The 71,920-nt window shown below is 44.9% G+C and overlaps 1 protein-coding gene, 1 long non-coding RNA gene and 1 pseudogene across 4 annotated transcripts; 1 reads left to right on the top strand and 2 right to left on the bottom strand.

Annotated features, from left to right (window-relative positions):
* Positions 1–30,026: 30,026 nt before the first annotated feature.
* On the bottom strand, positions 30,027–57,614 carry LOC100763099 (annotated as a pseudogene).
* Adnp2 (ADNP homeobox 2) lies at positions 40,330–62,835 on the bottom strand. Of its 3 annotated transcripts, XM_027403651.2 has the most exons (5): positions 61,952–62,014; positions 59,519–59,582; positions 57,567–57,687; positions 50,913–51,002; positions 40,330–45,100 (listed from the first exon to the last, which is right to left on the bottom strand). In XM_027403651.2, exons 3-5 carry the CDS (start codon positions 57,672–57,674, stop codon positions 41,801–41,803), a joined length of 3,498 nt encoding a protein of 1,165 aa, XP_027259452.1. In that variant the 5' UTR covers positions 57,675–57,687; positions 59,519–59,582; positions 61,952–62,014; the 3' UTR covers positions 40,330–41,800. The 3 variants fall into 3 exon arrangements, with proteins under 3 accessions (XP_027259452.1, XP_027259451.1, XP_027259453.1); XM_027403650.2 differs by lacking the exons at positions 59,519–59,582; positions 61,952–62,014 and adding an exon at positions 62,699–62,835; XM_027403652.2 differs by lacking the exon at positions 59,519–59,582 and having other exon boundaries at positions 61,952–62,078.
* On the top strand, positions 62,719–67,111 carry LOC103162608. Its single transcript, XR_003482989.2, has 3 exons — positions 62,719–63,319; positions 63,711–63,901; positions 64,031–67,111. It is a non-coding gene; the product is annotated as an uncharacterized LOC103162608 (long non-coding RNA).
* Positions 67,112–71,920: the final 4,809 nt, after the last annotated feature.

Genomic DNA, 71,920 nt, shown 5'->3' with positions numbered 1-71,920 from the left:
GAGAACTAAAGACTGAGGCCAGTAAAGACCCACAGAGTGTCTCCCGTCTTTAGCAGAATAAACAGGAAGTAGACACTAACATTGGACCACTAATTCATCAAGTAAGTCCTTCAAACACAAGTGGTGCCCATGATCTTGTCTACCTATAGGCCCTGCCCAGGGCCAAGGTGGGCTAGGGCAGTGATGGGGTGAGGGTTCCTAAAATAAACATACTTCTTGCATCTACACATGTGGCTCTTAGAATAAGCAAAACACACTTGCAAATGCTTAGATTTATCAGTTGGTGAGGTTACATTTGTTTGTATTTCAGTTCATTGAGTTGCTGTGAAAAATAAGGAATGTTCTTCAAAGTAAGTAGGACAGTTGTGACTTTGGTATTAAAGTATCAGGCACAAGAATCGGCTCACTGTTTTTCTTGGATTCTTTTGTGCTAGCTCTTGGTAGGAGGGTTACTTCCCAGGGAACATCAGTGAGGGGTCAGAACTCCCCGAGTTACTCTTTCCTCACAGGCTGCCTGATACTACTCTAACGTACTCTATATCATTATGTTCCTGTGCTTGCAGGGACAGGCATGGAGCTGGCTCTCACTTCTCTGGTGGAGGGCCCCCTCTACCTAGCATGTGAGCTTCAGTACTGCCACATATTCCCAGAAGCTCTCGTGTTTGGAAAATTTCCCTATCTTTTTCTATGTTTTTGTTTTGTTTCCTTTTGCTTTTTAAAAAGGCCGAAAGGGCCTCTGACTACCACAGTGTGGGAACATGAAGGAAACAACAGGCCTCTGCCCCTGACTTAGAGTAGGCGTGGAGAGAATGTGCTGAGACAGCCGGTGAAAAGCCACACACTAGAGGTACCCACCACCTCGAGGAACGTGGCTGTCTGGGAACCACTCCCAGCTACCCCTTAACCCTCAGCTTGTTGAGTGCCTAGAGTCCTTGTGTCCTTCTCATCTAGCTTGTCTGTGATCAGCATATCCTCTAGCAACCCCCACAGGGACCTGATGTGCAAACGGTGAGGTTTCACACTGGATGAGCAGATAAATGCCTTTTTCCTTTCTTGTCATGACTGCTTTTACACAGTCAGCCTAGTGTGTTTGTAATTGAGTGTCTTGCTTTCTAAGTGTCACATGCCATAAATACACCTGATTGTGAAATGCTTTATAAATTTTTTTTTAGATGTTACTGTTGTGACATATTTGTGCAAAGAAATTCAGGTGACATGGAAATAACCCCCTGCCCCAAGACAACATTTAGCATTTGACAAAATTGTTGCAGACCTTAGATGTGGTATCATATAAACAGGTCGTTGTACCCATGCCATGGAGATTGCCTTGGCCTACCATTGCCCTTTGTCCGTTTGCAGCTCTGTGTAGATCAACATCACCCTGTCATGATGGACATAAATGCCACCGGTACCTTTGTAACTGATCTCCCAGGCTTTCTTCATTCTAAGCTATGTTGAGCAGTCTTACAGAGCTGTCGGTTTCTCTCTTGGGATACATGGATAAAAATATTCTTGCTGGATTAGATGGTAAGTGAGCAAAGGAGTATAACTCCAGGGTTCCTGCCCTCCGTAGGCTCTGAAGCGTCATTGACCATGGCCATGTCCTATGGAAACTTGTAGCCTTTAAATTTGTCTTCTTGGACACAATGGCAAAGGCCAACCCTCCTGCCAGAATGACTGGAACTATGAAGGCGGTGGCCATGCCTGAGCCTCTACGAACCCTGGGATCCTTCCTGCCCTGACACCTGCTATTTATTGCTGTTCCTGTTGCCCTCACCTTTGTGAGTGTAGAGTCTGACCTTTCGTCACTTGTCATCTGGCAGTGTGGATACATCTCATGTGAGCAATTCACACAATGGGGCAGTTAACTTGCTGTCACTTTGACAGATGTATTGGAAGCCTCAAAACTGTCATCTTGTTTCTTCTCTGTAACATCAGAGTCACTCACTGGGCAGCAATACATAGGTTTATATATAAATTTAGGCTGATGATAACCTGGAGCCAAAGTGATTGGTTTTCAGAATTATTTCAAAGATATCTTGTTTTTGAAATAAATCTTTGTTAAACAAAAATAATGTAATAGATAATCTAGAAGGGGTATGTTCCTCTGCTTCCAGAGCAAAGGTCATGGCATGTGTGTTCCTGGCTAGTTTACATGTGAGGAATTCTTCAGCTACAGTGGCTACTGGCTAACCTGTACCCCACCTACACCACTCAGACACTGCTCAGTGACTGTAATACTACCAATGGAGTCTTGTCTAATGGTGAACTGCCTCAGACGTGCAAACTGGAATGTTTATCCATTTCCTCAAAAGCTTGGTTGTCTCTTGTAGGTACTGTGGTGAGCAGATCAAGTGTGGCACCTTCTCTGTCAGCATGGGTCTCTACTGATGGTGGCCATGTGCTAAATGGAAACTGAGCAGTGTGGTTTCAGTAACAGGGTTGGGGAGAAAATCAGGAAAATTATCATGTATCTCTGGGGCCCTCTTGCAGATGGATGCTTGAATAAGGCCTCCTGAGAAACCAGCAGAGGCTACTTATACAGACAGAGAAGGCACCCAGAGGCAGTAGGCAGGGCAGGCTGCACATAGGTAGTGGGCCTCACCGAAAGGCATGTGCTGTACAGAGGTTTCCAGTGGGGGCTCTAGAACTAACTGACAGTGCAAGGATCCCCCAAGTAGACCTGCCGTGGACCCCACTCACATCCACTGGCAGGAATCAGTGAAATCTCAGCATGCCTCCCTCTGCCTTCACCCTTTGCAGTCGAGGTGACTGAGACTCTTAGGTCCTTGCTGGTTCGCTCACAGACCACAGGTGTTGCCTGGGGTAATTTGCTTCAGCACAGATATTTTGAAAACATCATCTCCCAAAAGTCAAAGTCTTGTTTTGTTACCTTTGACCTGGATGGCTGCTAGGTCAGCCAGCTCGAACTTTATACCACAAAATCTAGAGCCCTCCACAAAATTCCTAGTGTCTAGGCCATCATCATCATCACCATCACCGTAACAGCTACCACTCCCCACCCCTCCATGTTTACTCCACCTCCAGCACCACTCTCCATTAGTACCCAGAACTTTGAGGAATGGTCCAGTTAGATACTGTGTTACAGAGCTTCCTTTCTTATTAGGCACCTACTGTGTGCTCAGAACTCTGCTGCTGCCTCCTAGGGATACAAGGTTGAGGCTTCTGCCCTAGAGTGTCCCGCAGCCCCAGGAGTGCACTTTCTCCAGGTGACAGGTGGCAGGTGCTGTGCTCAGGATAAGCGGGCATGCTGTGAAGGAAGGGTGGGAAAGAAGGCTACGGTATCAGCCCAGCTCAGAAAGCTTGGTGAGGAGGCAGTGTCCATGTCACTGGAGACTGGACTATGGAGTAAAAACGGGAGCGTCTGGGACAGGCAAAAAGTCATGGAGAATGTCAAGGAGGGAAATAAAGAGAAGGTTAGCTCCGAGGTGCCTGCAGAAGTGTGCACTGGGAAGATATGGTAGGGATGCTGGGAGCTGCAGTCTCCATGAACATCTACAAACAGTAGGTGCTCACTAAGGCCTGTAAACAATAGGTGCTCACTCAGTAAGGCCTACAATCAGTAGGTGCTCACTAAGGCCTGTAAAACAGATGCTCACTAAGGCCTATAAACAATAGGTGCTCACTCACTAAGGCCTACAATCAGTAGGTGCTCACTAAGGCCTATAAACAATAGTGCTCACTAAGGAGCTGGTGCATGGGTTAGAGAACCTCGAGGAGAAGCTAATCTTCACAGGAGGTTTTGAAGAAAGCAGAGTGAGTTCCCAAAACAGGTCAGTAGGAACTTGGGCCAGGTCTCCAAGGAAACAGGCATCTGAATTGTCTTGATTAGCATGAACATAGAAATTATAGGTAGGCATTGATCTTATTCTGTGTTCTGTTAAACATTTGGCATCTTTGTCAGAACAACATCCTAAATATCCATGATGGCAAAGTTTTCCCTCTCTGCCAGAGGCTCCCTTATAATATGCACCTGTGTCTGGCTGCTGGGCTACCAAACTCAGGAGCCATTCACATTACAACCAAGTTGCTGATAATTCTGAATCCAAAGCTAAAACTGCTAGGGAGAATTGGCTAGGTACTGTCTCCACAGTCAGTCCCTATGGGAAGAAATGAACACTGTCCCCATGTTGTACCCTCTCTCTGCAAAGAGCTTTTAATGTCAAAGATACCTTGGTCAGGTGATAGTCAGGGAGCTGCAAGTCAGTGGAGGCACAGCCAGGCCCATGCATAGCTCATCCTGCCATCCGCCCTGCTCAGGACTCATCAGAGAGAAGGAATGGGGGCAGGGAAATGCTGCCTCAGACCATGGTTTCCATATCCTTGCTTGAAACCACCTAAGTGGTACCTTTACCCCTTCTGATGTTGGGCTTGAAGCACCTGGTATCTGCTTGTCTTTTCCCATTTCCAGCCTGACTATCGAGTATGTGGACAACTCCCACACTCCATGGGGCTTCACTGCTCTAGGTCCCATGGATAGTCCTGGACCCCAGCTAAGCTGGACTGGTCTCACTGTCACTTCTTTTTCCTGCTGTCACATAGCTCATACCCAATAGCAGTATCACAGCCTCAGTGGTCTCTCCCAAGAGAATTCACTGAGCACATCCTAATAACAGTGCCATTCTGAGCCTCCACAGGGCCCTCCACAGGGCACCTTACCTCAGTTGCTCTGCCCATCCATGTCGTTCTCATCTTCCTGTGTACAAATTCTGACTTCAGGGACCCTCAGACCTCATTCCCTGGGTGTGGCTTTATGTAATCGGGGTTCACCCCAGCTCCCAGGCCCGGGAATCTTGGGACATAGCCTGTGACCCAACTTCTCCATGAACTTCTCAGCACATTGAAGGCTCTAGACTGTCACCTGAAAGCATAGAGAAGCCTTATTTCTGTGCATTATCTTACAAACTTCATTGCTGACATGATTTATGTCTGTTTTAGAGACCAGAGATATAAAAATTTCCACCATGAACTCTTTTTTTCCAGAAACGTAAGGGAGAGTTGGATTTCCTCTTACCCGGCACTTTTCTCTTCCTGTTTTGCCTTTATCTCTGTGTTTCCCTACCCCCGTGGGAATGGGGTTCAGCAGAGGGGTCACCACCTGTGCGCCAGTGCTCATCCCCCAGCCGTGCTCTTGCTGTTAATAAACACATGCAGAGGGTTGGGGTGGGGACACTCATTAGCCTCAGACTGTTTGCTACGGCATTGTTTGTGTGTAGCAGTGATCTGGGGTATGCTCACCCTGGCTGTGTCCAGCCACATTTTAGCCACATGTAGCTGGCTGTGGGGGTGAGAAAGGGCCAAAGGTAGCCTTTATGAAATTTTAAAGGAGAGTAGTAGTAGTAGTAGCACACACTGATTTGCTTTTTATGAAATATGTATTACAAATATATCATCTTAGCCATACCTGTTCCAGTGGTATTCAGCCTGTCCACATTGTTAGGTAAACATACCACCACCTCAGAACTTTTGAGTCTTTGGTACCTCAAGGTACAGATTCCTATAAAATGTCAGTGGGACGCTTTTATGATTGCTACCTGTCTGTATTCTACAGCAAAGGCAAGGAGTTACAATTTTTTCAAAAAGCAAATCACTTTTTGTCTCATGCTGAAAAGTCACTGAGTTCCTCAGAACCCCCAGCCCTTGCCCACTGACTGTGGCTACCTTGCCCAGAGTGTCTTATCCCTGGCCCTGTGTACAGACACTGCATGGGACACTGCATGGGAAAGGCGTAGGAACTGTGCAGCTAGCACCCCTGTGATTGACTGGGGTTCTCAGGTTACACACTGAGACTAGGAGGGAGCTTCCCAGCTCATATCAGGACTTGCAGAGTGTCCATCATCTCCCTGGGCCTTTCTGAGCCAAAAAAAAAAAAAAAAAAATCCTCTCTATTAGGAAATGGATTCTGGAGATTCCAGTATTCCACACTCAGTTTGCTAGGAGCAGGGCCCAGAGCTGACTGCCATTATCCCTGCACCAGAAAGATCTATAAAATCTATCCCTCTACATCATTCTCCTCCCTCCCAGATGGGAGTGAGAGGAGATCACAACCAGACCACAGGTCAAGTGCTCAGGATGCGCCCTGTGCAGGCTTGTGGGCTTCAGGTAGCTGGAGCTGGGACCCTGCCAGGTGGGGAGGGCAGGCTCAGAGACTACCCTTAGTTGTGGGGATGGATAGAGGATCCCGTGGTGTTACTTGGCCCCTCTGTAAGAGGCACTGCATCAAGTGTTGTGACCTCTACATCTGTCAGGATTTTCCCCCAATACTAGGGCTAGAACTAAAGTTGTGTATGCAAGGGAGGGGGAGTGCTCCTGCACTGAGCCAAAGTCCCAGCTGTCAGGATTGTTGATATCCCTTCAAGATCAAATGGAAACACTTGTGTGGCTACACTGACTTTGCGTAAAAGGATGTGAAGGAGCATGTTTTTAGTGTTCAGGATAACCACTGGCGCACACTGAGACACGGTTGACAATGTTTAGACTCAAGGCTTAGCTGGCTGGGATGTACATGCTGGAAAACAAACCTAAATTTGAAGTGAGTCTTCCTGCTGTGAGCTTCCACAGCAAGTGGCTCTTCTCCCCTTGCTGTCTAGTGTCTACACCTATGCACACCTGTGCTTAAGAGTTCCTATAAGTGCTGAGCCTCCTGCTAGTCAGAATCATAAAGCTGAGATTTCTAAGAGGTTAAGGGTTATTTAAGCCAGCTTGCTTGTTTCCAGGAGGGAGCTGAGGCTAGTGAGGCTGTGCAAACGTCTTCATGCTGTACCCTGGCATTTGTAGACTTGGCTTTCTCATAAAACCAAAGTCTAAATGCTTTAAGTGTCTTTAAGGAATATTACTTGAGGGCTGGAAAGATGACTCAGTGGCTAAAAGCACTGACTGCTCTTCCAGAGGTCCCAAGTTCAATTCCCAGCAACCACATGGTGGCTCAAAACCACCTGTAACGAGATCTGGTGCTCTCTTCTAGCCTGCAGGGACACATACAGGCAGAATACTGTATATACTTAATAAATAAATACATAAAAATTAATAAAAATGTAACTCCTTGAATATTCATAAAATACTTTTAAAACGAATATTATTTGAGCATAGACCAAAGAACCACTAGGACTTTTGTGCCTGAGCTCCCTGCAAGCTCACCCTGTGGCAGAAGTCACGTTGGTGTCACCGCAGGAACTCACATGGAGGCTGCAGTATGGAATTGGGTGTTTTAAGTGATGGTTTGTTCTCATCTCATCTCAGCGGAACAAGGTTTTCCTCTGTGAGTGAAGCTCGAAGAACTGTGTACAAGGGGGTAAAGCAGTCGGAAGTTCCATCATGGAAAGGAAGTTCAGGTCTACAGTGCTCAACAGGGCCTCTTGAACTCTGCCAAGGCAAGGAAAGAGACAGCTTAGACGGGGGTCTTAGTCCATAGCCCACTTGCAAGGGTGTGTCCAGCACCGGCACTAGGCAAGAGAGCTGTTCTGTCATCCAGGCCAATGGCATCGAAGGAGGCTTTGCCTGTGCTGGTCCCCAGCTCTTCCAGGAGAACAGTCTTTTATCTGACTGGCCCCAGCCAGGGTCATGTGACCAGCAGCTTCCATGCATGTCTTAGGGAGGAGTTAATAGATCTGTTTCTACTGTGGCTCCTTTGGGTTTGCAAAAGAAATCCTTGGGATAAGCTTTCACAGACCTTTCCTGCATCAAGGCATGCCTTGTATGAAAACTACATGTGCTTTACTCTGCTTAGTTTTAAGTGTCTCTCCAGGCAACACATCACACCCGTTTCTCACCCCCATTTGTGTGGTTACTTATCACACCCATTTCCCACACTGTGTGGTTATTTTACAGTGCAAGACAGGACGGGACACATGGGAGGCCCATAGGTGGAGGTGTTTCAGGAATCCTACCTTGTGGAAATGAACATGTAGTTACTTAGTGTTGTTTTAGGCACAAGGGGGGCAGGGATGGTAATGAGTTCTGCCACTCATGTATGGATGAGTTTTGTTGTACAGCCAGGGCCTAGGAGAGTGCCAAGGGCTCCTTGCCTCAAAGAGCTGCCAGGGCACCTTCCATGCAGGCTTCGAACACACTCTGCACACTGCCAGCTTCCACTTACATTTTCCTAGAGTACAAGGTTTCCACACTTGCAGTCTAAGAAGTGGAACTGTTCCTTTTACAGAGGATGAAACTGAGTCCCAGAGAGGCCATGAGACTTTGTAGAGTCACACAACATCAGATGAGCCAGGATTGTGCCGAGCCTGCCCTAAAGTCTCCATTTCCTCTACATCCTCCATGTTGGACTTAAAATTACTGAACACTAGACCCATGTACAAATGAGGCCTGGTGGCTAGAACTTCACTGGATCAAATGTCCATGGGTTGGTTGTACAATGCCATTTGGTGACAGTCTGCGAAAGAGACAGACATAGCTATGGCCATCCCTGGAGGCTGCCTCTCAGGACCCTGTCCCTGTGGACTTGTACATTTGCATCTGGATTTGTCACCTTGTACTGAAGACTTCCTAGAACAGCAAAAAGATGGCTTACTCAGATATTAAAGCCCGGGGTCTTTACAATATTAAGTGGAAACCCCGAGGTACACTGCCCTAATAGCAGAAGGAGAACCTGGGTCCACATGCACACTGGTTCCTACTTGTGTAAATAAACTCTGGGACAGCCCATCAACCAGAAAAATATCCCAGCCTGGGGTAGCTAGCTGAGGATAGGAGGGGTACCCATAGTTCTGGGTTTCTTTTAGGGGTGATGAAACACTCTGGAATTACACTGTGGTGGCAACTATGCAACTCTGAAAGCCACAGAATTGTATGACTTAAACAAGTCAAGTTGCTAGACAAGTCATGTAATATAACTATATGATATCACGATCTAGTGATTGCCAGATGCTTTGTCAGCAGGATTTCTGAGCTTTTGGCCACTGAGGTTTCCTTTACTGTCTTCATCCTAGGAGATGTCTGGTCTCCGAAAGATGGGAGTGAGGGGCCTTTGAGAGGACACACTTATCATCTCTTATGGGATAGGGTGTCTGTGAGCTACTAGGGAGTGGTTCCAAGTCCCACCTTGAGTGCTATAGAGCCAGGAGTGGCCTGAATGACCCCATAGTGAGTTTCTGATGTGACATTGGGGGAATAATTTAAAGGACTTCAAAGTGAGTAATCCTTTTGAAGGAGCAGAAGAAAAGGGACATTTTTCCCTCCAACACATCCTGCTGGACAGTCCAGTGGTGTCCCCTGTGTAGCAGGGACTGGACAGTCTGCTGGCATTCCCAGTGTAGCAGGGCCTGGACAGTCTGCTGGTGTCCCGTGTAGCAGGGACTGGACAGTCCAGTGGTGTCCCCTGTGTAGCAGGGCCTGGACAGTCTGCTGGTGTCCCCAGTGTAGCAGGGCCTGGACAGTCTGCTGTTGTGTTTTTCTTGGTCTCTCCTTATCAGAGGAGATCCAGGCCCACAGCTGAGGATGGGCGGGGCCTGGTGACCTATCTTCTGAGACCTTGTTGGCACTCCTCATTCGTTTGTGGGACTTCTGCAATCTGTCTGGACTGGTGACTTCACAAAGCCCTGGGAATTACTGAAAGAGGTTTGCCTTAAATATGGGCTTCTCTGCCAACAGTTATTTTCAGTTTTTTCAATTATGGTTGTGCTCTCTGGTAACCACTGCAGTATCTCATAAATACAGACTGAATCACAGCCGAGCTGCGGTTCCAACCCTGGGGTGGAGACAACACGTGGATGGCCTGGAGACTGTCTTCTGCCCACAGCCTGGGAGTGTCAGGTCAGGCAGCCCACTGAGCAGGCCAGGGCCAGGTAGTCCCCAGCGCCCATATACTGGCCAGGGCGTTACTTCTTGTGCACTTCCTGTTCTCACCTGAAGTTGCAGGGGCCATGGGGAGCCTACCATCCCAGATTGCAGGGGTACATTCTATTTTGACCTTCCTGCAACTATTCCCTGCTGTGTTGTGCCCGGAAGATTCAAGGGGGCCACTAGCCTAGACCCTGCCTGCCTCTGGCTTGGATCTCTATAAGAAATGAGAGGCCCATGTTTCCTTTATTTTTCCTAATTGGTGAACATTCAAGGAACAGTGGGAGGCAACCGTTCTTGGGCAGAGTGAGAGTTGGAGAGGCGAAGGGTCTCTGGTGCTGCCTATGCATGGGAAAGACAAGCTTGCAGACTGGGCTGGCGTAGCTCAAAGCCCAGGACAGGAATTGGGGGGGACAGGTTAGCATGAGGAGGTACCTAGCTCTCAGAAAACTGCTTCTACTGACCCCTCAGTTATGAATTACAAATAAAGAGGAAGGGAGCGAGTTGTGGTTGAAAGAAGCACAAACTCTGGTCTCCAAATCCCTGTTCCCCAGACATCTACGTGGGTACAGTATGCAGACCTGAGTACCCAGTAAGGACCCTTGGTGCCAGGCATCAGGGCTGGACACAAGAGTGTGTGTGCCTTGCCCTCACAGTGCCTCAAGTCCTATCATCTAGTTAGACACTTAATTAAAATGCAGTGGAGACTGGGGAGGGATGGGGCGGAACCTCACTGTTGCATGTTTTCAGTTAAGCATATTGTCTAAGAACAACACTAGAACTTGTGTTTTCCAGACTCACACCCGCAGAGCCCCAACAGTCCTGGAAGACACAAAGCCTGGTGACTGACTGCAAGTTCTGCTTCATAACTCCATAGCCATGAGGCCCTGAACAGGTCATTTCAGCTCCCTGGTGCCTCAGTTTCCTTGATTGTTAGCTACAGGTCTGGGAGGATTAACTCAGTCTCTTGGGAGTCTGGTGTACGTTGTAGGTCCAGGAAGCCACCGTCCAGGAATCTGGAGCCGAGCTGAACACAGGGAGAAGGCTATACTCACACAGTAGGTGTGAAGGTCCAGAGAACCACCTTCCAGGCACCAAGAATCTGGGTGTAGGCATGTCTGGTCTTTGTGTGCCAAGCTGGTTTCCACCACTCCCACAACACTGGGATTGGCAGCTAACTGACCAATCAACCTGCCAGGGTGGAGGGCGGTCTTGAGACTGCTTTGCAGTAGTTTGTATGTCTTGCTCACACTCAACTATCTGTAGATTTCAGTCCATAGCATGTTGTATTCTCACACTTTCTATCTTGAAAAGCTAAGTTCCATCCATTTTGAAGCAAATATCTAAAAGCTACTAAAAACTCTTGTCTCTCAGACTGGTCCTCACAAAAAAGAGCCTGATGGTGCTGCCATCACCTTACTAGAGTAGGAACAGGATGCAGGCCCTGGAGGACCACATACATCTTGGAGTGGCCCATTTTTATGTATTTTTGGGGAGAGAAATTCTGTATAGAAGTCTCTTTGATGTCTTGAATCTAAGACCAGGGTTTTTGTTTGTTTTTTGTTGCTGTGATAAAGACACGACCAAAAGCAACTTGGAGGTAAAAAAGCTTTTGTGCTTGCCCATCCCTGTCACAGCCCATCATGGAGGAAGTCAGGGCAGGACCTCAAGCATGAGCCTGAAGGCAGGACTGAAGCAGAGTCCACAGAAGAATACTGCTTTCTGGCTTTCTTAGCTTGCTTATTTATTCAACCAAGACCACTTGCCAGGAGTGGTACTGCCCAGGATGGGCTGGGCCCCCCACACCAATCATTCATCAAGAAGGTGCCCCACAGACTTGCCTGTAGGCCAATCCGGTGGAGGTGTTTTCTCAACTCAGCTTCCCAAGTGACTATAGTTTGTGTCACAGTGGCGGAAAATGAACCAGCATAGCCAGGAAATATAAAGATGCTGGTTGAGGCGGTCCAATCAGGAGTAAGTTTTTATGTGTTGCTTCTGTAGTTTTGAGATAGGGTCTCACTACGAAGTGTAGGGATTCTCCTGCCTCCACTTTCTGAGTGCTGGGCTTACAGTCATGAGCCACCATTCCTGGCTGTTGTGTGCTGCTTTGTAAATAGCAGGAGGAGGAGAAGCTACAGGCAGCCAGGACCGGATCAGCACCTGACTGGTGACAGGATTGAGAGCAGCAACATACATGGACACTGACCAAGTATGCAAGGATGTGGGGTTCATATGTGTATACCGCACCTATTTACTCACATATATAACGTTTTGTGAGTACATGTAAGGGTGTGTGATAATGAGGGTATATATACTACAAGAGTATATATGCACCTATTTACACACATATGTAAAGTTTTGTGTGTACATGTAAGGGCGTGTGATAATGAGGTATATATACTGCAAGAGTATATATGCACCTATTTACTCACATATGTAAAGTTTTGTGTGTACATGTAAGGGCGTGTGATAATGAGGGTATATATACTGCAAGAATATATATACACCTATTTACTCACATATGTAAAGTTTTGTGTGTACATATAAATTGTGCATACATGTGAGGGTGTGTGATAATGAGGGTGTGTGCACATGCGTGTCTCTATATGTTACACTGAGCTGTTTGGTTATATACCTAGCCCTTCAGGGTGCTATGACATTCAGGTAATTTTGACTCCCAAGTTTGGATAAAAAAAAAGCCAATAGAAGCTTATGTACTTTCATTAAAATGAATTTTAATCAGTTTACAATATATTAAAATTTGTTACTTTGGCAGGATCCAGTTGGCTGTTGAGAGTGAGTCTTTTAAGAACAAGTACACACCTTTGAGCTCATGGCTTCACCTCACCCAACCTCACCCAATTCTTACTAGTCAGGGTGCAACATTTGGTGTTTAGCTGGAAAATGCCCGAACTATGAACCTAAGCACTGCAAAGTGTCCTGATGAGCTACCGACTCAACACTTGCAATAATGCACTAGAAAGAATGCATATGTAAACATCACACTTGGAGCAGGAAGCTGAAGAAGGCAGGTATGAACTTCACACGCATATATCTGTGTGCAGGACTGACCTGGCCTGTGTTCTTGGTGTATATCTAGCTTCCACTTGAAGCCCCTTGCTAGACAGCCTGAGAGAATGGCTGAGGAAACATGCCTAGCAGCCATCTGGGTTTGACTTTCTAGCTGTCAAAACTCACCCCATTAGCTTGAGCCCCTCTGTGCTGTGTCACCTGATTAGACCTTAGCATAATGCTGACTGGAGGCCAAAAGTCTTTACAGCCATGTCATGGTCTCACAGTCATCTCCTACGTGGGAGAGAAGCCATGTGCAGGACTCTGTGCAGGGAGGAGTCTTGTAGGCTCCTCAAGTGGTCCTCAAGACCACTCTTGCAGTCACCTTCCCCCTTCAGGGATCCCCAAGGTGCAGGACTTCACTCAAGTATTTTATCCATAGTTAATGAAGAAATGATGTCTTCCATGTTGAATCTATATTTGAATTCCAACTCTTTCCATGTTGCCTTTGTGTAGCTTATTTGTCTTGTACAAAAAAGGTTATTTCATTCACCATTATCTGACAAGGGTGTGATTGGCACTGGGAATGAAGCAGTGTTAGCAGATTCCTGAGTAGCAGAGAAGCAAGCCCCTATGTGCACACCATGTCATTGAAACACCAGTGGTTAGCAGCTCCTCTTGTTTCTTTTAATCATGTGCTCTGACTGAACAGGCAGGCAAGGGCCTGGGGATAGCCCTCACAACTGTGCCTCGCTGTGTACAGCTGGGCTCAGCAGTCTCAAATTGCTAAAAGGCCATTGTAACCAAAATAGAAGCGATTGAGAGTTGACAGAATAAAGAACCCTCAGCAGGAAGGTACAGCCATTGTCAGTTTGACTGGAATTCACAGACTTGCCATGTCTGCAGCCAGACCCCGGGCAGAGGTCCCCTGTGGGACTCAGGCCAGCCCTCAAGCCATTGGCGTAACTTCCTTATCTTGGGAGATAACAGACATGGACCTGCTTAAAGATGGAAGACAGGCTATCCTAGGATAAGAGGCATATGTGCAACTCATGCTCACCGGTAGAAGAGTAGAGCTGATGCTTCCAGGTTTCCAGTTGTTAATGTTTAAAGGGAGGAGTGTGGGCTAAAAGCAAAGCTTGGACTCCCTCAAATCTCTCAAAGACATCTGACTTTGCAACAGGTCAGGACGAACCATGCAAGAGCTTTGTGGGGATGGTTCATACACACCATGTCATTGGTCTGTCCAGAGTATCCTATTGGCCATTTTTCAGTGCCTTCTCAGAGCCATACAGCCATTGCCACAGTAAAATTTAGAACATTTGCATCACCCTCCCCCCAGAAAAGACTGCCCCATTAGTAGTCACCCCAATACTTTGCATGCCCTGAAAACCATTAGTCTACCTTCATACTATATAGGTTTTCCCATTCTGGACATTTTGTATAAATGGAACCCTCCAGTTCATGGTCTTCATCACTCAGATGTCATTTTCAAGGTTTGTCCATGTTACAGCATGTACAGTGTTTCATTACTTCTTTTGATAGAGTACGGTCATTGCGTGGGTGGAGCATTGTCTGCTTTGTTGGCCTTTTTCAGTTGGCAGGCATTCGGTCTGCATACACCTTTTAGCTGTTGTAATTGGGAGCATTCATCACAAATGTCTGTTTGGCCTTGTGTGCTACATAAGCTTGCTGGTTCCAGTGAAGCCCAGCAATCCCACTCCCAGAGAGAGTTTTACTGCTCTCCTGGATCCGCTTTCTTTCCTTTTCTTACTTAGTTGCTAAGGTTAGCAGAGTAAGGAGAGATGCTCTCATGCCATTTCTGACCTCATGGGTTCTTGTGAATGCCATCTCTGGTTAGAGGCCTGGCACCCCCCATCATGTCAGGAGGGATCCCCTCAGGTAAACCAGCTTCACTTTGTTTGGAGAACAGGGAAGGCCAAGGAAAATGAAGGTACTTGACCGCTGACATATTTCTAAACAGAGTCCCAAGAAATATGAGTTCGGGATTTTACGCGCTGCCCCCTACCACATGTTTCCACTGGTCTTTATTTCAGCAGTGTCCACGTGTGTGCACACTTTGCCCTGTGTGCTATATTCTGTGGGTGTCCACGGTTCCTCTCCCACTAAAATACTTCAGGCTGTATTTGCAGGTTTCAATTATTTTATCTTCCCTTCTTTACTAATTAAAATTTTATAGAAACTGTTACAGCCACTTTGGAACAGAGGGATCATTGTGATTGGTTTTGCTGAATTTAGAGGATTGTGGTCTGGAAGGCAGTGAGAGCTGCAACCAAAGGAATGCCTAGCAGGAGTAAAAGATGGTTCTCCCATGCAGCGACCTTGGCAAAAGACAAAGCAACTCCCAGCCTGCTTGGCATCAGGGAGAGAGCTGCTGTGGGTTCCACTGAGCTGGGCTTTGTGTGCACTCTCCCCTCCTTCCCTCCCTCTCCCTCCCTCCCTCCCTCTCCCTCCCTTCCACTCTCCCTCCCTCCCAGTGGGAACTGTCTGGCTCCAGGGGGCTGATGTTCACTTTTAGAGCAGCTGGAAAGACAGACACATATTCCTGCCCTGCCTGTGTGGCATTTCCTGCCCTCTGCTCACTTGGCTGCTTATTTGCAAAACTCTGGTTCTGTCTTGTTCTTCACCATCTCTCGATTTGCACAACCCCTCTTTAATTTCCCTTCAGAAGCCTAATTCAAAAGGAAGCAGGTTCCCAGCTCATGGCCTCCTTTCTGATTATGCTTCTGCCATGTCTCATAGGAATACCATGGTGGAGAACGGACTGCCAACAGGCCCTGGGTGAGGCCCAAGGCAGCTCCCTCCTTGTGGGTTGTGGGGGTGAGGAGGACAGCTGCAGGACTGCTGTCTGACCAGCTGGACTGCTGCATACACCTTCAGTCAGATGAGCAACCCTGTGCCCAGAACTGAGAACTAAAACAGAAATGTCCATTAAAAAGGCCCCCAGGAACATTTTCAACCATTTTCAATTGACTAATCAGTCAGAAGTCTAGAAGCCCTGGGAATGTGCTTCATGGGAACTGAGGTGCCAGACTGTGGATAAAGGGTAGAAATACTGTTTTGTTATTTAATCTGGCCTGTTTGTCACTGTATCACCCCATGTGAGCGCCAGAGAAGTTTGGTCCTGCAGGCAATTTTCAGCCTTCAACCTCAGTTTCCCTTCTGTCAAAAGATGGCAGCCACAAAAACTGTGAGAATCAATGAGGAAATGAATAGATACCTCTCACAAGCCCTCTAGGAACTTTGCTTGGAAAGGGCCTGGCCATGATCTTGCTTAAGTGCCAAATACACTACAGATCTAGGGTTCTGCAGAAGCTCTGTAGGCCGCATGGCTAGCATGGTCTCAGATCATGGTTGTCAGAACTGGGCTTAGACATTCTGTCTTAGGGTTTCTGTTGCTGTGAGTAGACACCATGACCACAGCAACTCTTGTAAAGGAAAACATTTAATTAGGGCTGGTTTACAGTTTCAGAGGTCTAGTCCATTATCACCATGGTGGGAAATGGCCGTGTGCAGGCAGACATGGTGCTAGAGAAGGAGCTGAGAATTCTACATCTTAATCCACCAGCAACAGGAAGTGAAGTGCCCCTCTCTGGACATGGCTGGAGCATAGGAGACCTCAGAGCCCGCCCTCACAGTGGCACACTCCCAACAAGGCCACACCTCCTAATAGTGCCACTCTCTCTGAGCTTATGGGACCAGTTACATTCAAACTACCACACATGGCAAACAGTTCCTCCAGGCCAGCAGACTCCATTGCACTAGAAAGTGGCTCCTAACTTGACCAAGCACCCAAGGCCTAGAAGCTGAGGACATGCAGTGTGCTTGCTCACCACCTGGGATTCTCTGGGACTCCACAGAGAACTTGGGGTGCTAGACCCAGGGTGTGTGACAGCACACTGGCTTTGGTGTATAGTGGCGAGCTTCAGGAGCCCACCAGAGCCCTCACCCCAAAACCCAGGCATTGTTTCTTTCTGCAGAGAAAGTGTTGGCAGCATTTGGTTTTCTTTTCACTTTGCCACTTCCAAGGAGTTTTTGAAAAAACTTACTTAGTATGGGGGAAAATTACCTATTTTTGCTTTCTTCCCCTTTCTACAAGTGGACATCTCTGGGTTATAAGTGTCCTTCCCTGTAGCTGTAGTCTATTCCAAACAGGTTGTCTGGTGCCAGCCACAACCATACGCCATGCCCTGGATGTTCTGCAGATTTCCATCTTTCTACCTGCCTGGTAGATGCTCTTTGTTAGGATAAAGCATGAGAGGAACCTTGGCGGATTCCATGGCAGGCAAGGGTGACTGAGGTGGGGGACAGACACGCCAGGCAGACAGAGCTTAGTGAGAAGTTTTATTAGAAAGGGAAGGGGGTGAAGGAAAGAGAACAGAGGTAAAGAGACACAGAGAGAGAGGGCAGAGGAGAAGAGGGAGACAGGAAAAGTCCTGTCTGCCCCAGGAGAAGAGCAGGAAAGAGAAGAGAGCAGAAATAGGGCAGGGGTCTTTCTTTTAAAGGGGCCCTTTGCCCCTGCATGCAGACTACGCAACCATGGAAACCTGGGCTGACCGGGGTATGCCTGAGTGCATTCTGCCAGGTGACGGGCAAGCTAGCATAATGCCTGAATCCTTACACTCTTCAGCAGCCCAAAACAGAACTGTTCCTGATGTGCAGTATGTCCATGTGAAGTTGGACGCGCGTGTGGCCCCTCGTGGTAGCGTTTGTTCGTTAAAATTGATCCATTCAATTTTACAGCATGCCACTTCTGTTAGGACTTGGCAGAGTGGAACCAGCTCTCTAAGGCAAAGGGAGAAGCAAAGAGTGATGCTTGCACTTCTGTTTTCATAAACCAGGGCAGCAATTACTGTATTTGGTACTTAGCGATGTATGAGGACATAACTTTGGGTCTGGAGGTGACTCCTTGTATTTGTAAGAGAGGATTTAATTGTGACTCATGGTTTGAAGGTGTGGTTTCTTGTGTTGGGAAAGGCATGGTGGCAGCAGTTGCTTTAACTATGAGGTGGTCAGTCATGTTTAATCCAGAGACAGGGAGCAGAAAGGTAAATGGTAGTTCACTGGAGATTATTTCTTTAATACGACACACACACCAAGAGCAAACCATAATTTATACCACAGGAGTCATTGAGAAAATGAAAAGACATCTTAGAAAACGGAAGAAAACATTTGCAAATCCTCCACCTTCTAAGGGACTTGTATGTAAGATACATAAAGAAAAGTCAGATCAGTGATAAGAAGAAAGAACAATGGAAAGTGAACAAAAGATTTGAATAGGTATCTATCCAAGAACATATCAACTGACACCAGGCTCCTGACAGATGTTCAGCATCACTGGTCATAACGGAAATGTAAATCAGAACCACTCCCCACCCACTATATCAGCAAGCAGACAAAAAACAATACTATCAAGAAGATAGAGAAGCAACTACATACCCTCCTTCCATTTGTTGAATGTAAATGTTACAACCACTGTGGGGGACCTCTACCAGTTCCTTAAAACATTAACCTACAACTCAGTGGCAAAGTACAGATTTAATGTGCCAAGAAGACCCTGAGTGTGGTCCCCGTCACCACACACACACACACACACACACACACACACACACACACACACACACGCACGCACGCGCACACACACACCAAGATTACCAATGACTGTAAAGCTTGTAGGCATGTGTGTTTGCAGCAGAACTGTTCACAGTAGGCAACAGTAGAAATAACCAAGTGAATGTGGTTGGCTGAGTGAATACGTGAACGCCAGGCATCTGCAGAAGGGGACAGAACTCAAACATGAAAGGAAATTAACTTGTTCAACATGGATGAAACTTAAGAAAAAACTGGGAAGTGAAAACATTTCATGGAACAGAGAACTGTGTTGCGTGATTCTGTTCGTTGGGAAGTATCCTCAGCAGGCAGATCCCTAAAGGAACCACTGAGAGATTGTCAGGGGCAACAAGATGGCAGCATTAGTAATACAGGCTTCTTGTGGGGTAATAAAAACATCCCGTAGGGCTGGTGAGGTGGCTCAGCAGTTAAGAACACTGACTGTTCTTCCAGAAGATCTGGGTTCAATTCCCAGCATCCACGTGGCAGGTCACAACTGTCTGTAACTCTAGTTCCAGGGGATTTGATATCTTCACCCCAATGCACATAAAATAAAGGTTAAATAAATTATTAAAAAACAAAAAAAAACATCCTGTAACTAGGCAGTGACAATGGTTCTGCAAAATCACTAAATTGTATACTCTAAAAGTGGTTTTAACAAATAGGTATCTCACAGAAGAGCAACTACAAGGGATCCATAAGGCACCTGATCCTTATACACCTATGCACACAGCCTCAGGGCACTTGCCATCCAGCCTCCCTCATTGGAATGCACCAGTCACTTCCCCCATTGACTAGGAGGTTCTACACCTGGCTGTGTTGGATCAGTGGTATAGAGCTGTCCGCTGCTGTGGGGTCATCAGAGACCCTGAGGAACCCTCCAAGGGCCCATGTCAGCACAAATTGCTCTGACACATAACACAAGCAGGCTAGACCTTCCTTGCCATAACCTGTCTTCTGGAACCTAGCATCGAACATTGTACAGCACAGATGAGCCTCCTTTCCAAGGAGATGGGAGGATTGAAACAACATGCTAGCCCATGGAAGAGCGCTGGGCACCAACCAGCTTCCGGGAAGCCCAGAAGCCCAAGTGCCTAATGAGCAGGACAGACTTGTGGAGGGGCAGTCCCACTCCAAGGCTCCTCACATGAGCAGTTCTTGGGATGAGCAGGCAACCAAGGTGCTGTGTCAGCTGGGCCAGCACTTCCGGCTCCTCAAGCCACCAGCATTCCACCAGGAAGTGCTCAGGAGCCACCATTCCCTCCCTGGCTTTGGGTCACTTTTTTGTCTGCGTTGATTTGTTTTCATTTTAAAGACAGGGCTGCTCTATGTAGCTCCTGCTGGCCTTAAATTTGATCTTCTGTTTCAGCCTCTCAGTGGCTACGATTGCAGGCAGACAACACTACACAGCAGGCTGCCTCTTGCTGTCTAACTAGAAACAGCCCTGAAAAAGCAGCCACAGTTCTGGAAGGTTTGTAGGACACGTTGTTAGACATGTAGCTTTCATGTATTCCCAGAAGCCCTGGGCTTAACTGCAGAGTCCAGAAGAACTGGAGATGGTTGTCTGTCATAGCAGAGATACTAGAAATCCTGACCCACAACAGTAAGCCTGTGCCAATGTTTCCTCTTTGTTGGGAGAGTGCAGGTGGAAACCACCCTTGATCTGAGCATGACACTGCACACAGCTCTAAAATTGCAGGGTCTGTGTGCTGGCATTCACCAGGCCTGCCCCATGACTGGTGTTTGTCAAGCTAGCCATACATATCACTTGGAGTGCCGCAGAGGTTAAGGCTGAGGAGAAAGTAGAGGAAGGAAATAAGTCTTAAACCTTCAAGACAAAGCTGTGAGGAGACAGAACTGCCCAAGAATTGGGGGGGGGGGGGTTCCTTCTTAACACATAGCACATTTTACTTTTCAATTTCTCTGACAGGCTTTAAAAATGTTGATGTCTCTTTTGTTGTTAGAAATGGGATCTTGTGCCAACTTGTTTTGTGTGCAATGGTGTGGCTCCTCTAGATGTTTCCTGTCCGTCTACGTTTGAGTTAGTTATGTGGGGAGAGAAGCTGACTGGTCTCGGGCTGCCCCGAGACAAGTTGAGGCTAGGGGACACACTTGTGTAGGCACGCTGGCCAAGCAACTCAGGTCTTACAAGCAGCGCATCACTCTGATGTCCTTAAGAGAACAAAAAGCACACTCTGTCTTTCTGTTCCCTCCCTTCTGCCTTCCTTTCTTTTCACTTTTCAAAATCATGTCCTTTTCAGCTAGCAGCTTCTTGCTCATGAGCAGGGACAGCTAACTGCCACTGCTGTGTGGAGGCCACCTGCTGTGCCACAAGCACCCAGCAAATTGATTCATAATTACAGACTGATGCTAGCATTGGTGATGTTTTCTGGAATTTGTTTCTGTGGCTCAATCAGGACATATAGGGCCCAGCATAACTTCGAGTAGCTAAGATATTTTATTTTATACTATTCACAGAGGGGCTTGTGACAGGGACTTGCCTTCAGGACACACTCGGTGACATACACAGTTCAAGCTGTCTGCTTCAGCATCACTGTCAGATGAAACTGAAATTTAACTAGCTGTCTGACAACATGGTGAGTTAAAGAAATCCAGGAAATCCCATACATTGGAATCCTATTTAGCCATTTAAAGTATTTCAAAGTGGAATGTTTACTGAACAAATATTCCCAATCTAAGCATACTATGTGAGCCACACACAGAGAAACACTACATAGATCAGTGCTTTTTATCTCAAATTATGAGAAACCAGGTGACATAATATGACCCTGTGTGTGCATCACTTAGAAAAGACAGTGCTAAGTATGCTTGGTGACACACACCTTTAATCTTAGCACTCGGAGGCAGAGATGGACAAATCTCTGTGAGTTCAAGGCCAGTTAGAGCTACATAGTTGAAAGCCTGTCCCAAAAGTTTTTTATTTAAAATTAATTCTGTCATCTCAAACAGCTATCACTAGGACAGTCAGCTATGGGAAGAACGTGCCTTTCCAAGCAAGGGCTGTTCTGAATGCCTACTGGGCCAGGAGCATGGTCAGGAGCCTGAGGCAGATCAGGGAAGACACATTTCCTCACCATCCTCCCCAAGATGCCCCCACACCTGCTCCTTGATGCCTCGTGGTAAGTGACAGTGACACAGTTCTGTGTGGTCTGCCAGCATGTGGCAAACACTCCCATCAGTTTCCAGTTGTGCACCCACCAGGCTGCTCGCAGATACTCATCATGACAGGCCATGCTGCAGCTGTAGCTCCACCTCAGCTGCAAGAGCGTCTTGAACAAATAGCTGGGCTCAGAGCTCTTACCAGGGGACACAAAAGCCCCTTCCTTACATGTTCTTCAGTGTGGATTGTTGGTATTCCCAGTCTAGGGGACATGCAGACACATGTTCAGGCTGCTGCTCTCTGGGAGACTTAGCAGAATAAACAAAGGGCAGAACTGATGTCATCCACTGTTCGGGGGAAGGTCCTCAGGATGAGTGTAGAGATCACGGTGTACCTGTCTGGCCTGCCTGTTGCTCCTGATGGATGATGAGAAACGGGTTGCTTGCATTTGTTTGCTCTGGGGTTGGGAAAACCAGGGATACAGTTGTCCACAGCAAGGGAGCATTGGAAAGCATCCCGAAAGAAGCACATGACCTGTGCACATGGAGCTCTGCTGAGAGCAGAGGTCACGGAGCAGATGGTCCTGCTTTACCTCTGGTGAAGCTCCCAAGGCAGAAACTCCAGAGCCTGTGTCCTGGCCTGAAGCTCCCCGTCGCTTAGAAACGGCCTGTTCAAACATGCAGGTGCTCCAGGGCCTGGAGCAGGAATATGGGAGATTCCAGACATCTCTGTCTGATGCAGCCAAGACTCCCAGGTCAGTGGAGACTCAAGTGGTCAGGTGAGTTTCCTTAGGAGAAAAGAGGCAGTGTAATCCTCCAAAGCTGCTCACATACAAGAATGCTACCTGGGGCTGCCAAGCTGCCACAGGCAGCTTTTTTGTGGTACAGTTGTGGGTGACTTGGTGTCAGAGCTGGTACCTCACTAGCATCCGTTGTTAGACACGGCATCAGTGAGCCAGCTTCTCTGGAATTTTCTGTCTACAACCATGATACAGAGCAGTAATCTGAAATTGACTTTGACATCCATTCTGGTCCTCATCCACAATCCCTAACCAGTGAAAGGGGGTCTTCATGCCGAGACTGCAGCAGGCCCGGCTGGACACCAGTCTGAGAAGCAAACACCTGCATGCCTGGAGGAGACCAGCACGTGAGGAGGGTGTTCTTCCTGTTCTTGCCCTTTGACAATATCCCGTAAACAGACGCTGTCCTTGAGCACAGCCCCCAGTCCTGAATTCAGGAGGCAGCTTCCTCCTCACCAAGAAAAGGTTTGGCTCAGCCTTAAGGATGGTTTAACCATGATATAAGGGGTTGTCTGCAAGAGAATATCTCTTTAAAAATCGTTTTGAAGACCTGGAGTCACCAGAGTTTTACAGGGTCAGACTTCCATTTCCTTCCATGTCCTCTTATTGAGGACATCTTGAAACAGAAGTTTTAAAAGAAAAAAAGAAAGGAAGGAAGGAAGGAAGAAAGAAAGAAAGAAAGAAAGAAAGAAAGAAAGAAAGAAAGAAAGAAAGGGAAAACAAGTTATATTCAGCTCATAAAATGAAATTCTTTTAATTGTTTACTTGTATAAAATAGAAAGTTTAGCATGTTGCTTGGTGAAGAAGCTATGACAATTTTGCTCTTTTGAAAGGTATTCATTTCAGAAACCAACGTTGGAATCTTAAGAATGGGGCATTCTTTAGAACACTTTTATTTTTTAGAGAGTTTGGGATTTTTGCAAATAAAGTCCATGTGTGATGGTTTATATTCAAAAAGAGAGAGAAATACATTGCTGTCTGAAACTCATGCGTGCCAGTCTGTGGGCTGCAGCTCACTTCTCTCCTTCACTGCATGTCCTAGAGCAGGCAGGGAGTGTGTGTTCTCCACCGCAGTTGCTGAGACAGTCCAGGTTAAGTCTACAGTGAACCATTTCCCCAAGAGTTCAAAAAGTCCCAGTCACACACACACACACACACACACACACACACACACACACACACACACACACTGTTTCATCTCATGTGGCACCTGCCTGTTCCCCCAGAACACTTGACTCTTTTACTTCCTGTCTAGAAGCCAGCATGCCCTTTCCATACTCAGCCATTTGCCAGTGGTAGACACGGTCTCCAACTTTCCAACTCATGGCTCTCAGGGAGAAGCTATAACCTGGAGCACAGTCCCTCCTCACTGCATTGGTACTGGAGCTGGACTAGAACTCTGGAACTGCTTAGCTGGTGTCCGAACATGGCCAGCCAGTAAAAACTGCTACTCAGGGAGAGCACAAGTCCTGCTTCATGATCATTCTGCTGGGGCACACACCCTCTGTAGTCACATTCCCCACAGACAGCATCTTGAGAGCATCTAAGACAAGCCCCTATCCACAGTAGGACTTGTTTCCAGAACTGGCCTGAGGGAAGTCAGTTTGGAAATGACAGGGAGCAATAGTGGCGCCTGCTCCATCCTTGGAAGAGCCTCTTCCAAGGGCTCCTGGATACCAGACAGTGGTGTAGCATTCTGCTGTCCAGCCAACCTTGCCTTTCGTGGGGCTCCACATAGGATCTACCCACTCTGTAGACTCTGTCAGGAGCACCAGCTGCAGGCCTGCTGCTCTGAGATGTGTGATCTCCAGCCTGGTATTCTGTATGTAGTTGTCCCCAGCCCTTCATGTGCATTCAGCATATGACATAGCCATCTTGGGAACTGTAACAGAGGCCCTGTGGTAGAGCACGGCCCCATAAGGTCCCAAGGTCCCACTTGTTCACTTTCACTGTTTCTGTGGCCCAGTGTCTTCTGCTGAAAAGTGAGAATGTTCTGTTAGTCACTGTGATGGGCCCTAAAGGGAACAAGCTGCCTTGTCAGAACCTTTAGATCTACTTCTGATGCATAGTTAAATGAACTTGAGAGCTAGAAATACAGGGTCAGGGCCAACACCATAGAAGCCAAAAGTTAGGGAATCTGGTTTGTTGAGCCTCACTGTTTACAATCTCACAGTCTCTATCATTAGAGGCACACAATGCATCAATGCCCCAGCCCCTGCTTTACAGAAGAGGCAAAAGTCCCACCTTCAAGCAGATAACTTAGAAAAGACAGGTAAAACGTGCCTATTTAATTGGGTTCTTGGTAAGAAATCAGAGCGCAAGTTCATGAGCACTTTTCATGAGTTAGAGCAAAGCCTGGCCATGAGGCACTGTGGGGCTAAGGACCAGCTTTAGGTGTGGTAAAATTTGCAAGTCTACAGCCTTCTCCTGGCCCTGCACTGTGCAGTAAGTTCACACTTTTTCCAGGTCTCAGGTTTCACCTTCCTGACTTCCATAGCTGCTGTTGCTGCCTCGGTGTGGTGTCTGGGGATGGTCACATCACAGATGCTGGTGTTTGTGGAGTGCCAGTGATAGGCTTCTGGTGTGTTCTATGCAAAGGAACTCAGCTGAGGGAAGGAGTTGAGTCACACACCACAAACCACTGCTTGGCTGCTTCTAGAAACCCACTCCAAGCTCTGGCTCGGGGAATGTGTGAGTCTCCCTGGAGAACCAGGCTCATGGTGATCCCATGTGCTGACCGCAGGGTTGGCCATGCTCCTAGCTTCAGGCATTGCCTTCAAGTGATGGCAATTCTTGAAACTTAGCCATGAAGGTGCCACCGTTCTTGTCACCAGCCGGTATGTGACCATAGCGGGAACATTTTCTTCCAGGCCCAAACTGAGCAGGCAAGTGCTTCCTCTTCATGTGGCCTTCAGCACACTACCAGATGGAGACACCTGCCTCAGAAGGGCCTCAGCTGCAGCGGAGCTTCTCTTTCTTGGGTTTTGTAAACTGGATATTGTCCTCTTTGGCCCTGTCCCTAGCACTAGCCCTCTTGGCTTTAAGTTTCCTCTCCATGTCAAGCTTCTGGTCTTTCGCACCAGCCTTCTTCCAGAATGAGAAAAGAAGTTTCTCTAGTTGTGATGACATGACTGTCTTGCCACTCCCACTCTGCTCTCCTTTTCTTTTCTCTCATCCATTCTTCCCTGCCTGCGGTCTGGTTCTTCTGATTCCATCAGTCTTTCATCTTTTACAGACACGAAAGTGAGAAAGACTGTTGGGAGACAGGGCTCGAGCAGGCCACCTCTCAGTGTCCTGCATATAAAGGCGTGGGTCTGGGAAATGGTCAGCCTTTGAAGAGAGGGGGGGCTGGGAAGAGAAACATCGCCTAGCTGAGTTTTTGTTGGCAAAGACAGGCACCATACCACCCAAAGTCCATGCAGAGGAGGCCACCATGAGGCACAGACTCCACGGGAGCAGTGTGTAAAATGGACACTTGTATATTCAGGGAGGCGAGCCATGGGGACTGAAGCCTTTGATCTGAGTTCAGATGTGCTTTCTTGTGTAGCCTCATGTGTCAAATAGAAAAGACTTAATATACAAATAAACGTACTATGTTTTTCTAAGCTGAGAAAGTGCTCTCTTCAGGGTTTCCAAACACCAGTCTACTGCCTTTCATCTTCTAAAAACTGTGCTTTAGACCAGGCTACTCAGCATGTCCCTGGCCAGTTGATTCATCCACACATGTCTTGTCTTGCAGTGGCCTGTCACCCTACTGGTGCAAGGTGCTATCACACCTCATCAGCCACTGCTCAAAAAACAAGCAAAAACAATTCCCTAAGAAATGCCTTCTGTCCGGGCTTGAGTGCTGCCAACACCACGGTGCTTGCGGAGAGGAGAGGAGCGGGTCTGTCTTAAGGGTTAACCTAAGAAAGAACCAGTTCTCTGTTCTAGCAGCTGCAAGTGAGACAACAGGGAATCGTCTAGGAGCTTAGTTGGATGTTCAAATCCCCCAGTCCAGCATGTCTGTGGAAGCTCTCTGCAGCCAGACCCTGCTGTGGTTTAACCCATGTTTGCAGAAGTTTCTTGCAGCCAGGCCCTGCTGTGGTATGACCTATTTTCGATTTTGCCAGACTCCCATTTTTTTTTTTATTAGTTCTAGTTAGGGAACAAGCTTGTTTCACATGTAAGTCCCTTCTTCCTCTCCCTCCCCTCACCCCATCCCTCCTCCCCCACCACCAGCCTACCCCAACCCATCCACCCTCCACTCCCCAGGCAGGGTAGGGCCCTCAATGGGGGCTCTGCAAAATTCACCAAATCTTCCTGTGCTGGTCCTGGGCCCTTCCCCATGTGTCCAGGGCCAGAGTGTAACCCTTCACATGAGATGGGCTCTCAAAGTCCCTTCTTGCACCAGGGAAAAATACTAATCCACTACCAGAGGCTCCCTGGAGTGCAGAGGCCTCCTTATTGACATCCATGTTCAGGGGTCTGGATCAGTCTTGTACTGGCCTCTCAGACAGCATCCGGGGTCCATGTGCTCTCCCTTGTTCAGGCCAACTGTTCCTGTGAGTTTCTCCAACCTGGTACAGACCCCTTCACTCTTCATTCCTCCCTCTCTTCAACTAAATTCCCGATTTCAGCTCAGTGTATATCTGTGGATGTCTGTCTCTGCTTCCATCAGCCACTGGGTGAGGGCTCTAGGATGGCATAAAGAGAAGTCATCAATCTCATTTTAGGGGAAGGGCTTTTAGGTTATCCTCTCCACCATTGCCTGGATTGTCAGATCGTGTCATCCTTGTAGGTCTCTGGAGATCTCCCTGGTTCCAGATCTCTTCTCAGACCTATAGTGGCTCCCTCTGATATGGTATCTCCCATCCTGCTCTCTCTCCTCTATTTTTCCTCTAACTCAATATTTCTCCCCCTCCATTTCCTCTCCTCTACTCCTCTTCTCTTGCTCTTATTGTAGCAGCTCCCTCCCCCCTACCCTCATGCTCCCAATTAGTTCAGGCAGATTCCCAAATGTTTAACCCTTCTCTCTTTTGCTAATTCTCTTCATTGTGGGCTCTTCATTCTACCTCCCATCCTCTTTATGTATTTGGCTTCATTCCCTGGGCCAGTTTGGAAATATCCACTGGGAAGTGAGGTAACCCCCAGTCACCCCAGTGTTTCTGAGCATCAAGTCCCAGATACAGTACTTCTGGGATTCAGACTGGGGGGTGGGGGATGCAGTTGCAAGGCAGGTAGCACAAAGACCTGGAGTCTGAGACAGCAGACACAGGCTTCTTGACACCGCAAAGATTACTAGTCTTCTCTGCCTGTGTGTGGCGTGCCTCTCACTCTACTCTCTCTGCACTGTTTCAGAAGAGGCAGACCACTACAGCTTTGGAACAGGCACTCTGTCAAGGAAGAAGAAAGTGCTGGTGACCCTGAGGGATGAGGGTCTGCGCCGGCGTACACACCTCAACATCAGCATGCCACATGACTTCCGCCCTGTATCGTCCATCATTGATGTGGACATCCTCCCGGAGACACACCGCCGAGTGAGGCTCTACAGACACGGCTGTGAAAAGCCACTAGGCTTCTACATCCGAGATGGCACCAGCGTGCGTGTGACCCCCCACGGGCTAGAGAAAGTACCGGGTATCTTCATTTCCCGAATGGTGCCTGGGGGCCTTGCAGAGAGCACTGGGCTGCTGGCTGTGAATGACGAAGTCCTAGAGGTAAATGGGATTGAGGTGGCTGGAAAGACATTGGATCAAGTCACAGACATGATGATCGCCAACAGCCACAACCTCATTGTCACCGTCAAGCCTGCCAACCAAAGGAACAACGTGGTCCGAAGCAGCCGCACATCAGGTAGCTCTGTCCAGTCGACAGACAGCACCACCAGTCACCACAGCCTGCCAGCCACCCATGTCCTGCAGAATTTCCACCCCGAAGAGATGGAGAGTGATGAGGAAGCCGACATCGTCATTGAGGGGGCTCTGGAGCCTCAACACATTCCCAAGACACAGGCTGTCCCTCCAGGCAGCCTCTCAAGGGCCAATGGCACCAGTCTTGCCCACAGGCTGCACAGGGACATGGTCCTGCATAGCTCTGGGCGGGAGAGCAATGGCAGCATCCACAGATTTCTCAGCTCCCTGAAGCCAGATCCCCGACACAGCCTGGTCCTCCCTCAAGGCGGTGTGGAGGAGCATGGACCAGCTATCACGCTCTAGGGCTTGAGCCACTTGGGCAGGTTGAGCTCCCAGACACACTGTGTGGCAGCAAGACCCATGGGTGGCAAGTATTGAATAGCATGTAGTACTATTAGATGTATAGTGACTCCAAAAGGAAATACTTTAATTTTTTATGTCAATTTTAAAATAAGAAAAAAATAATTGTGTACTTCATCTTTTTCTTTTTTTCATCATCATTCCTACAACCCTATTCTTTATTTAAGCTTTTGGACAAGAATACTGTCTATTTTTATAGGATTTTTTTCAAAGACCTTAAAAATATACACACCTGCACATATTCTGAGCCAGGCCTCAGTGCATGGCCAGAACCTTTGCAGAGAGAAACAAAATGCTAAAAAAAAGTACAGAGTTTTTAAATTTTTTAAAATACTTGTTTTTAAAATGAAGCTTTATGGATAACTTTTTTAAATAGTAAAATTCATGCTTTTAACTCGTTCATGTAAAAATCTCTTGTGACGCCTGAGCGCTCTACTGACCCAGTGTGGCTGTGACAGGAAGTGGGAGCTGTCTAAGGATGGGTCTCCTTACAGGAAGAACCTGTTTTCACTCTGCTTGCAACCAGCCCAAGAAGCCCGCTGGCCTATACCCAGGAGCCATTGGGTTCCAGCAGCTGCATCTGCAGATCAGTCCCAGCCTGGACAGGCAGGCAGGCAGTCACTGCCATCAGCTTCTTACAGGGAGGCTGGAAGGTGAGGCCCAGTGATGGCACATGAATTAAGAGCCAGTGTTTACATCCCAGTTTTCTTTGGGTTGACTGACTAGGGCCGTTTTAAGTTGTCTTCAGGAGAAATGAGAGACGAGCACCACAACAGTACATGTTAGCTTTGCTTTTAAAACAGCTGTTTGCTTTTATAAGGAAAATGAGAGCATGTCAGTGCGTGTTCCTACAACACTGGTCACTGGCAGGAGTCCTCTTCTTTAAGTAAAACCAGTGACATGCAACAGATTACTCTTCTTAGAGGTGTAATATTGTCTGACTCGAATTTCACATGAATTGTGTTTTCTGTATGGATACAATGTCGCAGAGAGAATGGCACATTTATTAGCTGAGAACAAACTGACCAAGTCAATCTTTCATGTAAATACAGGTTTAAAGTGTCTTCCCAGCCTTCCAGGTTGGCAGCCCCACCTGCTGGTCAGAGGCAGAACTGTCCTGACTTCATGAATGGCAGAGAGGAAACTGCATCCCCGTGTTGTCCTTTACCCGGAATTTATTAAGTAAAGAAGTTGGTTTTGTTCTTTTGGAGAACTGTTTATTGCCCAGAAGTAGCTTTTGCTGAAGAATTGTTTCCTGGGTTTGTTTCTCAGTTGTGTGCCAAGGATCATCCACCATTTGTTTCTGAGCACAAGATAAAGATGCTCCCTGCATCTCAGTGCTAACCAAGCATCTCCTGTGTTGCTGCAGTAGCTTGGAATGTGTTTTTCCTACAAGTATTACAGAACCAAAAAAAAAAAAAAAATTGATGACCAGTTACTACAAGAATTGTTCTCAGCTAAGCTATCACTTGGTATATTGTGCTGAATACACTGGGTTTGATACCAAGATGGAAAGCTTTTTCTTACCATGCTTAAGTTGTTTGGCAAATGTGAATTGGTTTATGAACCAGTTTATTCAAGGGAACTTAATGGCGTCATATGACCTTTGTGAGCTCCTACATGTGAGGAACTACATGTGTTTAGCAGATGCCTGAGTGTATTTTTCTAAACAGACCTCTACTCCTACATTTTATTCCTTCCTTCAAAAAAAATCTATGTCATATATTAAATTTTTTGGTTTGTTTCTCATTTTGAAAAAAACTATTTTTTCCACGTCATATTCCAAATACATGTCTTACAAATATGAGTTAGTATGAGTCAGAAAACATCGTAGGGAAGGAAGCCATTTAGATCCTGGGAAAATGCTAATCAAAAAGTCAACATTCACCTATATGTGTCTGCTTCATGGGAAAAGCTCACCACCCAAAGTGCAAAGACAGAAACAACTAGCTTTTCTGCCACATGAGAATGGTGATCATCTTCAGAATTGTTAGATGACTTGCACATTGACTTTTAAAACAGAACAAGAGGATCTCTCACCAGAATGAATTTAGCTTTAGATCAATCTGGCTTTGACCCCAATCAACTCCAAAAGCCTGGCCAGATGCCAACTAGAGACTACTAGGTGTAACATTGTAGACTGTGGCACTTTCTATGAAGAAGACCTGTGAACCCAAATGAAAGTGAAGCATACTCAATCTAGCCCACTGAGGGCTCCACAGCACAGCTCGGTTCCTAAAGGAGCAGGGGGGCTGGGTTCTCAGAGGGGGCCTTCCTGCAGCCTCCGTCCATTTGTCCTGTCCTGCAACTTCTTGTCCTTGGACAATTCAGTTTTTCCCTAGAGGTAGGATTTCCCTCATTGTCTAAGTGACACCAAAGGAAAGTCATCTTATGAGCAGTATCTGGTTTTAAGCCAAAGGGATCCCACACACACACACAAAGAGTCACAACCAATGCCTATTACCCTTGCACCCTAGTAAAGATGTCAACAACTAAGACACTGTTGCTAAGTCAGCAGAGGCGAGAGGGCCTACATAATAATGAACTCATCACATTAAACTTTATTTATTAAAGGCTAAAAGTACTAATTACACAGGAGATTGCAGAACAAACGGCTATGTCCTTTGGGTAGTAAATGCTGGGACACTGGGCAGAAATGGCTTTACTTGAGGAGCAGGGAAAAATTTGCCTTGACCTAAGTTGGAGGCAGACTTGCTTTTGTTCCCAAATCTGAGAGTGCTCTTGGAGAGGTTGTACAATCTTTGTGACAGGGAACTTGATAAAGGACTCTTGACAAGTTGGAATTCAGGACTGGTCACAGGCCCCAGGAACCTCACTTTAATGTCTGGTATCTGTGGTGTTGGGTTTCCATTGCCACACTGGATGTCAGTGTTCTCTTGTTCCACCATCATGTACTGATTCCAGTACTCCAGGGGCAGAGAAGGCAGGCGCTCTACCACCTTGAGTTGATACTTGATGTCTTAGAACACTGTCACTGGGTCTGGATTAGGCACAGTATGGGCAACATTGTAGGGCCAAAGATTTTAGCTGGATTGGCAATATCCATCTTAGTGTTCGGACTCTGAGCCACTTTTTGCAAGTGGATCATGAGGAAGGCTAATAATGTGTCCCTGTTGGCCTGGGGTAACTCATTGACATGGCGGCTGTGCTGTTATCTCTGAGGCCTCCATAAAAGCTTTGCTTAGCAGAAGGGGTTCTTTAAGGTTTCGAAGAAAGTCAGGAGGTTACAGATGGCATGGATGCCATCCACTCTGCTGAGGAAGGGTAGAGTTGTCACTCTGAGGAATCTCTCTTTCAGCTCTTTTACTGTCCCATCACAGCCTGAGATCCTGTATAAGCCTGCCTCAGTCAGGCCTTGCTGCTCTATCTCATTCACACAGCTGACAATAGCAGGAATCATTGGAGAAGTCTGGGACACGAAATATGCCAACACTCCCTCTCTAATCTTAACCGGAGTTCCCGCCAGGGGAGAAATGCAGGGAAGGAGACATCAATCCCAACATTCTGGGTAAGAGAACAAATGATAGTCTCAACACTTCAAAGACAGCTTGCCAAATTTGATCCACTTTCCACGGGGAACACAAGATTCAGGATTTGAGACCAAGTCATGTGGGCACATGCCTCCATTGTGAGGTGTGCCTGAATTGTCTGTATCAAGCTCCAGTGGCCAGCTGTTCAGTGTGGAGTCACTGTTCACAGGTTGTAAAGAACCTGACCCCCCCCCCAAACTCCTGGTCCAAGCTGGCAATGTCTCAATAGTAGACACAGCTTCAATGGGTCCGCCATCACTTGGAAGTCACTGTAGTTTTTGCAACTATTGATTCATTTGCCTGGTCTATTGAGAGCCAATGGAGCAGATTTTCTTTACAGGACCAGGAGTGCCATCAATGAACTGTAGGCTGTTGGAGCGCTTCTATTCTCATTTCTTCATTTCAAAAGTCTTCACCAATGAAAAATCTCAGTCCAGTGATTCATGAGTCTTGTCAAAGCTGATTTCTGATAAAATGGAACCAGATTCATCAATGGTTGACAGTCTGTTGTTCCCAGGGTTGCCACTGGATGCTTGGCCTCAGCTGATTTTTGTTCCTGGCTTAGCTGAATGCTGCCAGATGTGTCACACACGAGTGTACTCTAATCAGCTGAATCTGTTGTTCCGGTTTTGCACATTCAGCCTCAGCTTGTCTCCATTTGATCTCTACATCTACTTGATTACATGCTTGCTTCAGCTTAACGTCCAGAGCACCACACCCGGGCTCCGCTTTCAACAACAGATCTTTGAATTTCTCCAGCTCCTGGTTGGTTCTTTGACACTTCTTCCGGAAATCCTAGAAGTCTTTGACAACTGCTCTCCTTTCCTTTATTGATAATCACCAACAGGAGCACAAGCTGGTCAAACAGAGTCCACAAATTCACCACAGTAGTATCCATCTTCGAGGCTCCCAGTCCCACACACATTCAACCCCGACAGGCCGGAGGTGCTCACTCTTCAGCCTCCGCACCCTAGGAGGGCTGCTGTGGTGCACCTCACTGAATTTTGGGAGTTTTTTGTTTTGTTTTGGTTTGGTCTTGTGTTTCTAGACAGGGTTTCTCTGTGGTTTTGGAGCCTGTCCTGGAACTCGCCATGTAGATCAGGCTGGCCTTTAACTCAGAGATCCACCTGCCTCTGCCTCCCAAGTGCTGGGATTAAAGGCGTGCACCAACAACGCCTGGCTAATTTTTTGGTTTTATATATCAGAAAATAAAAACTTTTTTGCTTTTAGTTAATGTGTTTTGCTGATATATTTCTGTTACTGTCTATTGCTATAAGAGACCATGACCAAAGTAATTTATAAAGGCATTTAATTGGGGACTTGCTTTCAGTTTCACAGGTAAGTCCATGACTGTCATAGCAAGGAGCACACCAGCATGCAGGCAGGCATGGTGCTGGAGCACTAGTTAGGAACTTACACCAGATACATAAGCATGAGACAGAGATGAGAGTGAGACAGAGATGAGGGTAGGAGATAGGCCTGGCATGGGCTTTTGAAACCTCAAAGCTCACTCACTCCCAGTGACACCACTTCAACAAAGCCACACCTTCTAACCCTTCCCAAACAGTTCCATTACTTGGTGACCAAGCATTCAAATATGTAAGGCACGAGGGCCACTCTCATTCAAACCACCACAGTATCCATGTCACACACCCAGAGCATAGATGCTGCCTGGGAGCCTACCTTCCAGCCGATAAAGTCAAGTAGGTTATTTAGCATTTTTGATTTTACATCAAACTGTCCTAGGGCATCTACACAGCTGAGGAACGAAGGGTTGCAGGCAATGCAGATCTGACTGATGCCTGCAGTTTCTGGAACTTATTATCAACATGGGTAGAAATTGTTTATTATATTACTGGTACCTACCTGTTTTGTGAAGATTACTACAATCCTGACCACTTACTCACAAATTATTTCCACCCCAGAGATGTCACGAGTAGTGTGTGTCTGTTTTTTAACATTTGGTGTGGTGGTCATTTTCACAATATTAATTCTACTGTCCCTGTGAACATGGGATGGCTTCCAAGTTTTAGTCTTTCTCAATTTCTTCAGAAACTTGAAATTTTCATTGTAGAAGTCTTTTCCCCCTCCTTGGTTAGTTTCATTCCAAAATATTGTATTTGAAGGTATTGTGAATTAGATTGTGCCAAGATCTTTATCAATATTTGTTGTTGTTGTGTAGAAAGGCTATTAATTTTTCTAAGTTGATTTTGTATTCTGCCACTTTGCTGAAATCATTTCTAGAAGTTTTCTGGGAGAATTTTTAAGATCTCTTATGTATAAAGTAACATCTGCAATTCAAAATGCTATTTCTTTTCTTATTTGTATACCTTTGCCTTATTGCTCCAGCTAGTTTTTTAGCACTATATTGAAAAACGACTGGGAATAGTGGACAGCTCATCTTATTCCTGACTTTAATGGGATTGCTTCAAGATTTTCTCTAGTTAGGATGTTGGCTGTGGGCTTGTCTTAGGTAGCTTTTATTATGCTGAGGTAGCTATTGAGATAATCTGTGATTTTTATCTTTAAGTCCATTTATACTATTTACTATATATTTAGGGACGTAAGTATGTTGAACTATCCCTGCATTTCAGAGATAATAAAGCCAACTTGAACACAGTGGATGATCTTGATATATGCCTGTTTTCAGTTTGCTAGCATTTTATTGAGGATTTTTGTATTTATCAAGGACATCAGTCTGCAGTTTTTGTTCTTTTTTTAACCTGGTTCTGATATTAATGTTAATACTGGCTTTATATATTGAGTTAGGGAGTGTTCTGTTTTTCTCTTTTTTAATAAGGGCTGGATGTAGATCTTTGGAAGTCTAGTAGATTCTGCTGCAAATCCTTCTGGTCCAGAGCTTTTTTTTAGTTGGAAGACCTTCAATTACTCTTTCAATGTTCTCATTTGTTATGGGTCTGTTTAGACTTTTGATCTCTTCTTGGCTTAACTTTGTTGGTTTGAATCAAGAAATTCGTCCATTTCTTTTAGATTTTCCAATGTAATGGAATAGAGGCTCTTTTAAGTATTACCTTACAATAGTCTGAATTTTACTGATGGTGTTGTAATGTTTCCTGTTCGTTCCTGATTCAATTCATTTGGATCATGTCTTTATTTGGTTAGTTGGACCAAGAGTCTGTCAATTTTGTTTATCTTCTCAAAGAACCAGCCCTTTCATTCAAGGATTTTTTTTTCCTTTGCTTCCATTTCATTAATTTCTGCTTTGACTTATATTTCTTGCCATCTACTAGATTGGGGTTTGGTCTGTTCTTGTTTTTACCCATTCTGTCTGTAATATGGTCTATGAACTCTTTTTTGGTTTTTCGAGACAGGGTTTCTCTGTGTAGCTTTGGAGCCTATCCTGGCACTCGCTCTGGAGGCCAGGCTAGCCTTGAACTCACAGAGATCCGCCTGCCTCTGCCTCCCGAGTGCTGGGATTAAGGTCTATGAACTCTTTAGGTAGAACAGACTGGTCTCTAAAAGATTCACCTGCGTTTGTCTCTCAAGTGCTGAGATTCAAGACGTGCAGCAACCATACCCCATTGTTTTTCCAAATACTGCAGTTGCAACATTATTTATTCATGCTCTTTCTGGTCTTTTAACATACACACTTTGAGCTACAACTTTCTCTCTTAGATCTACTTTTAATATGTCCCAAAGGTTTTGTTCTGTTGTGTTTCCATTTTCATTTAGTAACAGAAATTCTCTTATTTTTTATTTCTTTGACTCAGTCTACATTCAGTAATGAATTGTTTAATCTCCATGAGTTTGTGTACTTACTACAGATTTTCTGCTGTCAATTTTAAGTTTTATTTCATGATAGTCAGATAAGATACATAGAATTACTGCAGTTTTTCTGAATTTGATAAGGTTTGTTTTATGGTCTATGTTAGATTTACAGGTTCAATGCAATCCCAGTCAAAATACTTAACAACATTCTTCACTGAAATAGGAAAAGAATCCTAATATTCTTATGGAACCAGAAAAAAACCTTAGATAGCCAAAGCAATCCTGCGCAAAAACAATAATATTGGAGGGACTATCATTCTAGACTTCAAGATATACATACTATATTAATAAAAAACAGTATGGTAATTGCACAAAACAAACATATATGTCAATGCCAATAAAATAGAAAGCCCAAACATGAGTACATGTAACTATAGCCATCTGGTTGACAGTTGTCAATAATGCCAAAAATATTCACTAACGACAGCATCTTCAACAAAATAGTACTGTGGAAACTGGATATCCACATGCAGAGGAATGTAATTAGATCCATATCTATCATCCTGCACAAAAATTAACTCCGAATGGATCAAAGACTTCAATTTAAAGCCTGAAATGCTAAAACTGGTAGAAGAAAACATAGGCAGAGCCCTGCAAGATATAGGTGTAGGAAAGGATTTTTGAAAAGGATTCCACTATGCCCAGGAATTAAGGTTTTTCTGTACATCAAAGGCAACAATAAATTGGTTGAAGAAACGCACATAAAGGGAATCTTTGGTTTGAAACACTGGGCAGTATCTTGAGCATAATTAAGACCTCAAAGCCCACCTCCACAATTAACACACTTCCTCCAACAAGGCCATACCTAATCCAACAAAGCCACCCCTCCACCCCCGCAATACTGCCACACCCTTTGGTGGCCATTTTCTTTCAAACCACCATACCATCCTTAGCAATTGGTGAAATGTAAACTAAAACAATTCTGAAATGCCCTCTCATTCCAGTCAGTGGCTAAGACAATAACTAACAACAAATGCTGGGAAGGATGTGGAGAAAGGAAAGCCACATTTACTGTCAGTGGGAAAGCAAATGGTATGGCTTCTCTGGAAATCAGGGTGGAGCATCCTCAAAACCTACAAGTAAACCTACCACATGACCCAGTTCTACCACTTCTCAGCATGTGCCCAAAGGACTCAACATCAAATCCGAAGGACACTTGTTGTTTATTGCTGCCCTAATGACAATAGCCAGAAAATGGAAACAAACCAAATGTTCTTCCACAGATTACTAGATCATAAAAATGTGGTACACATACACAATGGAATACCATTCAGCTGTAAAGAAAAAGGCAATTCTGAAAATGCAGTAAATGGATTGATCAACTAAAGATTATATTGAGTAAGGTAACTGACACCCAGAAAGACAAACCCCGTATGTCCTCTCTCCTCTGCAATTCCTAGCTCCAAATCTTAAGACATAAGAAGATGGCATGAAGCAGCTGCAGAAACCAGAAGAGCAGAAAGGGACTGTGGTAGGGGTAGGGGTGCTTCAGAGCGGAACAGCAAGTCACCAGTGATATGGAGATATGGGAAAATGGGAGAGGTCAATATAGACGGTAGGACACACAAGTAACACCAAGGTTGCTTGATACAGCTTCAAGCAATTATTTTATATTTACCTGAAATTATAAATTATCTACAATATATATAATACTATATGCAGATATGCATACCTTAAGTGAAGATATGCAACTTGGGCTGACAACACTCCCCACAAGAACCTTAGACTATCTAATAAAAATTCCAGAAGCACTGGGAAGTGGTAGCACACACCTTTAACTCCAGCACTTGGGAAGCAGAGGCATGCAGAACTCTGTAAGTTTGAGGCCAGTCTAGTCTACAAAACAAGCTCCAGGACTGTTACAGAGAAACCTTGTCTCGAAAAACTAAAACAAAAAACAAACAAATAAAAAACCTAATTTGAGTGGTTGGTCAGGGTAGTCTAAGTGATTCATTATAGGTTACTGTCGCTGCCCTTGATTGCCTCTCAGAGACTGAAGGTTAAGTCCCTATTGCTGAAGACACGAGGACTTAGGACACATGACTCAGATTTTTCAAGGTGGATCTAACCCGAAAGCCTCCTTTCTGTGGTCTAGCTTCCATAGTACCCTGAAAGGGAAGGGGGTAGGGGGGAATCATTAGTCCTGTCCAGATACAATGCCTGTAAACCACAAAGACCAGCATGGCAAGATACCCTTAAAGGTCACCACAGGAATGCAGCTTGCTCATTAAAAACTGCTCAGAAAATGGCAAAGACCCATGCTCTATGTCTAGTATGATCACATGAAGGAACCCGATGAGCTGTTTTATAGGTGGAAAACAAGCACAGTGAGAAGAGGCTGGCATGCGTTCTCAGATCCAGAACGGGGTCAAACAGGTCATATCTAGGACTTAGCATCCAGGAGTTATATGGGAGATTTTGTTTCCAATACACTAAGTCCAGACACTGGCCTATTTTGATTCTAGGAACACGATGTGCTGTATTTGGCCAATAATGTACAGCTCTAAAGATGAAAGCTGTTGTAATTAACTCTCTTAAGGATTTACAGGAGTCTCCCCTAGATGTTCACCTTTGTAACAGAACAGACCCCAAAGTCCATTTTTATACCCAACCTGAAACCATATAGACATTCTAATCAGTAGCATTACCTGCCTTTATTGTCTCATTTATTCAACTCTTGGCTGTGCTTAGGAATTGAAGTCAAGACTTCCCGCATGCTAATCAAGCACTCTACCACCTACTAAATGGCATTTGTATCTCAACTTTTCTCTTTTTTAATTAAGACCACTGGATATGGAATATTATGTAGAATCTCAAGAACTGATGTAAGAAGCAAGCAAGCATATGGCTAGGAAATGTACAATACTGGGTATTGCAGAGGTGTATGCTGTTCAGTTCCTCATATACAGCTTCTCAGGAAACACCAGCAGTGAAGTAGATGACACCGGAAATCACCATCCCCTGCAGCATGGAGTGCAGGGTAAAGCTGTCCATTTTCTAGCAGGTAAAGGTGGCTTAGCCAGAAGACTAGCCTTAGAATTACTGCAATGGAAGTCTCAGCTGCCTTTTCACCCACCCTGGCTTGGACCTAGAGTAAGGACATCAGCAGTGGCTACCTTGATGTTTTCTAAGTACACTTCAAAACCCTGGCCATATGTCTTGATCATGCATATTGTCAAATGACAAATGCATTTACTCTGATCATTTGAAAGCATATAAAACCACCAGACAAACCTAGCTTTTAAAAATAAGTAAAAATTATCTTCAGAGCAAGATCCTTCTTTAAAAAGAGAGAGAGAGAGAGAGAGAGAGAGAGAGAGAGAGAGACCTTTTAAGCTGTTGGGGTGGCACAAGTCAGAATTCCAGCAGTCAAGTTTCAGGGCCAGGATCTCCTTGAGTTTAAGGCAGCCTGAGCTACTCAGCAATACCTTGTTTTTAAAAATAAATAAATAAATCAAGAAACTTCACTTTCAAGCTAGATCCTTTAGCATTTATGGATGTTTAAGCTCATAGTTAACATAGGTAAATAGTCAGGACAGTTATTGGGAGTTAGACATTTTGGAAGCTGGAGTGTCTGCTTGCATGCCTCCCGAGAAGCTAAGGCTTGAAGGTAACCATAAGGTAACTGGTCAGTAGCACCAGCCAACAGTGATGTCCTCAGGAAAGGCAGAGAATGACAAGTACAAAATAATAAAAGGATACAATGGGTTTGAACTGGAACAGTGGGCCATACTAGCAACATTTCTCTGGTGGGAGCTTTTGTTTTAAGTAGCAATGTTCAGCGAGAACTGCCTAAGTTATGACTGGCATCATTATGTGTAACAAAACCTTTTCTGTCTTGCTATCCTAACTTAACTAGGGCTTCCTTTCATTCTTCAATAATTTTGGGTACCCAGACTTAAGTGGTCCTAGCACATAGTTAAGTACTCTAGAATGAGCTCTAGATGGCTTCTATCTCCAGAAAGATGTCTCACAGCAAGATGTTCTATATATCTTGATATTTAAAAAGCTATATAGAAGCCTGGAGACAGCATGGTATCATGTCCAACCTTGGGCAAGTAAACTCACATCTAAAAGAATGACAAGCTTGTCCCATTTGGTGTTCTAGTTTTAGAACCAATCCAGGGAAATACCTCGAATCCTGAGCAGCCTGGACCACTGGTTGCTTATATGAGCCTTGGCTTCTGCCTCTGTAAGACACAAGTTACAGAGTAACATCTACATGAAAGGATATGGTAAGCCCAGGGCTGTAACACAGCAGTCAGGAGCACAAAGCCCCTGCTGGAGTAGCTGGGACCACAAGTATGCGCCACCCTGACTGAGAAGAATGTTTAATGTTACAAAAATTAAACAGTTCTATTTTCAGTGGTTTAACAAATTTTAATTCAAAATAGACACTCTGGAAATAATAAAAAAAAAAATAAAGTCCAACAAGCTCTGAATTTACAACAGAGTACACAAATAATCACAGACAACTGCCTGGAAATGAATATTAGAGCAATTACATGCAAGTATTATATTTTAAAAACTCTACATAGCAACACTGCAGTGCTTCCCAGAGGCCATCATCCCACTTGCTGCGCATCACTCAGACGGATGATTTTGACCGGAGCCGGCCAGTCCTCATTACCAGTTCTGGTCCTTTACATTATTTCATATCATGTAATTAAAAAAAAAAAAAAAGGCATCCACAGGACTGTGAAGATTTATCAGTCCACCTTCCATTCATCTCAATACCTGGGCCTGAGGAAAGCCTATTTCTCCGACTCTTAACACATCTACCCCAAGCTATTCTAACCAAAAACAGAGCTCATGGGCCACTGTCAACTTATGCCTGAAACCTGCACTCCACATCAAGTTGTATCTTGGAACTCACTCTGGAGACCAGGCTGGCCTCAAACTCACAAAGAGCCACCTGCCTTTAATCCCGAGAACTGGGATTAAAGGTATGAACTACCATGCCCAGCTTTCATCGTTTGTTTTTAGTGGTTCTGTGACTGGAACTCAGAAATCCACCTGGATTAGTTGTGTCTATATGCAAACGCAGGAACCCCATGTGTGTCATGGTCCTTGCTTCCTACTAGTTTATCAGCAGTTCCAGGGAAGGAGGCATCCAGGTGTTTTCAGTTATTCTAAAGGCACTAAAGACTTGTCTCCCTTTCAATGGAGGAAGGACAAGACAGTCAGTCTGCGCTGGGGAGCACTTCTGTTCCTGCAGAGACTTTATTCATAAAGCAACACTTGATTATTTACTACACACCAGACCTCAGGCTCAGGGTATTTTTAATAAATGGAAACATTTGGTTGTTTACAGATTATGATATTTTTAAAAAAAATAGCTGTCAGGGAAAACCTAAGAGATATAAATCAAATGTGTGCTCTTAAGCAGACAGCATTCCCAGCATCAGCAGAAGTTAAAGCTTACAAGTGTGTCCTCAGAGCCCATAGACTTCAGAGTGCTTACTCCTCTAGACATGGACATAGCTGCTGTCTGTCAACTGAAGCTGAGCAATGCTTTCACTTTCTATTAATTAAGTATTCTCAAACAAGCAGAAATTTCCTAAAATGAAAAACAAGTATTTGTAGATTCCAGGTTGTTACTATTGATACTGACACTCCTGGGAAAACAAGGCGTGCATGGAATAACAAAGATTTAATTTACATGACAGAGGAAAAAACTGAAACAGTTGCAAACCAAGCTGCAGGGAACAGTCCATCTGTGGAAGTGTGTGCTTCCTTACCAGGCTTTCTGAGCACCTGGAGCACCTTGAAGGGCCTCAGACACTTAGAACAAAGCCTGGGCGCATCCAAAGTCATCCAGACTTCAGACCTAGTCTTCTTCTACAGGTTGTGAGTCACACTCAAAGTTCAGTCTATGTTTAACATTTTTTAGTTCAGACATATCAAAACCTAGAAGTACAGAGGGCTTATGAGTTTTTATTGCTTTCATGCAAATATACCTTCTTTTCCCAAAAAATGAAGCCACGTCAATTTTCCACACCCATAAGAGTGAAGACAGTAGTTCCACTTCTTTTCTACTAGGATACGGTCTCTTGTGGAAATAATCTCTAAGAAACTGTTTTTTGTCCTCATAGGAGCGGCTTCCATACTTGGTGGGATCCAATGCTAACAGCTGCAGAGAATCGTCACTGGCCCCTGGCCCCTCTGTCCTGCCTTCATTCCTCTGTCTCTTCAAAGGCATAGCACTCAGCCCTCTCTCTGAACCCGGGATTGCAATGGTGTCTAGAGTGAGCTGGGGCTTGTCCCCATCCCCCTGGTCTTCTGTCCCCAGGTGGCCTTCTGGTAGCTTTCTCTTCACAGCAAAAGTGGAGTCAGGGATTACTTCCCCGTTAACCAACAACAGTTCACTGCTCTCAATAAAACCTGGCTGGACTTGCAGGTCTGAGCTGCTGTCCTTGGGAGCACTTCTACAACGGAGCAAATGGACAGCAATGGCTCCTAAGGTCATGTTTCCAGTGTAGACCCCACAGCAGTGGATGCACTTAAAAGCTGGAGACCTGAGCATTGTGTGGACTGTGGGCATGACATGGTGCCTCTCCTTCAGATGTAGCTCATAGGCATCAGCAGTCAAAAATGTGCCAAAGCAAAAGGGGCAGGTCAGCTTCTGTCTGCTGGGCACCTTTGGTGAGACCTCGGGCTGAGGCCTCACCTTGACATACACGGGCACCAGTGATTTGGAGTGTATTCCAGCAAGGATAGCCAGGTATACCTCTCGCTCTCCAAGCTTCTCTCGTGGCAGTATGGTAATGAAATCCAGATGGGGGAACAGCAGGTTCCCATCAGCATCTAAGTCCAGCTGGAAACCTCTGTTACTGTAGTCCATAGACAGCCTCTTCTTGCCCAGGTGCTTAGTCCTGCTGTGCTCCACAAGGCCCCGGACATCATGAAAAGTGCAGGGACAAAACAGGCACCCCAAGCCATGCATGAGCAAATGGTGCATCAGCTCTTCCTGTGAGACCAGGCACTTACAAGAGAGGCAGCGCACGGTCTTCTCCCTCATCCACTTCAGAAATGGGGCACATGCAGCAAGCTTTTCAGGTTCAAGTTTCTCACCAGATTTGGACTCACTCTGCTTGTGAACCACTTCCATGTGAACCTGGTAGACGTTAGCAGGAAAAAGCTCATTGCAAACCTGGCAGAGCTGAGACTCACTCTGCTTGTGAGCCACCTCCATGTGAACCTGGTAGACGTTGGAAGGGAAGAGCTCATTGCAAACCGGGCACGTTTTCCACTGCTTGGCCTGTCTGAGTGCCTGATTTGCATCTGCCACAGGCGAGGTTGCCTGAACAAACACACTAGGGGCAGGGCTCACTAACACCTGTGGGGAGGGCAGGCTAGGCAAGGAGCTAGCCATATGTGTGCCCGAGCTTGAGGGCAAGAACTGCACTGGCACCTGAGATGGTGGTGCAACAGCTGCAAGGCCTCCACCAGAGGACACAGGCAAAGTGACAGACACTGGGGCCAGTGTATAGGTGGGGATTCCATTCACCTGTTTCCCAGTTGGAATGAGCTGTCTGAGAATAGAGCCTGAAGTGAGGAAAGTAGTGTTTTGTGAGGTTCCAGCTCTCACTGCATGGCTCACAGGCAAGATGTTGGTGCTGACAGATGGACTGAGCTGCAGTACACCAGGCCTCACAGGTGGGCCCACAGGAAGGACTCCTGATGTTACTGGCTGACTGAGCTGAAGAACACCAGAGCTCACACCCTGATTCACAGGAACAACAGCTGAGGAGACAGTCTGGTTTGAGAGCAGCGCAGGTGGTACCACCTGGCCTGCAGGGAGAACCCTCAAGGGCACTGTCTGGCCAGGAGGAAGAACACGAGATGGAGCCGTCTGGCCAATAGGAAGAACTGATGACTGGACCACTTGACCAGCGGGTAGGACACCAGAAGTGGCTGTCTGCCCAGGGATCACTCCTGCAGTGGTCACCTGGCCTGTAGGAAGAACTCCTGATGGGACTGCCCGACCTACAGGAATCACCCCTGAAGAAGCAGACTGCAGAGCCCCTGAGTTGACAGGGGCACTCACAGGCAAGACACCGGGCCCAACAGGTCTGTTTAGGGGACCCACGGGTCTACTTATGGACCCCACGGACTGAGTGAGGGGTAAAACTCCAGGACGGACAGCTTGATTCACAGGAAGGATGCTTGCTCCAACAGACTTATTTACAGGCCCAACTGGCTGAGTCAGAGGCAGCACAGAAGTACTCCCAGGCTGATTAAGTGGAACACTGTGTGAGAGAAAGACGGGTGGGGGAGCTGATGGCTGCAGGGTAAGGCTACTCTGGCACACAGGCAAAGGGCTGGAGACCAGAGTTACATGAGACTGGGCAGTGGTTGGTGGGGAGTGTGTAAGGCTTCCAGAAGTGCCTGAGGCCACAGTCACCGGCTGCACAGTGCCAGGGCTTTGGTTGTTCTGTGGCAAAGCAAGATGGAAGCAAGGAGAAGGGGCTGTGATGGTTGGAGCACTGCTGTTTGGCGGTAAGGCCAAGTGGGTCACAGGTTTTGGAGCAATATGCATTTGCTTCAGAAACCCAGTCCTCTTGATGTGTTCTGAAATCACCGACCTCAGCTTATTCTCCAAGTCCCTATGTATATCTGATGTCAAAATGTGATACATCAGGGCATCCTGACTGCTGGCAATAGCGCTGCATTTTTTACAGTAGTACCTGTCAAATGTCAGGATCTTATCCACAGAAACAGGGTCACTTGCTTTTGGTTGCTCTATTTCCTCTGTTCTAAAACCAAAGTAGGAGTTAATTAAGTAATGAAAATGGGCCACCAGCACATGCTTCTTCATGCTGTAGTACAAGGTGTTGGAAAAGTTACACTTTAAGCACGTGAAGCTGATCACATCACTCCTTGATGTCTTCGCTTCGCCTAGAATATTCACGGTGTAGCTCTGGACTCTCCGAGCAGGCGCATGGAACATCCTGAAATGCTTGCCCACTACCCTGGGCTGTGAAGCAAACGGGCAGTTGGGGCATGAGATCATCAGCTCCTGGTCAGCCTCGTCTTCGTGGTATCGATGCAGGTGGTTTTTTAGGGAGGTGAGCACCTTTGTTGAGTACCTACAGAGACTACAGCAGTACGGCTTTGTTCGGTATCTCTGTCAAAAGAGGAGAGAGGCTTAGGCACAGTGACAAGTTGCTCTCCCTCGCCTGTGTGCTTCCCTACAGAACTCCAAGGAGCACTGTGCATCCCAGCTGATGTATTCACCTAGGAAGCCATGCATACCCTTGTCCTTGGCTTTGCCACCACAGAAGGTTCATGAGTGAAAAGCGGTTTCTACACAGAGCTGTGCCCCAACAAAACTACATTTATGGGTTCTTAACGCCAGTTATACATAATTTTTCCATGTCCTGAATAGTATTCTTTTTGCTTGTTTTTTGTTCCCCAGAGACAGGGTTTCTCTGTGTAACAGCTCTGGCTGTCCTGGAACTTTGTACACCAGGCTGGCCTTGAGCCCATAGAGATTCTCCTGCCTCTGCCTCCCAAGTACTGGGATTAAAGGCAGACATGTTTCTTTTTTAAATATTTATTTTTGCATGTTGGTGGCAGCACATGCCTTTAATCCCAAAACTTGAGAGGCAGAGGCAGGCGCATCTCTCTGAGTTCAAGGTCTATAGAGCTAGTTCCAGGACAGTGAAGGCTATAGGGAGAAATGGGAGGGAGGGAAGGACGGAGGGGGAGGGGAGAAAAAGAAAATTCAATAGTCAATTCAATATTTGCTCTTTAGTTATACAGACAAATTCCTTGATATTACTGTGATTTATCTTGCACAGTCCAGCTTTGTTGTGTGTTCTCTGTGTGTGTGTGTGTGTGTGTGTGTGTGTGTGTGTGTGTGTGTGTGTGTAAGGGGCGGAGCAGGGGGCGGGAGATGCAAAAATACTGGGATAAAGATTACTAAAATAAGGATGTCAGCAAACATTGTCAAATAAGGTAAACTGGAGAAAGCATATTCATTCTCCAACAGCACTACTGCATTTGCTGGCCCAGCAAGTCAAGAAGGCATGCTAGAAACAGAGCTGGATGGTACCTTCCTTCTTACTGTACCTGCAGTTATGATACATCAGAAAGCCCTGGGTTTCTCACTGCCAGATCAAGTGTGCATAAGCTGTACTTTGCACTGTTGCTCCGGAGACAGCTTCGTCCTCAAACTCCATATGTATGTGTTCGAGTACATAATACATTCATGTGTGTGCACAGACGGCCTCAAGAGACTGCTGGGTGTTCTGTCATTCTGTGTCTCAGTGAACCTGAAGCCAGACTGGTCAACAAGGCCCAATGACCCTTTTGTCCCTCCAGAGCACTGGGGTTACAAACCTACACATAGCCACACCTGGCTTTTACGTCAGTACTAAGGATCCATACTTGTGTCTTGCTTTCACAGCAAACTTTCCCAAAAAGCCATCTCCCCAGCCGGTGTCCTCAAACATTTTGAACCTGGCACTAATTTGGCTAGCTACCAATGACAGTCCATTCAGATATCTGTTTCCACAGAGAAGTCTTTCTTTAAGGCAGTGTGACTAAACACAGTATTTACAGATCTCAAACAATTTAAAATGGGACATCCAAATGGGACACCACTTACAAGTTAGTTTAAAACACTCACTGGAAATCAATCCATTTCTATCACCATAATAATAGTAACTTGCAGCTAGCTCTTCAGTCAGTATGGAAGGGGGAGGAGGGATCATTTCATGAAGACTATCCTCAGACTGCAAGATGGCTTAGTGTGAAAAGAGACTTGATGCCAAACCTGACGACCCAAGTTCATCCCTTGGATTCTACAGGGTCAAAGCAAAGAGCTGATTACCACAAGCTGTCCCCTGACCTGCACATTACATGTGTGCCCACACAGACATATACAAACAAACAAAGATTATAAACAAGAACACAACTCTCAAGAAGAGAGGAGTCTGAAGACTAATTTTTAAATATTTAGAAAACTATTTCCTGACCTAGATAAAATCTTCCTGGTTTTCTGTGGCTAACCGTTTCTGACCGTTTCTGGAGGCTACCACAGTGCTTCTGTTTGTCCAGGGCGTATGGAGATGGAGAGTGATACTCACATACTCTTGGATATATGAGCCTGGTTTCAACACTCTCCCTCAACTGTGGATCTCCCACAAAAAGGGAACCTCATGCTTGATCAGCAGAACATCCCACCACACCCGTTCTGGATCGGATCTGAACACTAAATGTACACCCCAAGGTACTATAGTCCTCAGGTAAGTGATTTTATACAACCCTCCCAGCTTTACTTCATGGAAGCCACCTCCCAGATCATTTTAACCTGCATGCCCTTCTGCTCAGAAAACCAAACTGATATTGCTCCCTTTCTGGGCAACTAAAGTTATAATAATGAGATCTTGTACAGTTCTTTGAGAACCTGGTTCTGCTGCTGCCCTATAAATTTAGTATTTTAGCTTAAAAAAAAAAAAAACAAAATCAAAAACAGATTTCTACATTCTATGTGTAACAAAAATTGCTAAGCCTAGAAAAAAGATTCTGGATTTTGCATTAATTACTAGACAATGCACAAAAAATAAGCTTCAGAACCCAGAATGGTAAAGAGCCCTGTGGCCAACATAGGCTCACACAGCTCAGAGATTCGTAGCGCTACAGTGGTAATTGAACGCTTCCTTCAACCCAGTCAAAAGCAGAGAAAACATAATCTGCAAACTACATTGCAGCAATAGCAGTAACACCAGAGACGACAATTCCAGTTCCACATCCAAACCAGCAATTCCTTGTTCACACAATGGGGTATTAACCACACTTTCTTTTCCATATTTGTCTTCTAAACAAACAGTACATCACAAGACTCCAACAAAGGCCAACATCTTCATCAAATATAACTCGTGGGCCTTCTGGCCAACGAGCTAGCCAGTGCAGTTGTTACTGGCTGGAAGAGGTTCATTTTCTGAGTTTGCCTATGCTGGGGCTCCTGGTCAGGCTGGAAACTCAGGTGAGGCATCATCTGTCTCTCAGCTGTATCAGAGCCGATAGACATAGGGTACAGGATGTTGCACACCAACCAGAGTGGCACTCCACAAGCTCAGTGCCAGTGTCCCTGCGCTGAGGCAGCATGGAACTTCAGCAGCTGGCACACAGGTGCCATCAAGGGAGGTTCCCTATACTCAAGATTTGCTCTGGCAAACAATTTTTCTCTGCAACTGATCCACAGAACCCAAAAAACTTTCCCTGCCTTTGATCCAGTCTTACCACTCCCACCTTATATAATGAATACTGACTCCTGGATCACTTAAAATACCCAAAGCTTACAATAAATCAACACCAAATCAGATCTTTGCTTTGCTTTGCTTTGGGGATGGGTTCTGTTTTTGTTGCTTTTGTTTTTTGAGGATCTCCCTGCATACCAGAATTACAGGTGTGTGTCCACATCACACCCACACTGACCCAGCCTTTGTGTAAACATCAAAATAAACTTGTTCAGCTGTGACTATCATGATGCCAAGAGAGAGGTTTCTGATCAGGGCCTTTTTGGATCTCTGGGAATCTCACTGTCATCCGTGATATAGATCCTCTAACAACTTCCACTGCTCTTTTAAGGAAGTTAGCATACAGTGAAAGAAAATACCTGGTCTCATCCCTAAGTCTCTAACCCTCTTCTTCCTGTTCTTGTCACCTAGTGAATACACCATGTATATAAAAACTGCTGCCCCTTAACACAAACATGCCCCCCTTCTAATTCAGATCCTCTTTAAAACTTTTAAATCTAGGTTCAAAAATGAAAGAAAGCATTCAGTGTGTGTTTCTGAGTCTGATGTTACTTATAAAATATTAACAGTTTCATGATTGATTTGTGTGTCATCCTTGCATAGAGGCCTGCTACTCTTCTTTCCAATTTTACTGCATGGACTCCTGAAGATAGCACCATCACTTTGTACCCATACAGGATCCAGCTATGAGACATGCCTGACTGATTAGCAGTACCTATTGCCAATTTGCCATCTTCGTAGTAGTTAATTACTTTTATTTTGTTTCCAGGCCTCTTAATGGCAATCTTAGCAATGTTTTTATGTATGTTAGGGGCTATAGTTAACAAAACAAGCATAAGGAAAAGCTGAAAGGCATCAGGTGACAGTGGAAGACAAGACAAATGAAGCTGTTGTCCTAAGGGCACAGATTTACCAGAGCCTGTCCTGTCTTTTCTAAGTCAGGACAGGTTCTGGTAAATACAGTCATATGCCAACTTAGGAATGCTTAACAGTGATGGGCCACAAAAGCATACCATTTTTTTAAAGATTTTATTGTATTTATATTTTATGTATATGAATGCTTGCATGTGTACCTGCAGGCCAGAAGAGGGCATCAGATCCTCTTATAAGTGGTTGTAAACCACCATGTGGTTGCTGGGAATTGAACTCAGGACCTCTGGAAGAGCAGCCAGTGCTCTCAACGTCCGAGCCATCTCTCTAGCCGAAATGCATACAATTTTAAGAACTAAAGAGCCTCTTTTACATTGTTTCACTCACCTCTTTCTAGTATGGTGACACAGCAAAGCCTTGTCTTTGATTAGAAGCGACTGTATAACGATCCTTGATTTAGTAATTCTGAATAAATGCTGTAACATCAAGTGCCTAGTCACACATCATAAGGACATTCCAGTCAGTGGGAGACTGCATGTACAAAGGTGATTATTTGAGATTATGATGGAACTGAAAATACCTGTTTTCTAGGGATGTAGGTCAGAGAGTAGTCTTCTAGCAGAGCTAGAAGAGGCAAGAGAAACAGAAACTAAATGAGAAGAAACACAGTGAAAAGTTTAGCTGAAGAGTCTGTAGACTTCCAAAGGTTCCTCACAACTACTGACAAGGACCCAAGGCACATGTGTACCGTGAAAGAGACACAGGCCAGGCAAACTGTGTGTCCCAGGGGCCTCACAACACACCAGATGGTCACTTAGGTGACCTGGAGGATGCAGCCTATCAGAAGGGACAGCTCCTGATACTACTGCCACAAAGCCCCTCCACTGGGATGGGAAGTAGGAAGTGTCAACCCTGATCTCAATCTCAACAGGCCTAGGTGGGAGAGTGTTTTGTGAATGTGTGTGAGTGTGTGATGGGTATGAACGGGTGTGTGTGCAGGGAGAGGGGGGGGGTGCATGTGCATCTTAGCTTTTTAACAAAACCTGGAAATAAACACAGAAAATTAAAAGGAGGTAAAGCATATGAAATAAAGGTATAAGGAGAGAATATTTTCATGCAGATGTACAATACTTTTATTTTAAGCCAATTCTTTTTTTTTCAAAAGTTAAAAAGGTTAAACTTATAAAGTGAAATATTAAACTAAGGTTAATTATTGAGGATTTTTGTTGTTGTTGTTTTTATTTTTTCAGATAGGGTTTCTCTGTGTTAACAGCCCTGGTTGTCCTGTAAGTCATTGTGTAGACAAGGCTGGCCTCACACACACACAGAGATCCACATGCCTCTGCCTCCAAGTGCTGGGATTAGGTGTGTGCCACCATTTCCCAGCTTTGCAGTACACTTCTCTATGTAATCTTACACAGGTTTGTAAGATTAGTATTGCCACAAAAATGCAATATATCACTCTATGACCTAGACAACAGGTATTTTCAGTTCCATTATAATCTCAAATAATCACCTTTGTACATGCAGTCTCCTACTGACTGGATGTTACAGCATTTATTCAGAATTACTAAGTCAAGGGTTCTTTGTATAGTCTCTTCTAATCACAAAGCTTGGCTATGTCACCACACTGTGCATGTGGAAACTGTCATCATCCACAATCCTGCAATGAACAACCCTGAGCTCTGCATCTTTCCCACGCATGAACAGACCTTCCAAGTGACCAGCAGCCCTAGTAGCCATGGTGTATGGCTTCAGGTTAGTTCACGGTCCCTAATGAAAACACATTACAAAAATACATACCACTTTCTTTCCAGAAGGTTCCCAAAGAGAAACATCTCCCCATGATGTATTATAAAAGTACTTCTCTCCTGGATCAAAGCCTTTAAGATCCTTAAGAAAAGAAAAAAGAAAAAGAAAGAAAAACCATTATGTGACAATTTGTGAGTTACAGAAATATTTAAAGCTGGAAGTGATGGTATATGCCTATAATCCCAGCTACTCAGGATGCTGAAGTAGAAGGATTCCAAAGTTCAAAGCCAGCCCGGGCAATTTAACAACACCTTGTTGCAAGCCGGGCATCAGTGGCACAGCCCTTTAATCCCAGCATTTGGTGTATCTCAGTGAGTTTGAGGCCAGCCTGGTCTATAGAACGAGTGTCAGGATAGGCTCCAAAGAGAAACCCTGTCTCCAAAATCCAAAAAACAAACAAACAAAAAAAAACATTTTGTTGCAAAACTAAAATGGTGAAAGATTAAACAACAGTGGTAGAGCATTTGCCATACATCTGAGGCCCTAAGTATAATTCCCTTCTAACAAAATTAAATCCATGATCAAGTAATCTGGCACCTAAGACATCTTTATGGGGGGAAAAAATGGAAGTACAGTCAATAACAAATGTTTACATTTAAAGTATGAGTATCAAGAAAAAGGTTTAAATGATCCATATTACAACTACATTCTATAAGAAATAAACAGAGATCTCCCAAAAGAAAATGTTATCTACATTTCATACATATAAGCAAGGTCTTACTTACATGTATACATAAAGTATACATAAAGATTCTAAAACTCATGTAGCTTTGTGAACACATATAAATATACTGTAAGTCAAAGAGAAAAACCAACGTCTATGCTCAACAGTCCTTTTCCAATAGCACTTTACCACTATTTAATCTGCTTGTGGAACATAAAGAAGAGTGTGTTTCTAGTTTTCTCTTGATCACCTTTTGGGGCATACCTGTTAGGCAGGGTCTAGAACATACTCAATGTTTTCTTTTTCTAAGACAGTTTTATGTGTAGATGTTCTGCCTACATGTCTGTGTACCACATGCCTGGTGCCCAGAGGCCAGAAGAGGACATAATCCCCTAGCATTAAAGTTAAAGATGCTCGTAAACCACCAGATGGATGCTGGGGGTCCAACCTGGGTCCTCTAAAAGAACAGCCAGTGCTCTCAACTGCTGAGCAACAGAACCACCTGCATGCTCTAACCTTTTGGCATCAAAACACAGAGAACAGAAATTTACTACAAATGGGAAGACCAGGAAAACCTGAAGAAAAGGAGTGTCATGATTTACCATCTGGAAAGATCACTAGCTACTTTGAAAGGTGACATTTCAAAAGGTTGAACAACCTCTGTGGTCACTAAGGACCAGATGAGCCTGTTTTCAGCAACACTTGGAAGCCCTGAACATAGGCCAGTTGACAGACAAGGGTAACCAAGAAGCCAGCAAAGTCACCCTGCAGTACAAGCATGGGGAATACACCCTGTTTTCCCTACATGCACAGAAACAAGAATCTCAACAGAGTACTATAAGCCAACCTCTCTGAATGTGGCATTTAAATTTCACTTTTGACACAACAACCAGCTGTATTTTATAACACTTACAGTTTACAATACTTACCAAAGGTTACCTTTAATAATCAAGAAGGAATTAGCTGAATCACAGCAATGGTAATTAATACAACTGCCTTTACCTAACCAATGCTAGTACCCTGTCTCATGGCTTGCTCTTCGGGCTTTCTTATAGAACCCAGGACCACCAGTCAGGAATGGCACCTCCCACAAAGGGCTGGACCTCCCCCCGCCGATCAATCACTAACTAAGAAAATGCCTTCCACGTGGATCTTATGGATGCATTTTCTCAACTGAGGTTCCCTCCTTCCAAATGACTCTAGCATGTGTCAAGCTGATATAAAACTAGCCAGCACAAAACAGGACCACAAAATCCAGCAATCATAAAACTCATAATGTTCAGTATCTAGTCAAAACATTTCAGCTATCCAAACAGCAGTAAAATATTATCCCAAACCAGGAGCACAAGCAATAATAGGTAACACAAATATATGTGCCTTGAGATGGCTGAGCACGAAAAGGTGAAAGGAGAGGGGCTGGAGAGATGATTCAGTGGTTAAGAGTACTTGCTGCTCTTCCAGAGGACCCAGGTTCAGTTCTCAACACAAGGCAGGTGACAACTAACTGCCTCTAACTCAGTACTGGCAAATTCGACACACTCACAATTCTGGCTTCCACAGACACCAGCCACACAAAATGGTTCACAGACATACATACAAAATACTCATACACGTGTAATAAAAATAAATATTCAAAAGGGGGGGGCAGAAGAGATGGCTCAGCAGTTAAGATCAGTTGTTGCTCTTACAAAGGGCCAGAGTTTGAGTCCCAAGTGGAGTTTGATTCTCATTAATGGCTTCAGCTCCAGGGGACCCAATGGCCTCTTCTGAGCTCTGCAGGCACCATGCACACACATGGTACACATACATACATATAGGCAAAGATTCAGAGACAAAGTATAATTTAAACTTCTAAAAAAATATAATAAAAAAGGGAAAAGTGGAAGGAGAAAACTGTCCCCACAAAGTCCTCTGACACCCACATATACCTGCACACATGCACACAGTAACAAAAATCAAATTTTAAAAAAGGAAAGAGGGCTGGAGAAATGATTCAGTGATTAGCAGCACTCATGCTCTTCCAGAAAGCCCAGTTCAATTCCCAGCACCCACATGGTGGCTCACAACCTGTAAATCTAGTTCCAGAGGCTCTGGTGCCCTATCTGGCCTCCTGAGATACAGGCATGACAGTGACACAGATACAGATGCAGGCAAAACATTCATGTTTATGATCTTTTTAATCTGTTTTTATCAGGAGGGTGGTTTTTTGTGTTTGCTTGTTTGTTTTTCAAGACGGTTTCTGTGTAGGCCTGGCTATCCCAGAACTCTATCTGTAGACCAGGCTATCTTGAACCCAAAAATTCACCTGCCTCTACCTTTCGAGTGCTGGGATTAAAGGTATGCACCACCACTGCCTGGCTGATCACTTTAATTTTTAATAAGTAAAAAGTAAAATAAGGAGTTACAGAGAATCCTTAAGACTAAAAAAAAAAAAAAAAATGACCTGAAGGCGTTGAGGCTGTAACTCTACGGCAGTGTGGTTGTCTAGCATGTGTGAGGCCCTGAGTTCAATCACCAGGACCATAATAAACTGTATGAAATTAAGAGCAGATTTGAAACTACACAAGAAAAGACTGGGAAATGTATTTATTTATAGACTGGCTCTTACTAGGTAGCCTAGGCTGGCCTCAAACAATCCCCATGCCTCAGCCTCCCAAGTCTAAGTGCTAGGTTACAGGCATGAACCATCATACCCAGCTTGTCCTGGGAACCCTGATTCAACAAGGGAGGAACTGCAGAAACCCAAAGAGCTCTGAAAATGGAATCTAGGAAACAGACAGGAGAGAATAATCATCAGAGAAATGAAATCACTACATCCTCCAAACCCAGTAAAATACATATAGGGTTCTCAATCTCTTGGTCGCAACACCTTTGGAGTCAAACAACCTTTTCACATGGGTCACCTAAGGCCATCTGCATATCAGATATTTACATTACAATTTGTAACAGAAACAAAATTACAGTTCTGAAGTAGCAAAAAAATAATTTTTATGGCTGGGGTCGCCACAATATAAGGAACTGTACTAAAGAGTCACAGCATTAGGAAGGTTGAGAACCACTGCATTAAATGCTCCAGTTCAAGAAATTCAGAAGACTCAGTCAGATCAAGTGAGACATGTCAGTGCTGGAAATATGGGGGCGGAAGACACCTGCTAGGAAAAGGAGCAGAGCAAAATCTTAAGAAAAAGAACACCAGAATTTTATAACAAAAATGTCTAGCTAGGCCAGGCATTGGTGGGGCAGGCCTTTAATCCTGGCACTCCAGAGGCCAAAGCAGGCAGATTTCTGTGAATTCAAGGCCAGCCTCATCTACATAGTAAGTTCCATGCCAGCCAGGGAAACAGTGAGACCATCTACCTACCATAGATAAAACCTCAGTTCAGAGAGAAAGTACACACAGTTAAGGTAGCCATCCAACATTACAGCATAAAGGAAGTCCTTCAGGCAGAAGGACATTACTCAAAAGGGTAAGTACACCCATGTAAAGGAATGAAGAACAGAAGTAGCAAATGTGTCAAAAAAGAAACAAGTAATTCTATCTTTTCCTTAAAATAAAAATAATGAATTATAAGCCTAACAACACTGGAGACAAAATGCTTCACAATGAAAATCTGGCTACGAGGACCAGGAAATCCGCTGCAAGATAAGAGTCTCCTACATATGGCAGAGGAGAGAGAGCTTGTAGAAAACCCTGTCTCCAAAAACAGAAAAAGCAAAAAAAAAAAAAAAAAAAAAAAGAAAGATAAAGTAATTAAAAATAAGCTTCAAAATGAGGTACCAACCCAATCAGTAAGAGGGTATAGCAAACCTTTTCTATAGAGAACCAGGTTACTGGCTATACTGTATTCCAATAATGAGAATCTACAAAAATAAAAAGCAAGCCTTACAAAAAGGACCAGTAAAAACTGCTTTGTGACACATAACTATAATAGAAGCACTCCACTTGAAAGGCAGAGGCAGGAGGATTTAGAGACTGAGACCAGAATGTGCTAAACTTGAGATCTAATCTCCAAAAAGGAAATCAATATAGTCCAGAGTAGAACACTTGCCCATGCAAAAAGCCCTGGGCTATACCCCAATGTCAAAACAAGGACCCCAAAATATTTACAAACCCTACCATGTATTCCTAAGAACTGGAGCAATGTACACTACTTTGAACACACATTCAGCCATTTTTGTACTCGTAAACATACAACAACCTCATAATTTCACATCAAAGTCAAAGTAGATACTCACACAGAGTTTTATAATAATAGTTAGGACTGAATGAGGCATGGTGAGTGCAGTGCTCTGGAGCCAGTTAGAGCTCTGTGAATTCCAGGGCAAGTTTCAAGCCAGCCATGGTCAAATAATAAGAGACCCTCCTCTCTCCCCTCAAAAAAACAAAAACAAAATTAGGGCAGGGGATGATTTATCTGCACAAGGCCCTGTTCAATCTCCAGAACATCTCCCAAAACAAACAAAAACACTCATGAGGACTGCATTCAAAACAAAACAAAACAAAACAAACAAACAAACAAAAAAACAGAAACAAACAGCCCAGGTGTCTAAGCACCAAGAGTAGGGAAGCAGCATTTTATTTGTATAATGGAATATTAGCAGCAGGTAGGACCCAACACAAATGAAACAATACAGAAAATTTTCCATAGAGACAGACAGCATACAACTTTCTTTTCCATAAAATTGTACAAGAGGCACATACAATCTGCAGCGAAATACTTTGGAAAGAGATAACCAGTGGTGCAAAGGCAGGGATTCACTGAAAAAGGCATACAGGGACTTGATGGTGTGATTGGATTGCTGTATGACCTGACAGGGACTTGCACAACATGCACATGGATGTCAAAACCCACAAAGCACAACAAGTCAAGGGTGAAATGCAGTGTCTCTCTTTGAAAGAGAACAAAAATAGGATGGAACCTGAATGGAGAGATGTAAGATAAGCAACAAACAAACCACTGTAATAAAGTATGGCCAATTCTACAGATCTCTCTGAGAAAGGAACAGAAACTTCCTGGGTCTCTGGAATAATTACTCACCTACTTTAAAGCAAAGACAGACTGTTACTGGAACCCTGATAACAATTAGTTGTTCACTACTAAATTACCAATTATAAATAAAACCTGATTCAAAGCCTGAAATTCAAATATTAAGAAAATGGCCTGGAGATATAGCTCAATGGCTAAACAGTTATCTAGTATTCATAATTTTCTGAACCAAATTTTCTATAAAATATAAAAGTAGACACTTTCTCTCAACAGAGGCAGGTGGATCTCTGTGAGTTTCAGGCCAGCCTGGTCTACAGAACAAGATCCAAGACTGCCAAAACTACACAGAGAAACCCTGTCTTGAAAAACAAAACAAACAAACAAAAAGCCAACAACAAAAAGTAGACACTTCCTCTATTTCCACAGCCTAAGTGAAGCAACGGCTATGAACACACAGCAGCTCCTGTTTAATATTTCTTGAGCTATGTATGCCATCCACAGAGTCTCAATGTTACGACCGACAATGAACCACAGAGAAGCAAACTGACCAATAAAGCTTGTGACGATGACTTTAATTTTGAAACTTTTGGAAGACATTTAGGCAATTCATATAGCCTAAAATCAACCTTATATCATGTTTGCAATCCACTTGATGTATCTCATAATAATACTGAGAAATTAAATTCGGCTTCTTTTGCTGAAACAAGTCATTCAGCACATTAACCCAAACAAACCAAATTTTTTAAGAATAACTAAACAGTCTAAAAGCCCCTTCCTAAAACAGACATGGTGGCACACTCCTGTACCCCATCACTCAGGAGGCTAAGTCAGGACAGACTGAAGAGCTGACATAGCTCACTTAGAAAGACAGACAAGTTTCTAAGGTTGCCTTCATGCAGACATCTGAAGCATCAGAAAATCCATTCTGTAACTCTCTAACCTCACCTCCAAAAGCCAGCCCTGTCACCTCCAGCATTAGTCGTGCACACTTACCTTCAGCAGCTCCTTGCAGCTGTCAAGTCCAATATCCACCAAGATGCCTTTCACCCTCTTCCGTACCTTTCTGATGTTGTCAAGATTCTGCACAGGAATTTGAAACATTTTTGATATTTTCCTTAAAAAAGGTAAAGAAAGAACTGTAACTAACATGAAGACACACAAATAGAATTTTAACAGGGATAATAAAACACTAGCAATACCATTTGCAGCAAGTGATGCTGAGAAAACTATACGACCAGCATGCACGCTTCCTTACTGCATCATAAACCTGGCATGAAAACATAAGCTAAACTACTGACTCTTAGATAAACTCTTAGATAAAAACTTAGGCATAAACTTTAGTGGCTTCGGATTTGGCAGCAGTCCCACATACAGCACCAAAAAGCACCCACAACAAAAGAAAAACTGTATTAAGCAGACTTTAACAAAATTAATGTCTGTGGGGCACCATCAAAAAAGCAAAAATCCCATAAAATGGGGGGAATTTTTTCAAATTTCATTTCTGATATATCCAGAATAAACAACTCAGAAGAGTTGAAGAGATGGTTCAACGGTTAAGAGCACTCATTATTCTTGCAGAGGACTCAGGTTCAGTTCTGATTCACATGGCAACTATCTATTCTGCACATATGTGGTGTTCAGACATATATGAGGACAAAACACTCACATAAAGTAAACGTTATCTTTACAAACAAAAACAACTCAATTTAAATGAGCAAGGGATGTAAACATACTTTTCCAAAGCACAGGAAAGGACGCTGATTATCTTCGCCAGGGTAAAAAGCAATAGTACCTACTAGCAGGGGACAGGGAAACTGCAACTGGCCTATAGTGCCAAGGGTAAGGCACACAGGTCAGCCAATTCAGAAGGCAGTCTGAATTCCTCAAGGGAACAAGCGTAGAATCGCCCCCTGAGCTAACAGCTCCACCCAAGAGAAAAAGTTGGGCAAGGATATTCAAAGAATTATTCAAGAACAACTCCAATGTCCACCACAGAAGACAGCTGTGTACATTCATATTTTGAACCATAAAGAGAAGTGCCAATAAATGCTGTAACTTTAGAAACATTCTGATGAGAAACCAGACACAAATTTATATATAATTATGATTCCATTTATAAATAAAGTGGCAGAACAGACCTATCTAGAAATAACAGCAGTTGTCTTCAGTCAGAGGAAAATGGTAGGTTGTTGTTAAGGGAACAGTGTTTGTTTTTTGTATTGGAGGAAGGGACAATGACAACTCTCAAACATCATCTGTGAATGATGTTGCATGCCTGTAACCACAAAACTTGGGAGGCTGATGGAGGATCACAAGTTGGAGGCTAATTTAAACTAAACAAAACTCTGCCTCAAAAAATGAAGAAAATCTGGGCAGTGGTAGTGCATGCCTTTAATTCCAGCACTAGGCCAAACCAATCAAGTATGGCAGTAACAATGCCAAACAAATTAACTCCAAGACTAGATGGTAAAAATTTCACTCTTTTTAAATTTTTTAAAGATTTATTTATTATGTATATAACATTCTGCTTCCATGTATATTTGCACACCAGATATGGAGCCACCATGTGGTTGCTGGGAATTGAACTCGGGACCTCTGGAAGAGCAGTGGGTATTAACCTCTGAGCCATCTCTCCAGACCCATTTGTGCCCACAAACCCAAAAGACCACATGGGAAGTCCACATCCTTCAATATGGAGTGAAGACACCTACAGGAAGTTTTGGTCCCAGCTATGAAATAACCACAGATTCTCAATCTCCTAACACAGCAGAAGGTGAACCATCTCCCCAGTCCATATAAATTCCTAAGTCACAGACTAGTGAACCTGTTAAAATGTTCTGCTCTACAAGGTGCTCTTGAAGTGGTCTGTAATAACAGAATACACCCCCACAGAATATAAAGTCAAAGTCATACTGATATAAACTAAAAACATGATAAACATATACCTCTTCGAAATACGTCCGTTAATAAGCACAGCATCACAGCATGGGTACAATCCCACCTAGGAAGCTAAAGCAGGAAGATCACAGTTCAAGGCCAACTTGGACTATATATATAGTGAGATCCTGTCTCCAAAAAAATGAAGACAGAGAACAGGACAGTGGCGGTTAGGGGAAGAAAGCAAGAATAACAGCTAATTTTAGAAACATGGACACAATTCAGTGTCCATCAAACGGTGCAAGGATAAGCAAATGTGTTCTGTCCAGAGATAAGTAATCCTGTTTGACAATAAAAAGGAGTTGATGCAAAAACATCATGCTCTGTGAAAAGATGCTGGATGAAAGAGTCCTGTCATCTGGCTCCAGTTCCATGAAATGTCCAAAAAAAAAAAAAAAAAAAAAAAGCCACAGCAGATCAGGAGATGGCTGTCTGAGGCCAATAAGTAAACAGACAGACTTGTAGGGAACTGAAAATGTTCTAGTATTAGACTGTGGTGATAGCTGCACATACACATTTTATTTGCAGATCAATGAATTTTACAGGATCTCCAGGACACAGGACAGCAGGATATCCAAGAGGAACCCCACTGAGAACCCATCATCGGTGTAGCAGAAGCCAGAGGTCTCCAGCCAGACCGATGACTTGACTCGTGGCAATGAAGACTTGCATGTGACAATGAATGAAAAGGTCAACTGTGTGTCTCAATGGGCCACATTACAGCTTCCACAAGATGACGATGACGATTCTTCTGTTTCTGTTTGGTTTGGTTTTTTCTTTTAAATATGGTTTTGATTTGGGGGAGAGTACAAGGACAGAGGGCAGATGACAGGGAGATAAGTGGGATCAGATCCATGAAGAATAAGTGAAGGGAGGGAGGGAGGGAGAATATGAGGGGAGTCTACCACTGCCACCAGAACCTCAAGAGCATGAGAGAAGCCTGTGGCTTGTACTGGGGAAGGGGCTGAAACTTGGGATTGGGGGGCTAGCACAGGACACACAATATGGTCAAAGCAACCTCTTGTATGCTCCTTTATCCTGCTTAGAAATAAGGCCCTGAGAAATTTATCACTTTCTCTATTTAATAGCTGCACCTTTGAGTGAAACTGCATTTTTTTTTTCCTTTTTGGTTTTTTTCGAGACAGAGTTTCTCTGTGGTTTTGGAGGCTGTCCAGGAACTCTGGAGACCAGGCTGGTCTCGAACTCACAGAGTTCCTCCTGCCTCTGCCTCCCGAGAGCTGGGATTAAAGGTGAGGGCCACCACCACCACCCGGCTGAAACTGCAATTTTTGTCTTTTGGTTGAAATATGAAGTGTACTGTCCAAACATAGAGCAGTTAATTATTTGACCTTTATATAAATAAAACCATGAGGGCTAGTAAGGTACCTGCCAGCAAGCAAGACAACCTGAATTCAATCCCTGCAGAAGAGAACCAATTCCTGCAAACTGTCCTCTAACTTACATACACACTCACACATTTGTGCAAATATACAAACACACAAACACAAAATTATTGTGGCTAAAAAAATTTTTAGTTTCATGAAAAGAAAATACTAAGGAATTATTACAGAATGAAGGAGCCTAAAGATGCAACTCTCATTTTCAAGTTTTTTTCTACAAATGACATTACTGGAATGATGGGTAAATTTTCAAGAATCTGAGATTAAAAATATATTGCTTTCTTGGTTTTGATAATGTGTTACAGGTATATAGAATGTTCCTGTTTGTAAGAACATTTTTGGGATGATGATCTATCTCATTTGACAACTTCCTCTCAAATGACTAGGGGAAAAGACTTCTTTGTATTGTATCTGTGACTCTTCTGTGAACCTGTAACTATTTCACAGGTATTTTTAGGGCCAACAAAATGTCTTAGTGAGTAAGGTGCCAAATAAAAACGGCACCGTCAAAATCCCAAGGCAACTTCAAGCTATAAACTGCCTTAACTGTTATCCTGTGAAGCCAATGATCCAGACCTCTTTCCTCCCATTTCTTAACTAGATGCCTAAAATAGCCTAAAATGACTTCATTTCCTGCCTATCCTTTCTAAGCACAGATCTGTGCTTAAGACCTCTACCTAAGGACCACTGTGTCAATGCTGTTTTCTATGCAGTGCCTCCATCTACCCAAAACATCGGTATGTGACCAGCCCCACCAGCACCACCACCACCTGTGACCTCTCTGGTCAAAATGCATACGTATGACTTCTAACCACGGCTGAACGTCGTACTTTTCTAACTACTTTTTACACACCGTCTCACATTCACATCGGACTAGACCGGTCGAAGCCACCAACTGATTAAAAACCCTTTAGGCAAAAAGATTCCATCGGTCCCAATTGCGCTGCGGGTTGTCTGTATGGGAGTGATCGCCCATCCCAGTGGCATGAACTTTAAGCACCACACTCACGCAAGTTTTGGTTCAAATTCGAGCATACTTACAAAAAGTATGCGTTGCTTCACAACTCACTTTTCAATCTGCACTTTTTTTTTTTAATGTTCTCAGGCCAAACCTTTGTAGAAAATGTACGAATAGAATCTATGTCAATCTCTCCAAAATGGCAGATGCAAAGTTAAATTTTACATTCGGCTCCCGCGTAGCAAGTCACGTACGCGGCAGTATCCTGCCCGGGGCAGTGCCTTGCGCCTGCCTCTCCTTCGGGAGAGAGCTCGGCGCTTCAGAAGTGACCACGATCCTGCCCTGCATCCCGCCATCCTCAGGCTCCAGCTCGGTCCCGGGTCGCCGCCGAGGGGCGCCCTGCGCGACAGACCCCGCGACGGCCGCCCCCTGCCCTGCCCTCCCTCCCCTCCCCTCCCGCGCTCCTCGCCACGCCCGGCGGCCCGTCCCCGCCCCGCCCCCTCCCATCCATCCCGGCCTCCGTCCCGGGAGCCGGGGCTCTGCAGGTCCCCCTTCCCCGCCGGGTCCTCTCCTGCGCCCTCCCCGTCCCCGTCCCCGTCCCGTCCCGCTCCGCCCCCGCCCAGAACGGCCCCGCTCCCACGTGACCCGCGGGCGGGCGGCGAGCGGGCGGGCGGGCGGGCGCGGAGGGGACCCGAGCCGCGCACGACAATGTCCGGGATTCCGAAGGCACTGAGGTAGCGACGGCGCGACAGGCCACGGGGGGGACAGCGCTGGGGACGTCGGGGCGGACCCGGGAGGGCCGGGGCGGTGCGGGCCCGGGCCATACCTACCGCGGGGCACGAGGAGCGCCGCGTCCCGCCGCCGTCGCAACACCCGCCGCCGCGTCCTCCGCCTACGCGGCGGGACCCCCGCCCCGCGCCCGTCCCTCCTCCCGCGCGCCAGAAAGAGAAGATGGCGCTCAGCTGCCTCAGGAAGTGACGTCGCCTCATTTGCATGCCGGCCAGGCCAGCCAATGGGTGTGGAGTGTGCCTGGGGACCCCCTGGGCCCTTTCCACTGGACTCTCCTGGCCCCTGGACCCCGTGGGCCTCCAGGCCCTGGGAGGGGGTGGGGCCTGCCACGACCCTCCCCTCAGGGGCCAGGGGGGGCCGGGGGGCCAGCCTGTCAACTCTCCCCCAGCTCCAGGCAAACTCTCGAGAGAGTTTGGCTGGGTGGTGACGTCATCAAGGGGGTGGGGCGAGCCGTCGTGCCGCACGTGACCGGTCACGTGGTCTGCCCAAAGCTCTGACTTTTTTGCATGAGATGGGGCGGAGCCAGTGGCAGCCAAGTGGGTAGCCCCGCCCATACCTACAGACCAATAAGAAGCCAGCCCTGAGGATAGTGTCGTGTCATTGGAGGATAAGATTTAAACTCTAGGAACTTGGACCAGTGGGCCTATGATTGACATATCTTGGTGAGCCAACGGGGTGGGATCTCCTGACTCATCATTCTTCTCAAAAAAAATTAGTGTCACACCTTTTGGGCATTTTCATGCTAGTTGCATCCATACCACATTGTGTAAGAAGAGGGTTAATTGCATGTATTTGCATGATAACAGAATATTTCTTAAATTGGGTGGTAAATGGAGGAGGAGTTTTCAAAGTGGTTTTCTGAGTCTCCATCCATGGAGAGCTCATGCCCCTTGTCCGCTGTAGATGCAGCACGAGTTGAAGACCAATAGAAACACTTTCTAAAATGCTTTGCAGTTCTTTCAACAGACCTGTCCCCCATTCCCACGTCTTAATGGATACCAGAGATTTCCCAGTCTTGCAACTCCTGGCCTCATCCATCCTCCTTGTCCACAGGTCATGTATGTGTCCATAAAACCAAACTCCCACCAACCGCCATCACCACATGTCTACGTTCCACCCAAGCTGGTCGTACATCGTGCTCACCCTGCCCTGTCCGAAACCTTTATCCTCCTGCCTCAGTTGTGCCATTTTATACTGAGCCTTCTGTTCAGTTTTGTCCAGTGACTAGAAATAGTAAGCACTCAGTAAGTGACTACGTCAATTTTTAAGTGTGTCCAATGTCAGACTGATGATACTGAACCATAGTCTGCCTTTATTTCCTACATGAAGACAAGTCATAATTGAAATAGAGCTGTCCATTCCTGTTTTTTCAGAAGTTTAACTGATCTGATTGTGAAGCTACAGCAGCAAGTGAGCAGGATGTCCCTGTTCATCTCCCTTGAGAAGCTGGGTGAAGTGAAAAGTTAGCTACAGCCTTCCAGCCTTCCATCAAGCAAACGATGCTCACAAGTGCCTCATCACTTCTTCCCATTTCTCAAAATAAGTCTATGCTATGTCCCTTCTCTTAGCCATCCTTGACTCTTCAGGCTCAGGCATTGCCTCTTCAGGACCACCACACTGCAGAAACCACTGGTCACCAGTGATTTCCTAGTTGTTGAATCCAAGAACAGACTAGTCCTCACTTCTTGGACCGGTCTTTCATCTGTAACCACTATGGGAACTCTTCCTGAAGCCCTCAACTCACAAGCTTGCTGTTCAGTTTTCACCAGTGTTCACAGAATCTGCCCGTTTTTCTACGTCATTCAACACATATTCACTGGTCACCTCCTTTGCCAGGGAGTGTAATAAGATACTGGAAATCCATACCTTTCATTCAATGTGGAAATCCATATTCTCCCCCTGTTGAGCTCAACTACAAACCCCATTATTTCAACTTCTAAGCCTTATCTTACCAGGTGCATCAGGCAGACCTATAATCCCAGTGCCACAGAGGCTGAGGTAGGTGGGTTACAAGTCAAGACCAGCCTTGTCTCAAAACAGAAAACAAAGATAGGAGCAAAGGAGAGAGAGAATCCTCCAGTTCCTAATTAGAAGTGGGTGGGACCCATTGCACTCCCCAAACCCCTCCCCACAGGCAGGGTGCTGCTCTTTCACTCTTCCCACGTTGAGTTCCCATCCGCACCATATGTTCCTCACAGGTGCTTCCTCCCCTGCAGCCCTGCCACTGCTGCCAGTGGTAAACTAAGCCTGTTTGCACACTGGCAGGCTCCCGGCCAGCCTCCAGCTTGTCCCCAGGGACTTTCCCCAGTCAGCCATCTTTGTGATGTATCAAAAAGCAGGTATGATCCATCAGATTGTGTCATGTCCTTAACCCCATCTTCAAGGAAAGGACTAGAAGAAACCATCTGGCAGCAGGAGAAACTCCAGGATCACCTTCTAAGATTAAAGGGGCTCAGGAGAAATGGCACCCTGGACATGAGACAGTCAGTCTCCACCTGCCATCAATGTGCTCTGTCACAACTCAGTACAAGGGAATAGGAGCTTTTCTCCCAATAGAAAGAAAGCTGTCTCAAGGGACCCTTAGGTAAAGATTGATGATGACTTCTCTTTTGACTTAGAAAGAAGAAAGGTGACAGATCTGACCTAAAAGATTGACACCAGTACCAGGTTTTACTTACTGAGGCCTGACTCTTAGCACTAGCATGTTGGGCCTTCAGTTTTTATATGAATTCAGGAAACACATTGTGAAGCCCTGGGCCATAAAAAGGTAGAATGTATTTGGGGAAGGAAACCTGGCATCCAGTTTTCCTCCTTTTTTAGTTTTTTTGTTTAGTTTTGTTTTGTTTGTGGAGCCTGCCCTTGAACTTGTTCTGCAGACCATGTTGGCCTTCAACTCACAGAGATCCATCTGCCTCTGCCTCCCAAGGGCTGGGATTAAAGGCATGCGCCACCAACGCCTGGCCCAGTTTTCCTACTTTTAACTTATATGCGTCTTTGGTTCCTTAAAGTTTTCCAGCATTTGCAGGTAGTCAAGGAAGGGTGGCTTTTAATAAGAGGTAGCACAAGTTCCTTAATGGTATGTGTGCCTTGATCACTCAGTGTGAAAGTTGGCATGTTCTAACAGGGAAAAACAAAAGCAAGTAGGTTATTAGCAAGTATAAGGGCTGTGGCTTGGGGTCAATGCTTCCATCCATCCAGAAAACAGTTATTAAATAAAACATATTCAAACCCATGGAAGGAGCAAATTGGACAAAGTCTACCTGCATGTGTTGAAATCACTCTTGGGGCTTAACCCTACCATGGTAGACTTTTGTTTGATTGTATCGTAGAGCTAGATATGACCTCAAGTGTGTTTTTAAAAGGTTTCCCACCAAAGCTGACTTAATATACTACAAATTTTTCTTTACTGTGACAAGTACTTTCATTGTGTATTTGACACTACCTGGTACCACTAAGTGTCTTCCTGTAAGTGTCACAGATTGACTAAGTGGGAGCCAGGGAGACTCTTCCTAGCTTCCTCCTCAAATCTATAGCTAAAGATGCATACACTGACCCTCAGGAGTTTAGCTGGTATCATATTGTTTGTAAAACTGATGGACAAATGACCTTTTATTGTTGTTGTTTGTTGGGTTTTTTGGTTTTTCAAAACAGGGTTTCTCTGTGTAACTTTGGAGCCTGTCCTGGAACTCACTCTGTAAACCAGGCTGGCCTTGAAATCACAGAGATCCACCTGTCTCTGCCTCCCAAATTCTGGGATTAAAGGCATTCGACACCAGTCATATGACCTTCCAAAGAGCATTTCCTTCAACTTACATGGAGTCTCTTTGGGTGGGCTCCACCTTTGTGATAGATGAGCATAGCTCAAGGGTGGGAACAAGCCGAAGTGAGAAACACTTTGCTTCCAAAGTATTGCAAAGTGATGTTCTAACAATGTGGGTGTAAGGGGGAAACAGGGTTTCTTTTTTCCATTCTCCTTTTAGCAGTCTTCACAGATAGTTATTCCATTTTGATTTTTAATCTCTGGTCACCAAGAAATGTGGCACAACTTCTCCTAGCCAAAGAATGATGTAGTGAATACCAGCTGTCCTCAGATCCAAGTCACTTTTGACACTGTCTCCTGGAGTTCATCCAGTCTCTCAGTGCTCGTTCCACTTCCAATGAACCAATTAATGCCTTGTCAGTCACTTCATGCCCACGTTGGAGGGTCCAGCATCCCACCAATTCCTGCATCTCCTCCTCCTTGGGTTAGGTTGACTTGGAATGATGGCTCTAAGAACTTGGGGAACATGCTCACTGGTTTGTTTATAGAATACTACAGAGGATTCTGGTGTACACCAGATGGGGGAGATGCTCGGGAATATGGGAAGGGAACAGCCCTATGCTCTCAGGAAGAGCCTGAGAATCTCCAAATGTTCCGTTATCAAGATGCTTCATGAATGCAGCCTTGATGATCACCCCTTCTCTGGAAAGCATCATTTCGTAGATGTGATAGACTAACTCGGTGACCACTGATGAACTGCTCAACCTCCAGCCTTCATCTCCTTCTCTAGGACAGGGTATGAGGCTGAGAGTCTATTCTAATCCTGACTTATATCAGTTCCCACCCTGAAACTCCATGGAGACTTCTAGAGTGAGATGACTTATTAGCATAACAAAAAATACCTGGCACTTTGGAGAGTTCCTTGTATTTTAGGAGTTGGGTGCTGGGAAATATCTCTGTCAGTGCCATAGATTACCACCCACTGCCACCTGAACCTATTCTTCTCAGCTCTGACTGGTGGAACAGCTTTGGTGAGTGCATCCCAGCAAACCTTCAATGAGGCAGATCATATCCTAGTGACTTGCAAATTCATACTGAAATGGAATTCATAAATGAGTAGCCTTACAATAGATTAACAAATTAACAGCACCCAAGATGACGCCCAACCCAATCTATTCCTCTATTAAACATCACCACTTTCCCCAACTGGTCCCCCAGTAAACATACAATACCTGATACTTCTGGAGCAAGTGTCCCACGCATTTTCCCTATCAATTCTCAATCAGAGCATAACTCCAAGTAAGACAGAGAAGTTCCCTAACTGAGGTGGTAATCCAGAGGCTTCTGTCTTTGATGGAACAGCAGTGACAGATGAACAAGTGTGACAGTGGTAAACAGAATGTGAAGAGACAGGGTCACAAGCTCACAGTGGTGAATTAGCTAGCTGAAAAGTGTATGTCCCATTCAGCAGCAGCATCAGGCATGCATGAGGAATCCTGAAGTAAAAGGGGGACGGTCAGTATCAGCTGTCTTGAGACAGGGTTGTGTGCACTTACACCTCACCCTGGGAAGTGTCCCCTATTATTTGGTAACAAATTTTGCCTGTCTTCTATGCTGAGCTCTGTTTCATCTAAATTCATTCAAGGATGATCAAAGATCAACATCAGAGGGCACAGAGACCTGTTTTCCAGCTAAGGGCCTAAGGGTTATACCATAGGCTACAAGACAGGGGTAAAAAAAATTCTGCAGGATACTTGCAATACCTACTACCACTGTGGCATGTTCACTAGGAAAATTATTAGGCAAGGTGATAGTGTTCAGTGTAAGAAGAGAGAGCTATGATCACCAGGAATTAGTGGGGTTGACCATCACCTTGGGTAACAGTAATTCAGTGAATCTGCCTTGAATATTTAGAGTACAGAAAAAAGATGAGAACCTCCTTCATGGGAGCAAACTTGTAGTTTCCTTACAGATGAGATGATCTTGTATCAGGCTGATGGTTTGCATCTTTTGAGTATAAAGTTGAAACCACCACAGCTTAGACATAAGAGAGTAGAAGGCATATTACCTGCAGCAGGGAATGAGGGGACAGGAGATATGTTGACAGCATTGTCCTCCCTGGACAATGGAAGAGTGGGGATCTCATTTGGGGAGCCTAAACATACTCATAGAAAAGAAGGGGCAAGTACATCCTTGAGTGTGCTCGTAGAGGAGTGTGTTTTAGTTAGGGGTGAGTGTGCTCGTAGAGGAGTGTGTCTTAGTTAGGGTTGAGTGTGCTCATAGAGGAGTGTGTCTTAGGGTTGAGTGTGCTCATAGAGGAGTGTGTCTTAGTTAGGGTTGAGTGTGCTCATAGAGGAGTGTGTCTTAGGGTTGAGTGTGCTCATAGAGGAGTGTGTCTTAGTTAGGGTTGAGTGTGCTCATAGAGGAGTGTGTCTTAGTTAGGGTTTCTGTTTGCTATGATTAAAAAAACATGACCAAAGGCAACTTGAAGAGGAAAGGGTTTATTTTACCTTACAATTTATAAGTCCATAACTGGGGGAGGCCAGGGTAGGACTTGGAGGCCGAAACTGGGGCAGAGGCCATGAAGGATTGCTAAAGAGGAACAAGAACGGAACCCGAGATAGGTTATTAACTGGAAATTTATTGGGAAATATATACTCACACGAGGAATCAGTAACCAGATTTGGCACTTCCAGAAGTCCGAACCCAGATGCTTCCCAAAGCTGGCTGAACCCAGAGAGAGAGAGCACCTGGCTCTGACTCTCCCTTTATCCTACCCTTTACATACCTGTGACCACGACTGATACAGATATCAGGGCCTCTCCCTACAGAGTGTCACTAACTTGCTCAGTGTGCTTTTTTATATCATCCACGATTACCTGGCCGGGTACGGCACCACCAACAATGAACCAGGCCTTCCCACGTCAATCACTAATTAGGAAAATGCCTAACAGGCTTACTTACAGGGGGACCAGGATTTCTGCTCCAAATAGTGTTTTCAACATTGTGGGAAAACTGTACTCATAAGATCTCAACAATATGACCACCTAAACAAGACCTGAACAGTGACAGCACCAGTTAACATGCCATTGTAGATGGGAAAAATTTCACAGGGCACCAACCCTAGATGAAGAGCTACTGGCAAATGACTGCTGCAAGAGGAAGAGTTTGTCTTTGCCAGGGATGAGCCTTATAACTGCTTATCTAATACCAAATGGTCAGCCCTGAAAATATGTACATAAAAGCAATAGTAAATGACCTTGGCAAGTTGTACTTATATATTTATATATACGTGTGGTGTGTGTGTGTGTGTGTGAGAGAGAGAGAGAGAGAGAGAGAGAGAGAGAGAGAGAGAGAGAGAATAGAGACCATGAGTGGGAGGACATGGGAAGAGTTAGAAGAAAGGGAAGGGAAAATTGATGTAAATACAATACTTGTATATGAAATTCTCAAAAATAATTTAGTTGAGTTTTAGAAAAGGTAGAAAAAAGAAAATGAGGAAAAGAATAAGCTTGGAGCAGTACCCAGAGGGAGGTATACAGTGTGGTCCATGAAGCGGGAAGATAGACTGGAGTGGGAAGACCCACCGTCAGTGTAGACAACGTTCTCCAACAAGTGGGTGAGATATAAGGTGATATGAAGGAAAAGCTGTCCGTGTGTGTGTCCGTGTGTGTGTCCGTGTGTGTCCGCGTGTGTCCGTGTGTGTCCGTGTGTGTGTCCGTGTGTGTCCGTGTGTGTCCGTGTGTGTCCGTGTGTGTCCGTGTGTGTGTCCGTGTGTGTCCGTGTCCCTGAATGCATGTGTCCCAGCCTTTGTTTCTTCTTGCTGAGTGAGCGCTGTCAATAGTGCTGTGATCCTTCACTGACAATAGGTTCCAGTGTCTTTGGTCTTCAACTGTGGACTCAATACCAGTTACTCTGCAATCCCCAGGCTTTAAGATGTGCTGCTGAAGTATAAAGCTTCTTAGGCTGAGCAATCTATTAGGTTCTCAGTCTCTCCAGAGAACATAAAGCCTCTATCATGTAAGACAATGTAACAAATCCTTATATAGTCATATATATATATATATATATATGATGGTGGAACTTGGAAAGATGGATCTTGATGGAGGTCAGTGAGGCATGTCTTTGAGGGCTTATTTTATCCCTGGAGCCTTCCTATTATTCCTTTCTCCTTCCCAGCTGCCTTAAGGTAAGAAATCCTGCCCCATGATGCCCTCTCTGCCATGATCCTCTGACTTACCTTCATCCAGAAACAATCCAGCCTGCCTACTCTAGACAGAAACCTTTGAAAACATGAACCAATACAAATATATGTTTGAAACTGTTTCAGGTATTTGTCATAGCAATAAAATTATGGCTAATACATCATTTTTGATCAAGTTATACTACTTAGAAATCTGGGCACAGAATTGAGATTGTAATCAGGGTATGAAAGGAGTATGAATTTTCCTAGAAGAGGCAGGGTCCAGATCCAGATGTCCCATAAAGGCTAAGGGATGTTCCCACACACTGTCTCAAGCTTGATGTACCAAGGAAGTTAACCATGGTCACCTGCTTTTGTCAGAAGATTCAAGAATCCTGGGACAAGAAGGCTTTCAGAGGAAGAGGGGGACTCCAGGAGTGCTCCGGTCAGAGGTTATAGACTTCGTGTAAATATGTACAGTTGATACTCAGGCAACAAGGGCAGGGACACTGACCCTACTGCAGTCAGAAATCTATATGTACTACTTTAAAAAGTGAACAAAATCTACTTTTTAAAATGGACAAGTGTGTCGGTACAGTGGTAGATTAGAATGTTACTCTGTGATTCTGAAAAACATGAAGACTGAATAAGAAAAAGGAGACTATATTCTGAATAGAAGAGGGGAAGTATCAGGGATTAAGAAAAGTGTGTTTTTATTTTGTTTTGTTTTTCTTTTGTGTCTCAGCATCTATATGTGCTTTCTCTTTAGCTCTTTTTCTTGTTTATTTATCTGTTTGTTTGTTTTATCCTGCTTCAGTTCATTTGTTTTTGCTTTTTATCTTATTTTAATTAATTTTATTATTGTTCTTTAGATGGCAGTTTGTTAGATTCTAATGAGGAAGAAATGGCATGGATTCAGATGGGAGGGAGATGGGAGAATTTGGGAGGCGTTAGGGGAGGGGAAACAGCAATCAGAATGTATTGAGAAAAATGGAAAAAGAAAGGTCATTCAGAGTGTAGTGGGTACTCTAGTGTGATATTTTAATTGCATTTGACAATAAAGTTTGTTTTGAATCAGAGGGCAGGGTTAGCCACTAGTTGACCAAAATTAACTGTAGAAGTTTTGGAGGACTGAGAATGGACAGAGAGACAGGAAGTAGTAAGGTAGGGCTTGGAGAGGATCTCAGTCCTTTTTGTATGGAAGAATGGAAGAGATAGAAAGTCACTGGTGGCTTCTCTGCCACTTCTGTGATCATTCAGGCTCTTACCCTGATATCTGACTCCCAATTTTTTATTGATAAAGAATAATTAGATAAACCC

This window comes from Cricetulus griseus, chromosome 2 (genome assembly GCF_003668045.3).
Source record: "Cricetulus griseus strain 17A/GY chromosome 2, alternate assembly CriGri-PICRH-1.0, whole genome shotgun sequence".
NCBI classification, from domain to species: Eukaryota; Metazoa; Chordata; class Mammalia; order Rodentia; family Cricetidae; genus Cricetulus; species Cricetulus griseus.
This window is presented reverse-complemented; position numbering and strand designations above follow the sequence as displayed.

Excerpts from the sequence above, each read along its gene's own strand:
- Adnp2 (XM_027403650.2), bottom strand. The coding sequence starts at position 57,674 with ATGTTTCAAATTCCTGTGCAGAATCTTGACAACATCAGAAAGGTACGG. Across the intron at positions 51,003-57,566 it reads GCTGCAAGGAGCTGCTGAAG|GATCTTAAAGGCTTTGATCC; the intron begins GTAAGTGTGCAC and ends TCTTTTCTTAAG. Across the intron at positions 45,101-50,912 it reads AACCTTCTGGAAAGAAAGTG|AGATACCGAACAAAGCCGTA; the intron begins GTATGTATTTTT and ends CTCTTTTGACAG.